General features: G+C 45.5%; 2 non-coding genes and 2 pseudogenes across 2 annotated transcripts; 2 read left to right on the top strand and 2 right to left on the bottom strand.

The window, feature by feature from the left end:
* Nucleotides 1–35,645: 35,645 nt before the first annotated feature.
* LOC148666539 (U1 spliceosomal RNA) lies at nucleotides 35,646–35,783 on the bottom strand (annotated as a pseudogene).
* Nucleotides 35,784–41,058: 5,275 nt separating this feature from the next.
* On the top strand, nucleotides 41,059–41,177 carry LOC148666538 (5S ribosomal RNA). Its single transcript, XR_015938873.1, has one exon. It is a non-coding gene; the product is annotated as a 5S ribosomal RNA (ribosomal RNA).
* A 624-nt stretch (nucleotides 41,178–41,801) lies between these two features.
* LOC148666537 (U1 spliceosomal RNA) lies at nucleotides 41,802–41,965 on the bottom strand. Its single transcript, XR_015938676.1, has one exon. It is a non-coding gene; the product is annotated as a U1 spliceosomal RNA (small nuclear RNA).
* Nucleotides 41,966–66,807: 24,842 nt separating this feature from the next.
* LOC148666536 (5S ribosomal RNA) lies at nucleotides 66,808–66,926 on the top strand (annotated as a pseudogene).
* Nucleotides 66,927–70,368: the final 3,442 nt, after the last annotated feature.

Below are 70,368 nucleotides of genomic sequence, written 5' to 3'. Positions count from 1 at the left end.
GCATTAAAACCACTCAAACATGCAAAACGTGCGAGAAGAGGGGGCGCTTGTTTCCAACCGAAACTTCTCGCGTGTGAGACGAGCTGATCATCGCTGTGGGAGGGTTACTCTGGGAGACAGGGCTGACCTTCGGCAATAGGATTTATACTCTCCAAGATGATATTTGCACTTTCTGGAGAGGTGATTTTCTCCACTTCAGTAGCCCGATTTAGTCAATTGCGTGGAGAGGGCTGTAGAATGTGGCGCCGCCTTTCCTGCTCCGTCCATGACAGGCGTGCTGGTCTCTGGAGAGAGAGCACGGTCCATCAGCGCACTCCAATAAAGGCACTGGAAGCAGCTGAATCGCATTGGCGAAGCTCAGCACTGGGCCGCTGGGCACATCTTACCATCGTTTCCATAGTGTAGTGGTTATCACGTTTGCCTCACATGTGAAAGGTCCCCGGTTCGAAACCGGGCGGAAACAGACCAGACTTCTCTTGTCGCCACGCACAAAAGGGGATTGGGGATTCGCCTAGTGCTGTGATCGAACAGACCCACTCACCTCTTAGTGTGGCAGGATCTGCACAGTGCATGTCGCAGCGCATCCTGCTTTCACTTCAATACGTGTCCTGATGTACCCCGGTCTCCCGCGTAACAGGTGGGGACAGGTGACAGGTCCTATACTAACGAGGAAGACATCGCTCTCTCCGACCCCCGTGAAAAGGTGCACGACTATAGTGCCTTTAGTGTAAATAATGTTCAATCTGAAATTAAAGAATTATTATTCAAATGATTGTTTAGGAATTGTATGCTAGAGCTTAAAAAGTATGTTCCAAGGTGCTAAATTTGTGTAGGTAACAGTTTAAATGCATTTTTCCACTGTTTACAAATCATCAGTATGGTAACCACAGCAACAGGCGCCACGTCACTGTCCACGGCTAGGTGTCTCGCCTTCGTCACAATGAGCGGTGTGACGTCACGGACAGCAACTAATACTAATATTAGTGTCTTCATGTTAATATTAGTGTGAGTGCAATCGGTAGTTTTAATATTAATGATAGTTTTCATGTGAGTATTAATGATGATAGTGCTATTGATTGTTTTAATGCTAGTATTCCTGTTAATGTTAGTGATAATTACAGAGAAAAGGTTAGATTATTTACACTAGTAGTCATGTTAGTTTTAGTAATAGCATTACTGTTATTATTAGTATTATTAGTGTAGCAGTATTTTGTGTCAATGTTAGGATGATAGTGTAAGTCTTAGTGATAGTGTTACTGTTGCAATATTAGTGGTATTTGTATTAGTGTTATTTATAGTGTATTTGTAGTTATGAGTGTATGTGTCTGTTTGTGTGTGGTGTTTGTGAGGAGTGTGTGGTGTCCGTCAGTGTGTGAGTGTGTGTTTGTGAGTTTGTGGATGTGTGTCTATAAGTATTCGTATTGTCTATGTGTGTGTCTGTGAGTGTGTGTAGTGTCTGTGTGTGAATATTTGGATGTGGGTCTTTCAGTGTGTGATAATGTGTGAGTGTGTGTGCATATATCTGTCAGTGTGTGTGAGTATGTGTATAGGTGGGCTTGGGCTCCACTGCTGTGTCTGACAAAGGTGACCCATCAACAGGTGTTGAGGTCCAGAGTCACTTGTGAGCGCTTCCTGCTTTCACTTCAATGCGCGTCCTTATGTCGAGTCGTGTGCCGTGCAGAGGCTCTGAAAGCGAGAGCAATGAAAAGGTGCACGGTGCTGTGAAAGAAGACACAGAGAAGTGAAAGGCAGTCCTTTCTCTAAGGAGGTAGAAGAAGAGTGACTCCCCGTCGGGGAATCAAACCCCGGTTTCCCACGTGACAGGCGTGGATACTCACCACTATACTAACGAGGAAGACATCGCTCTTGTCGACCCCCGGCATCGTGTCCCGACCCACCGTGCTGGAAGCCGACGCGTGCTGTGATTCCTTTACGGAGCAGAAATGACAACCGAGGAGCCGTGAGATAATTCCAGCATTTCGCAGCAATTCAGCATTTCGAAAACACAAACGACCAACTCGGAATGACTTGCTTTTGACGCTTTTCAAAGCGTTCTTTATGCACGACGACTGCGCCGCCTAGCAGATACAAATGGGTTGTACAACTTTGAACTAGCAAATGGAAGAGGGCTAAGCCCCCTCTCTTTTAGCCCAGGTTCGATCTGTCTCCCAGAATCACCAGGGCACACACACACACTGTCTTGTTTCTCGTACACGTATAGTGTAAAAATTAAGAACCCAGGACGAAGATGTGACAATCGAACAAATCTGCCAAAAGGAAGATAATAGTAATTTCTTCTCTTTGTTTTGTATTGTGTTTATTAATCACTTCCACTCCCCAGTTTATAAATACTCCCAGTCTGTCCACAGCTCTGCGCTAATCTTCTCTTGCTCCCCTCCCTCCATCCTATCTTGACCCTTGCAAATGCCTCCCTGGCTCATTCTTCACAAATGATTTCCCCAGCCAGGTGAGGTAACACTACAATAATAAGTACACTATCCCTTTATATTCATCTGATTGTTTCCTGAATTCCTAAAATGCTGCTTTTTAACCAAAGAAAATCCCCAATAATGATTCATATTGGTAGGAACCCACTGCGTGCAATGTGTGACAACCATTATGATTGAGTGTATTTCTGATTTCTGTATAACAAAGCAATGTGTGGCTCATTATGCATAGCATTGACTGGATGATCTTTTTTGTCTACTGCAGCTCCAACAGTATGATTTGCTTAGTTTCTTCTTTACGAGGAGCCTGGAATATCGCAAGCCACCTATGCACACTGACACAATCTAGTAGTCGATTTCCTATACCTGGACCAGAAGCCACTCTTTAACATCTGGGTCATTAGGATTCACTTCCGAGTCCATTAATATCCTTACTCTCAGCACCACTCTCTTCCCTGTGGAGGAAAGGATGAAAACAGCATAGAAGACAAAAAAAGAGGCAAACCCCATTCTGAAGTAGCATTAAGTGATTCACCCTGCCTGGTCTGAGGGACAGTTATATGGTCAAGGACGTCAAAACATCACTTACAATATTACAAAAGACTGGTGCTCTGAAGGTGGCTCCAGAGTCTATCCCAGCAAGCAACAGGTGCAAGGCAGGGTTAACCCTGGCAGTAATGCCAGTCCGTCACAGGGCACACACCACAGCTCATTTTCCCAGGAGCCGATTCAAAACCTACCAGCATGTCTTCGTACTGCAGGAGAAAACCCACGCAAAGACAAGGAGAACATTCAAACTCCATGCAGACAACAGCCCAGATACTGAACCCAGAGCTCAGGCACTACGAGGCAGCAATGCTAACCACTGCACCCAGTGCACCCTGGGACCGACTCTGGGCCACCACAAGTGCGAACTGGACAAGCGGTCGTGGAATAGCAAAGTGAAGGCAACGTTCCCCGCAAGGTTACCCCCATAAGGCTGTCGAAGTGGCACCGCGATAACTTACCACTGTAGCAGAAGAAAGCGTAGGTGGTGTTGCAATTATAGTCATTCCAGGAGCCTCTCGCACTCCCCTGAAGATTCACGGCGCCACAGCTCTCGATGCCGCCATAATTGTTGGGCTCGCCCACGTGCCAGGGGCGGAAAGTGGAGACGTCCCCATCGGACCACTTCCAGGGCTCGGTGAACAGTCCGATCCAGACCTCCCTGCCTCCGGCCGTAACTCTTACTAACTCATTCTCGCTCTGGCTCCTCACCCGGGTCAGGTCGGTGTAATGTTCTCTGCAAAACGTCAGGGCTTCTGTCCAGTTCTTGGCCTCAGCCACCAGGAAGTATTGATCGGCTGCGCCTTCCCCCCCTGAAGAAGTGAACCCCAGTCAGTAGTCGGGTTGAGGGTCGCGGAGCAGCCTCGGCAAGCAACAGGCAGGATACCACCTGGATGGGACGCCAGTCCACTGCACGGAGGCACAAGCACCGCATACAGTCACACCAGGGCCAAACATTCCCAGCAGCCAATTCACTCACCAGAGCGTCTTTGGACTGTGGGAGGACACTGGAGCACCTGGAGCACCCGTAACTCCGAACCAGTTAGCTCCTAAATTCACTATGACCTGTGACCCTGAGCAACCGTTATTCCCCGCTCAGCCCTCCATCAATCAACATGCAGTTTCACTGCTGACGCACACAAATATTACACCTTCTCCGGCTGTTATGAATCGCCTCTCTTCAAAGCCTGGTGTTGTTTTTTTTTGGAGATGTTATATATTTTAGAAAGAGCACTGTGACGTCAGAGACACCAGCCAGAGCGCCGGGATCAGAGAGCGAGACCGCGGGAGGCGCGCGGAGCGCACTGCGGAGAGTTATTGATCACTTATCTATCGACAACCTATTAATTCAACTGAAGAACTGTAGAATTAACGATTAACTTCACCGATTGGTGAGTACTGATTCTTTTCCCATTCTTGACCCTTTCCTATTATTTAGGAATTTAATCCTAGAGCTAGAGAATTATATTCCAAGTTGATAAATGTGTTTGAGTAACAGTTGAAATGCATTTTCCATTTGTTTACAAATCATAAGTATGGCAACCACGGCAACACGCGCCACGTCACTATGCCCGGCTAGGCATCTCGCTTTCGTCACAAAGAGCGGCGTGATGTCACGGACAGCTACTAATACTAATTCTAGTGTATTCCTGTTAATATTAGTGAGAGTACAACTGGTAGTTTTAATATTAATACAAACAATAAAATGATTAACTAGAAACAATCAGTTCTTGTTAATACAGCTGAACAGCTGTGATTTAAGGCCACAATTCCTGGTGGGCTAGCATGAAAAAATGTCATATAATGATATGACAGCATATTTTTAGAGAGGGACATATTATCTTCAGTAAAACTGCACTATCTCTTCACTCCCCTGTCTTTAGGAAATGGGCCTGTTTCGACAGAGCTTTACTGGAACTGCAGGTCAGACTGTGCAGTGAGTTTGTGGTTTGTGCAGTGCAGTGTGATGAGGTATACAGGAAGACATATGGGGGAGCCCAGTGTTCAGATCTCTAGCGCTGTACAGAGACACACAGGGAGTCCAGTCAGAGCTCTATTGCTGTACAGTGAGACACACAGTGGAGCCCAGTGCTCAGAGCTCTAGTGCTGTACAGAGACACACGGGGAGTCCAGTCAGAGCTCTGTTCCTGTACAGTGAGGCACACAGGGGAGCCCAGTGTTCAGAGCTCTACAGGGTGACAGGTCTTCTACCCACACAGCTGTCTCAGGGCTCTAACAGCTCTCTCAGTGTGTCTTTCAGGGCTGAACAGGAGGGGCTATTCCTGTCAGAATGGAGGCTGACTCTCAGAGCTCCAGAGTCAGTATGAGGATAAGCTCCCAGACCTGACTGCTGCCAGAGCCTCTGAGCCTGAGTGGCCATGAGCCCTGAGCTCCTCAGCAGCTGAGAAAAGCCTCCTGTCTCCTGTGGTCACAGTGTGGTTGAACACCTGTCTTCCTGCTCCTTCTCCTCTCTCTCCCACTTCCTGTCTCTCTCGCTGTGTGTGCTCTTATCTGTCCATCTCTCTCTCCTTTTCTCTCTCTCTGACAGTCTGTGCAGAGTATCTGAATGGGATGTAACATTGATCGACAAAGGAAAAGACTTCTCACAGGCAGAATAAAAAAATGTATCTCGTCTCAGTCAGATTCACAGCTCAGACTCACACAAAGAGCATTGGATCCCTCAGTACTTTACCAAAACTCTTACCACCTGAACAGACAGAAGCTCATCTCCATCCTTCTCTTTATCCTGACAATCTGAGTTCTTCAGTTGAATTGTATTCTAGATATTAAAAACAGGGTCAAAATGGGAAAATAATTCGTTCTCACCAATCAGTGAAGTTAATCAATTATTCTACGGTTCTTCAGTTGAATTAATTGGTTGTGAGTATTGCCACTCTTACCAGTGTATTATGATTCTCAGCAGCAGCAGACCAATGGTTGTGTCTACAATAGTGACCAGTTGACCAGTCTTTAGCTCTGAGCAGTGGGACTCAGATCACACAGAAGATCTGTCTGTGTGTGATTCCACACCAGCCCTGGGATTCAGCATCTCCCACACATCTCTCGCAGACAGTCTTATAAATATACAGTTAAACAGAGTGTGATAACAGTTATACAGTTAATTAAATCATCAAACTGGCTGAGGAGCGCTGGGCCACTGGGCACGAGTTCCCATCGTTCCCCTGCAGGTTGCCGTAGTGTAGCGGTTATCACGTTCGCTGTGTGACTCTGTTGGTGAAGCTCTAATGTGCCTAGTCCTGTAGGAGGAGCTTCTCCCAGACAGCACTGTCAGTCTCACATTGCCCATCCTCTCCCTGAGACACTGACACAAGGAGGATCGGGACCTCGGTTTTCCACCTCCCCCGAAGGATGGCGCCTGTTTGTGCAGCAGAGTGTCGCCATCAGGATGCTGGGGCATAAGAAAGCCACACAGACCGCAGGGTGAGCGCTCCCTACTGGTCCCAGTCACACCTCTTGCAGGAGCAGCAGCAACCTGAGCTTTTCCGGGGGGAATCTCCTCTTCCTCCCTGGGCCACTTGCCCGCTTCTCTCACTAAACCAGCATTCCGTCTCTTCACAGCTATCTGTTCCAAGACCAGGCTTTCTAACCACCTTCTATTCCTTTACAGATGTCGTCGACATAATATCATCCCTAAAGGATTTCGCCTTAAATTTAATACCTTTTCTTTTGACTCTGATAACACCCAGAGTAACACTCAGAGACTTCTAAAACAATTTTCTAGGAAACTAATGCTCTCTACCATTTTCTCCCTCAAAAAACAGATTATCCTTTTCGACAACAACATCAAAGAGGCTAAGGAATTTCTACGGCTGACAGCTCCACATCATCTTCTCTTCATAACTAACCTCATTAGATCTCTCAACTCTAAACTCTACCAGTTTCTCACTACAGAGAAGGACAAAAAACTCAGTCATCTTCTACAGAAGAAAACCATCAACACCCCAGAAACCCTCACCAACCCTAACCTTGTTGTCACCATACCTTCTGACCTTTCCCTTTCACAGGATGAGCGATCCCTCCTCAGCAAAGGGCTCAGTTTTGTACCAGTTCCCACGAAGCTGGACATCCCCCAGACCAATGTCGACCTTAACCGCTTTTACCGCAGGATCCGTCTCAGAGCACATTTTGCCGACAATTCCTCTTCACAGGCAGCTGATAACAACCCGGTTATTGATGTCATTAACAAAATTAATCCCAAACAGAGCTGTTGGACTCCCTCCTCTGGCCGTTTTCCACCAGTTGATTATTTCATCAACCAATGCACTAATCAAGCTCCCAAGGCACTCTCTATACCCAGTAAACATAGGTCTAACCTCACCCAAGGAGAAAATCAGGCGCTCCAGTCTCTCCGCAACAGGGATGATATCGTCATCAAACCAGCGGACAAAGGAGGTGCTGTTGTGGTGTGGCGTAAGGATCTATATATCTTTGAAGCCTCTAGACAACTAACTGACACTTCTGCCTACCTCCCTCTCCAACAGGACCCTACCACTGACTACCAAAAGGAAGTGGTATCCACCATTTCCCTTCTTATCAGCAGTAATGAGCTCCCCCAGGAGGCGAACCAGCTCATCATGGAACACTCACAGGTATCTCAATTTTACCTCCTCCCCAAAATCCACAAACCGGACACCCCTGGACGCCCCATCGTATCAGCATGTAACTGTCCAACTACTTACATCTCAGCCTTTCTCGACAGCCTCATGAGACCGCTGGTTGAAGATCTTCCCTCATACATCAAAGACACCAACCACGCGCTCCAACTTTTCAATGATTTCCAATTTCAGGGTACCGAATGCCACATTTTTACCATGGACATCACATCTCTGTACACCGTCATTCCCCATAATGACGGCCTTACAGCCCTCAAGCACACGCTGGACAAACGCACAGTGCTTGATCCACCCACCCACACCCGGGTACGCCTTGCAGAATTGGTCCTCACACTGAACGCATTCACTTTCAATAATCTTTTTTACCAACAGGTCAGTGGAGTTGCCATGGGCACCAGAATGGGACCCAGCTATGCCAACATTTTTGTCGGCTGGGTAGAAGAACGCTTCTTCGCTTCCTACACTGGCTATGTCCATGACCTCTACAAACGATATATTGATGACTGCGTCCGTGCCGCCACATGCTCCAACGATCAGCTTGAATTCTTCCTGCACCATTTCACCAACTTCCACCCGTCCCTCAAATATACGGTTAACATATCTTCCACCACTCTTCCGTTTCTAGACATCCACTTGTCTATCAACTACCCCTGACTGTCCACTTCAGTTTATTACAAACCCACGGATTCACACAGCTACCTCCTGTACAGCTCATTTCACCCCAACCACACTAAAAACTCTCTTCCTTTTTCACAGTTCCTTAGGTTACGACGATTATGCAGCGACGACATCGACTTCGGAAACCAAGCCCTCGAAATGTACTCATTTTTCATCAACGAGGATACCCCAGCAGTGTGATTGACAGGGCCCTTGCCCGAGCCAAAAACACCCCCCGGACCATCAACCCAATCAGGAACTCCCGCCGTAACAACCGCATTCCTTTGGTGCTTCCTTACCACCCTAACACACTTCCTATCCCCAGGACCATTAACCAGAACTTTTCCATCCTACAGGATGATCCCTCCATTAGGGCCCTCTTTTCTGATCGCCCTATCATCTCATATCGCCGACCACCTAATCTGCGTAACCTCCTTGTTCACAGCTCCCTTGACCGCCCTCAGCAACCATCCACACCAGGCACTTTCCCTTGCAACAGAGCTCGCTGTATCACCTGCAAGTACACAGCCACCACCACACTCATTCAAGGCCCCTCAGGACAATTCCGCATCACCCAGACAGCATCTTGTACCTCCAGCAACCTTATTTACTGTATCTCTTGCAGTAAATGCCCAGCCATCTACATTGGGGAAACAGGAAGGAGACTCGGAGACCGCTTCAGAGAACACGTCAGGGCTGTGAAGATTAAAGATCTCTCCAAGCCCATTGTTTCTCATTTCACCTCTGACGGCCACGACCACTCTAATCTCTCCGTCTGTGTTCTCAAAGACGGTTTTCCGAACTCATACATCAGAAAGACCACCGAAACTAAAATTATTCTGCAGCTAGGATCACACATTCTCCCTTCCCTTAACGACAGATTACTGTTCTTTTAAATTTTCTCCATTCATTGGAAGTTTCATTTCACACCTCTCTGCACCAATTCTGACTTCACACCTCTTGATTGGCCTCTCTTTCTGTCCCCTGCTCCCGCCTCTCACTCCTCCTCCCTCTCAACCTTTGTTCTCCCGCTACTTACCTTTGCCTACTGCCCTGTCTCTCTCACACCTGAAGAAGGCTCCACGGCCGAAACGTTGTGTTCTCTTTCTTCTTTTTTTCAGCATGGAATAAACCTATTACTTGTTCCTTTGCAGCCTGCGCATGCTGACGCAGCTACCCACCTGAACTACTACCCAGGATTCAGCAGAGCTGCTATTCTCAGACTCTGCAAGTGCTACAGATGCTCTCCTCTCCTCCATCCAGTCCATCATGGAGGATCTGCAGCAGCTGGTGGGTGAGGGGGAAGAGGAGACTGGTGCATCGGCTGCACCCCTTTCCCCTCAGTGCTCCCTGGAGCTGGACTTGAGGAAAAGGAAATGACTCTGTTTTCTCCCCAAGTGAGGAGGAAGGAGAGCATGACAATGGGGAGAGCTGGAACCCCTCCACCCCTCCCTCTACCCCCTTCCTTGAAATGGACACGCTTTTACTGCTGCCGCCCTGATGAAGGCTCATTCAGAGGATGGCTGGCAGGAAATTGGTTAGAAGAAAAAGAAAAAAAGAAGGTAACAGGTGAGACAGAAGAGAAATGTGTTTTGTAAAGACTGGTTCCACTTTCTTATGTAATATGGCTCTAAACATAATTTCTCTTAACACCAGATGTATCAATGACAGAGTTAAATGCCAGTCTGTCTTTGATTACCTCCAGCAGAGAGAGGGAGATGTGTTCATGTTGCAGGAGTGTGCTTTAGCCTATCAAGAGAGGTTTAAAAGCTTTGAAGATAGGTGGGATAAAGGGCATTCTGTTTGGTCATGGGACAATAACAACAGAGCCTCTGGCGTGGCCATTCTTTTCAAAGGATGGGCATTCAAATTGAAAAGTATTCAGAGGGTCATAGATGGCAGGTTGCTGTGTGTGGATGTGGAATGGGGGACCGTTAACCTGCGGCTAATCAATGTGTATTGTCCTACTGACGTGGGAGGAAGGGTGGAGCTACTCAAGGCACTCTCTCCCCTATTGTTATGTAGCACAGACGTGATAGTGGGAGGGGATTTTAATTGTGTCTTAGAGCACACAGATAGGCAGTCTAGCTCTCCGATAAAATTGGATTCCAGCTCACTGGCCCTGCAAAACTTAGTTCTAGACTTTAAGCTCTCAGACACATATAGATCTATATATCCCACAACAGCAGGATATACATGGTCAGGGAGAAATATCAGTTCCAGAATTGACTATTGCTTTGTCTCGGAGAGAGTGAAAGTTGTTGGGGTCACTCTTCAGCCTGTCTTCTTCTCAGATCATCAGGCTTTAGGGTGTAGAGTGGAACTCCAGGGCGGGACTGTCTTTGGCCCAGGCCTCTGGAAACTCAACACAAAGCTGCTAGAGAACGAGGGGGTAGTATCCCGCTACAAGGAGAAACCATCACAGTGGCTGTCCTTGCAGTTTCTGTATGGGTCAGTAGGAGAGTATTGGGAGGAGGTGAAGGTGAGGACAAGGGCCTTTTTCATGGCTGAGGGAAGGAAGGCTGCTGCCAGACGGAGAGGAGTGCTAGCCAGGAAACAGAGGCAGCTGCAGCGTCTCTACACGATGCTGCACAGTGGCTTCGATGTGCTCGAGGATATCACCCTCTTAAAAAAGGACATCTGGAGCATAGCCGAAGAAAGTAGTCGAGGAGTGCTGTTAAGAAGCAGAGTGCAGTTCTTGGAAGAAAATGAGAAGTGTACTCGCTTCTTTTTCAGGAAAGTGGTAGGCTCCAAGTCTGTCATGGAAAGTGTAGTTGATGAGGAGGGACGAGAGAGAACAGAGCCGAGTGCTATCCTCTCCTGCACCGAGGCCTTCTACTCAAGACTGTACAGCTCTACAGAGGTAAAGGATGAAGAAATTCATTTTTTTACCTCAAAGCTAGAAAACGTTTTGAGTGAAGAAGATAGGGAAGTACTTGAGAGGGTTTTGACAGTAGAAGAGCTGAGACAGGCTATGGAGAGCTTACAGAAGGGAAAAACTCCGGGTGCTGACGGGCTCCCTAAAGAATTTTATTGCACCTTTTGGGATCTGCTTCAGGATCCGCTACTGCTCCTATTCGAGGAAAGCTATAAGACAGAATTGCTGCCTGACTCCTTAAGAGAAGGCACTATCTCTCTCTTGTTTAAGAAAGGAGCAAAGAATGACATAAAGAACTGGAGACCCCTCAGTCTGTTAGGCGTGGACACTAAGATCCTGTCCAAAGCCCTTTTCCTGCGCCTACAAAATGTAGTGGCCTCACTGGTAGGGAAAGACAGACTTGTGGGATAGCAGGACGCCTGATGAGCGACAACCTGGCCTTGTTGAGGGATGTCTGTCTGTACTCAGAGGATCGCTCCCTCCCTCTGTGCATTTTAGGTGTAGACCTAGAAAAGGCCCTTGACCGCCTAAACCGGCAGTACTTAACATCGATACTTGAGCACATGAAGTTTGGCCCCATCATGAGAAAGTGGATTAACCTGCTGTACACAGGTAGCAACAGCAGAGTAATGGTTAATGGCAATAGATCACGCCCCTTTGAAGTCTGTTCAGGGGTGAGGCAGGGCTGCCCATTATCCCCCTTGTTATTCGTTTTGGCTATGGAGCCCTTAGCCTGTGCCTTGTGCCAGGATCAGGCCATTAATGGGATACCAGTGCCTGGAAGTGGGAGAGGAGAGGTAAAGACATCTCTATACATGGATGACGTCACCCTGCTCCTCTCTGACAATGCCTCAATTACCAGAGCTCTGCAGTGCTGTGATCGTTTCTCTTTGGCTTCCTCTGCAAAAATTAACAAATCTAAGAGTGAGATTTTTTATCAGAACTGGAGGGAGCCAAAAGAAGGACATGATCTCAGGCTGCAAGAGAACAGAATTAAGGTGTATTTTGGAGAAGAGATGGGAACAGTAAATTGGCAGAACAAATTGCCAATCTTAAACAAAAAACTGATGCAATGGAAGGACCGAGACCTCACCATGACAGGGAAGGTGCTGGTCATCAAAGCCGAGCTCTTGCCTGTCTTGAATTTTCTGGCTTCTATCTTCCCAATCCCACACCGTGTTGCGGCGGTGCTGAGGAGATTGATGTTTCAATTTCTATGGGGTGGGAAGCAAGAAAGACTCAGAAGGGAAATAATGTACAGGCCGCTACCCTCAGGGGGGAAGTCTGTCCCAGATATTGCTATGAAGCTGTTGTGCATTTTCCTGGCCTCTGTGCTGAGAGGCTTTGCAACAGCGCCTGCAGCGCGTACCTGGACTTATTTTGCCAGGCTCTGGGTAGGTAGGGAGGTGTTCAGAGTGTGGGGTGTCAGACCCAAGCTGGATGTCACACTCTCTGACACATGCCCTGCAATTTATGGGACAGTTAAAAGTTTTGTAAGATCTCACCCAATTGGCCATATTCCCCTCCGAGATGTCAGCGTCCAAAAACTGGAAGATTTCATTGCAGCCCAGAAGAATAGGCAGACCCATGTGAGCATTTTAACATCAGCCCAAACAAGGAAGGTGTGGAAACACTTCTCTAAGTTTCTGTGCAACATTCACAGAGACGTAGCCTGAAATGTCATCCACCAGTGCTTACAAGTGCGAACTTTCTTGTACCGTAGGGCCTCACCCCCAGCCCTCGCTGTGTTAGGGTGGGCTGCGGTGAGGAGGAGACTGTGACCCATCTCCTGTGGTCCTGCTTTTTTGCTAAGACCTTCTGGGCCCAGTTTGAACACTGGTTGCAAGTTCTCTCGCCCCAATTTTCCCTGACCGCTGCTTTCGTTATATACGGCATCTCTCCTGACAAACTTCCTCCTGACGTGTTTGCACGAAAGCAGAAAATCTGTGGGAAATAGAGGGCATAGGACAGTATCTCAAGATGCTTGTGGTAGTGGGGGACTGCGTTCGCACTCTCCCCTGATGTGCTTGGTCCAATATCAGATACAGAAGATTTACGACACCACGAATCATGTGCTTGCTATAGGGTCCCAGTTTGAAAGGAATCGATGACGCTACTAGTTCTCTGTTTCTTTTACTTATAGGTCCAGAGAAGCAATTCAAGCTGGTTTCACTACTCCTTCCGGACATTCATTCCCTTTTCAAAGTGAGTCTTTTTGCTGTAGTTTGCATTATTTAGGATGATTATCGAGGTTAGCCTTTATTTGGTCATGGGGGGCCTCAGTACTGTATGCTAATTCTAAAGACAGTTTCACCTGTTTTCTGATTGCTAGGTTCTGTACCAGTACAGACATGTCAAACAGTGAATGGCTGTACCTCTATTGCATCCGTGCTCAATTAATGAAATCAGTAATAAGTGAATATATGTATAGTTATACATAAACAAGTGGTTTATTGACTGATCTTAATAATAATAATGTTTCTTTATTAGTCCTATACAATTTCTTGCATTAGGAATGCGTCTTTTCGCATACCCCAGCTTTTCTCCAGGGAGACATAGACACAGAGACAGGGAGAGAAGCTTGGGGTCAGAGCGCAGGGTCTGCCATTGTACAGCACCCCTGGAGCAGTTGGGGTTAAGGGCCTTGCTCAGGGGCCCAACGGAGTAGGATTCCTCTGCCAGCCATGGGATTTGAACCGGCAACCTTCTGCAGATCCTTAGCCACAGAGCCACCGCTCCACCCATTGCAGATTTAGAGGCAGCTTCTATATTCGTTTTACAAACGGTTTTTTTTATATGTATGAGTCACACACATGCCATAGCAACAAAACATCTCAGAAATGAGGCTATAGATCACTTTACTTGTAAGTGTTAAATGTCCATACTTCAGGGTTTCTTCCAAAAGCCTACGGCACCAATGGCGACCTCTGCTGGCTGAGAGAGCAAGAGCTTACAGCATCTGGTATTCCCAGGTGGTCTCCCATCCAAGTACTAATCAGACCTGACCCTGCTGAGCTTCCAAGATCAGACATGTTCAGGGTGGTGTGGCCATAAGCTAAAGCAATGACACCCGACACGCTACTTGAAGCTGTTTGGCGGGGGTTCCGTGTCCCCTGAGCGGGATCATTCATTTGCAATTCTTTGGAAAGGAGCTTCTTTCAAAATCAATGCGTGGCTGGATGTTCGCGAATGTGCTCCCTTGTGTTGGCTTGTCCTGCACTGGATAAGGACAAACAGGTATCAGCTTGTTCCCTTCTCCCGCCCCTCTCTGTTTACAGTAGAACCTCCTGTCCTGACTGGAGGACCTCATCCAGCTGTGTCTGAAGAGATGCCAAAGTACCAGCTTGATCCACACCCCGGCACTTCTCTGTGTACAGTAGAGCCTCCTGTCCTGAATAGAGGAGCCCACCCAGCTGTGCCTGGAGAGACGCCAGGGTATCAGCTTGTTCCACACCCCCACCCCTCTCTGTGTACAGTAGAGCCTACTGTCCTGACTGGAGGAACTTGAAGGCATCCTCTCATGAGGCACCAATAAATGTAGGTGTCTTGTGCATTTACCAGGACACTTATTAATTGTAGCAGTAAGTCACAAAATGATTCTTTGATGGTTATTAGAAGACCGACCCAGCAGGATAACTCAGCAACGCACATACACATGGATACTAATACATGAGAATACATTTATTATTACATAAAATGTGCATAGATCTTATAGTGAGGGTTAGCAGAATACAAAAGGTATGTATTCAATCACAAAGAGTTACAAACCAAGATGGACATACATTCCATATATCATTCATTTAGACCGTTTTGTAAATGAACTTTGTTACAACTTGAACATTAGATACTCAAAAGCAAGTACATGACTCATAGGAATTAAATTGATATCAACTCAGGTTGAGGTAACAATTGAATTCTCGAGCTGTAATGCAGAATGTTGAATACTCGTCTGCTCTGTGGGGGTTCAGATCTCCCGCGGACGCAAAGAAGCAGTAGCAGGCTGTTGCTGCGTCCAATCGGTGCTCTCTGGCCCTCTCTGGCTCTGCCGGTGCCAGGCAGTGCTGGTTCGACGTGAGAGAAGAAGAAGAAGAGAGATTTCTGCTGCGGTGCACTGCTGATGCTCTCTGAAGACCGGCTAGTTAGTGTTGGCTGAAACAAAGGAGAGCTTGCACACAGAAAAGTGACTACAGATCCGAGCAAGTCACACTCTTTAGACAGGAAGAAGACCAGTTCGTTCCTGATGTAGCGCTAGTCCTGAATACTGATATTCAGCTGTCCACAGCTCCAACCGTAGTTCACTCGTTGATCAGGTGAGCGTTCGCGGTGGGTTCACGAGGCTTGCTGCTGGGCTAACCTCGGGTGGATCCTTTGGTTACGGGCGGGCAACCTCCGTTCTTGACTCTTAGAACAAGGAAAAGTCCTGACACTCGGACACATTGGCGTTTACGTGACTGTCTGAGCTGAGTCTGAGGATGTCCAGGAGGAGCTGGAGTTTTACCTGGAGTTACTATGGCCGCTCATTGGTTGAAAGATCCATGGGCATTCGAGAATCATTTTGTGACTTACTGCAACAATTAACAATTGGCCCAGTAATGCACAAGCCCCTACATTTATTGGTGCCTCGTGAGAGGATGCCTACATTTATTGGTGCCCAGTGTGAGGATGAGTAACCATGCACTCTGACCTTGGGGTTGTAAACCACTTGGGATGAGACTCTCCCTTGGAATCTCCCAGACAGTGAGGCACCAGAGATGACCATTAATTAGGGTGGTTGATGTGTCTCAGCTTTGGGAGTTGTTCCTTATCAGAACACTCTAATAGCTAGAAAAACACCTTAAATGTGAACCAAATGGAATGGCCTCTCTGTGTCCAGCACCACTTGAAATGAGGGAGAGAGAGACTGGCAAAGGAGCAGCAAACTCAAGCTACAACGGTCTCTGTCCTGTGTGAATGCGCTGGTGGGTTTTTAAGTGACTTGACTTACTAAAACTCTTCCCACACTGATTGCAGCTGAACAGTCTCTCTCCTGTGTGAATGCGCTGGTGGGTTTTTAAGTGACTTGACTTACTAAAACTCTTCCCACACTGATTGCAGCTGAACGGTCTCTCTCCTGTGTGAATGCGCTGGTGGGTTTTTAAGTGACTTGACTTACTAAAACTCTTCCCACACTCACTGCAGCTGAATGGTCTCTCTCCTGTGTGAATGTGCTGATGTCGTTTTAAGAGGTGCGAGTGACTAAAACTCTTCCCACACTGACTACAGCTGAATGGTCTCTCTCCTGCGTGAATGCGCTGGTGGGTTTTTAAGTGGCTTGACTTACTAAAACTCTTCCCACACTGACTACAGCTGAGCGGTCTCTCTCCTGTGTGAATGCGCTGGTGGGTTTTTAAGTGACTTGACTTACTAAAACTCTTCCCACACTGATTGCAGCTGAACGGTCTCTCTCCTGTGTGAATGCGCTGGTGGGTTTTTAAGTGACTTGACTTACTAAAACTCTTCCCACACTGACTGCAGCTGAACTGTCTCTCTCCTGTGTGAATGCGCTGGTGGGTAATTAAGTTACTTGACTGACTAAAACTTCCCACACTCACTGCAGCTGAATGGTCTCTCTCCTGTGTGAATGTGCTGATGTCGTTTTAAGAGGTGCGAGTGACTAAAACTCTTCCCACACTGACTACAGCTGAACGGTCTCTCTCCTGTGTGAAGGTGCTGATAGGGTTTTGAAATGCTAGACTGACAGAAACGCTGCTTCTCCCTGTGCCATAATGGCAGTTTGTCCACTCCATCTGAGCAAGGCCTTGAGTGATTCTTCTTCATCCCCTGATCGTGCTGGGGTCTCTTATTCTGCAAATGCTCCATGGAATGGCCTTGCTCTGTGTGATGAAACTGAGATTTGTTTTCATCATTATGTCCCTCAGTGTGCTGCACAGCACTGTGAATCATCTGGGGCTCCTTCTCCAGCTCTCTGAGACTAAAACCGTCCAGTTCATTCAGTTGTTCCTCTCTTTGCCCAAGAACAGACATACTCTCCAGTTCATTAAAACTTTCAACGATTTTCTCAGTAACCAGATTATTAAACCTGTGTGTAAAGTCATCAGATACTAAGGGATCATATGATTGTTTGAGACTCTGCAATGACAGTCTCTCCACTTGAACAGAACAAGGCCTAATTATTATCAAGCCCTGTAGGAGCTGCTGTTGCTCCTCCCTGTACTGACTCTTCTCAGTGTGCTGTAAATCAGTACTGTTCTCTTCACCAGGTACACCAGTCTGCTGCTCTGCAGGGTCAATCAACTTGGGCTCCATGTCCTGCTCTGTAAGATTTAAAACATCCAGTTTTTCACTGTGCTCTTGTATAGAGATGCAGCCCAGTTCATTACAGCCTTGTGTAATGTTGATTGTGTCCAGATTATTAATATTCTCTGTAAAATCATCACATACTAAGAGCCAAGGTGTCTCACTCTCAGGCTCTGTCTTCATCATGGGCACAGAGTCCAGATCCTTGACACTCTGTCTACTTTCTGTGTGCTGCTCACTAAGTGCCTCTTTCCCTTCTGCGGCAGTGAGCTCTGTCTCCTGCGTCAGACTGGAGCCCCACTCCTCCACACTGTGCTGCAGTTCAAGAGGAGCCCTTTCCCCAGCTTCAATTGGAGCACTGGCCTCTGAATCTGTAAACACAAGACAAGACAAAACCTTTATAAGAATAAACTTTATTTTATAGTTTTATACCTTTAGAGGTGGCTTCTCAAAGCATTTTACAGAATGCCAACAAAAAAAATTACACAAAATTAGCACGATGAGAATACACAGTTAGGAGACAGTAGACAGTGGTACTAAGTACAGTAGGAACAGATGGGTACAGAACAGTTAAATAAAGGCTCTTCTGAAGAAAATGTTTTTGAGTCTGGATTTGGAGTTTAGAGAAGGTGACTCTCTGATATCCTTGGGGAGAGAGTTACATCATGAAATGCCTCTCCCTGTTCAATCCACTGGAAAAAAGAAAAGGAGCATAAAGCTTCTGATGGTCATAAACGATATTCATTTAGGAGCAGCATCAGAGGTATGTTTTTAACTGCACTGCATTGGAGAGAATACCATAGTGTGTTTTTTTTTACTACCTGGCGGAAACTGGCTTCCAGAAGAATCAGTATGGCTCAGAGATTAAATAAAACTTCACAGACATTAACGAAGAGCATAACGCGTGTACTGTATACACTGCAAGTACAACCCCCCTCTCTGCAGGAGTGCTGGCTGTGACGAATTGAGCCGGTTTCACGGGTATTTTCAAAGTAGGAGGCGAGATTTCCAGCGAAAGACACCCCCCCCCCTCAAAAACCCAGTAAATACAGTACTTACTAGTTAAAGGCTAGGCTCCCGACTACGGCGAAAGGAACCCTTCTTTCATTAGAAGACAATGAACATATTTTAGCCCTGAATGAATTAATAGCAAACATGGTTTACATAAAAGACAATTTTCCAAGAAAGTTTAGCCTTTGTCACTAATGAAACCACTAAATAAAGACATAAATATAAAAATCTTAAGATTTTTAAAATACATGACTTTGCTAAAATTTATTTGAAAATAAAAACAATTACAACCACCAGGGGAGAGAGAGAACAGGGGAGGGGTGTTGGTTTTGCATAAGGGGCGGGGCTATGGAAATTAGGTCTGTTTGGGAATGTGTAGTTACATGTTCTGGCTGTTTGTGAATTATCGTTGTTGAGTATGGAGTGTTGAGGTATTGATTTTGTGTAATGCTTTATGTTGAAAATTGAGGTGGATTTTGTTTATGATAAACAGGATAAACTGGGATGGGAGGAAGGTTTGGTTTTGCATAAGGGGCGGGATTATGATAACTGGAGGACTTTGCGAGAGTAAAATGGTTTGATTATTTGATTTTGTATTGTGGTCGTTATCTATGTTTTTGGTTGGTATTATGTTTATATGGTTGTTTTTGTTGGTTGGTTGTTATTATGGTTATTAATAATACGATCTATAGTTGAAATCTGAGCCTAAATAAAAAGAAAAAGCAAGTGATTAGGTTTATAAGCAATCTAATTACTTATTCGTTTAAAAAGCTATATAAAATAAAGTTTATTATTAATTTGCTGGACAGAGCGGTGAACATTATTATGCATAAGACAAAGATAACGATCCTGATCAGTTTAGAAATCTGTGTACGCTGTAAGGTTTTTACTTCTTAAACTTTTAAAATACACGTTTTGAATAGAAAGAAATCCTCTTCCTGGTACAGTATGTATAGCAAACCAGCACGTCTTTTTTCTCCAATCAGAGGGGTGTCAGATGGTGTCAGCCAATCACCATTCTGCGTTGGGTAGCAACGGGTGACTGTTCTCAGGCGGAAGATGTAAACAGCTTAATGTTCGTGTAAAATAATTTTTTTAAATTAAAATTCATTCTATACAGCAATCGCATATTTGGGTACCGTTTCATAAAACTTTCATGCTTAAAATGTTCAGGGAGAAATGGAAGACTGGTGTGTATTTTTTCTTTAAACTACCAAGACCAGCCATACACAGTACAGTTTACATACATACAGTAATGTTTATGTTCCTAAATTAATATCGTTTATGACCTTCAGATGCATTATGCTCCTCTTCTTTTTATGCTCAGCTACTAAAATTTCCCTTTAGTGGTAAAATCCATATAAATATTCAAAACTAAGTGGATTAAAATGTGTACAGTAAAGACATTAAATGATTAAATCTTTGCACTACCGACCAATGCACCATGAGTGCCCCTGTCGGTCATTTTGGCCAGCCAATCACTTGCCCTGCGGTGCCCTCCGGTGCCCCGCGGTGGCTTGTGGGTAGGTTACTGTACCGCGGGTTTTTACCGCGCATTTTGAATGGCTGCATCTGTACATGAACACTACACTGTGAGTGAGAAGGGTCAATACAGACAAAGTGACTGACATAATAGTCCAAAGGAGTTAGTACAGACAGACCCTGGTGGAATGGAATGTTTAAACCTATCTATATAAATATAAAATCTAAAGATATAACACAATAATTATAATACAAATACAACATTTGTATTTTCCCGAATGACGTCGGATTGTACACTGATTCGGTGAAATAATTATATTATAATACAAATACAGTATTATATACCGTGGAGATATATATATATATCATAATAACGTCGGATTACACACTGATTTAGAGAAACAAATGCTGAATATGAGTTATTTTTATAACCGGCCAACGGTTCAGTTTCCAGTAAAGAATCCCGTTGCTACATCACACAAGTCTTTCCCACTTCACTCTGTATCTCTCCACTATATTCTCACCAGTGAGGAAGTTAAAGACACTGTTTTTAAACACACAGACAAGTCACCACACTGACCTGAGAACTGCAGTTCCGTGTCCATTTCTTCCTTTATTCCTGCAGTGGCTTCACAGGGAAGCGTGTATCCAACACGATCTTTCTGTCCATGATCTCCTGCTCCCGACTCCTTCTCCCACAGCTGCAATCTCCACTTCAGGCTCTCGTTCTCCTTCTTCAGCTGCGCCATTTCACTCCCGAAACTCTCTTCCACACACTGTGTGAATATAAACACAGACCGTCTCACCAGAGTCTGGGAGACGCTGCGGAGTTTGTTTTCAATCTCATCCTCAGAGTCAGACATCCTGTTTCGGAACACATGTGAAACTTCATACACGATCGATTTGAGCAAAACCTCCATGAAAGAGCGAAGTTCAGTTTCCAGACTGAACAGTAAAATTGCCATATTTCACCAAAGTTGATCACAAATACAGAGAGATTGCTGTGCTGATACTGAAATAACAAACACTAAAACTCCTACGCCCCTACGGGTCTATATTATTGCAAGGGTTTCAATTCACACCTGAAGCAGGAACAGGAACTGAGCGATCACTCCTCATACATCCTGCCACATGACGCACTTAGTGATTGTTGCTATGCACTTCAGGTAAAGGACTTTCAGTATGTTGTATCTTGTTGAATATACAATGAAAAATAATGTAGCATTGTTTACAAATATATGTATGTAAAATATACACATATATGTACACATACAAATATATATGTTGTATTTTCATATATTTCCAGATCCTTCGCCTGTATTGAAATAAATAACAGTACTTAAACGTGTATTGAAATAAAGAGATCAAACTTTGAATGTAATGGATTCATATCTAAACAATGTCTGCTAATAGACGGTAATGTGAACAATTCCTGTTGCCAATTGGTTGGATATCTCCAAGACATCCAAGAGATCAGGTATTGAAAATATTTTTTTAAACAGAAAATGTGAAATGGAAAGTAGGTCAAAAGCCTTCTGATAATCTAAGTACACCATACTACATGTTCTGTGCATCAATTAGTTTTATGGGCTTTATGGGATTAAATTAGTTAGACAAATTATATTTCTGATTACAATAGATAGTTTTATATCTCTATTCATAGTAAAGGTTGGTTTTATTATAATTTATAGTAATCCTTTGTTTCAATTTTCAGAAAAAAGACTGCAATGTTGATGGAATAAGAAAAAAAGGTCCCTAAAAGACTGATTTGAATGAAGCATTTTTTGTCCACATTTAACATTTTGCAGCTCTCTGACAAACCAGCAGCATTCTGACAGAAAACTGTCATTGTCTCAGTTGTCCAGAGGAGCAGAGTGACTGAGAGGTCAGAGCTGTTAGCTGGTATTGTCAGTGTGAGAACAGCTCTCCAGCTCTGTCTCATTGACTTCACACCACCTGAGTGCTGATGCTCTTTCTCTCCTGCTCGTCTCCTCTCCACTACCGTCTTTTGTTCTTTTGTTTGATTTATCAGCTGCCCCTCATAAATGAAGGAGGCACCAAAGCCAAAACATTGTGTCTCTTTTCTTTTCACTATGGAATAAACCTTTACCTGCTCCTATCTCATTCACTCTCTTTCTCACCTTGTCTGCAGTCTCACCTCCTGCTGCTCCATTGTCTGCAGTTTCTGTCCAGAGTTTCACCTCCTGCTGCTCCATTGTCAGAATGAATGATGAGTCACAGGACTGTTCTCACCTGTTAACACCCAGTAACATTTCTGCCCAGGTGGCAATTTAAATACCTGATTCTGTATTTTAATGTGTCTGTTTTGTGTTTAATGTCTTCATCCTGCTCTTTTTTGTAATGAAATTTATGTGCTTGAAGTTGTAAAACTCAAACCTTGGTTTACCATGAGATTTTAACGTGATTTCTTGCTGTAATGTTCATCTGCATTTGATATGTTTATATTTCACTATATTTAATCATAATCATATGTACTCATACATAATCCATGTAGATAATGTAAAATAAATCTCATGTCACAGTAAAGGCCCACACAGTGAGAATTCTTGAAGAATAAAATCACACTGCACAACTTTGGAACATCACGTCCAAGTTTAGTGACAGCAACATTAGAGATTTTAAGCTAAGACATTTCAGATCACCTTTTTATTAAAAGTTCAAGCAAAATTGAATAACTTTGCAAGGAACATTTCAAAATCTCAATCAAATCCAGTACAATCCCAATGGATTAATCTGAATTTACTCTCTGCGATCCCGACAAGTTGGGAAACAATTTTATGGTTCTTATGGTAAGAAAAATAACACGAGACCACACAGATTCTTTAATGCTTACATCATAATGTTATTAGACTAGGACACCGATGTGAATATGTGTTTGGGTTTCGATGAGCTGATTCTTGTTGAAGAATTGGTGATTTATGATTAAAGAATCAGTAGTGTCGGAAAGCAGGAGCTCTAATTTCTCAGCGATCTTGAAGGCATGTCTATGTAGAGCACAGTGTGAAGATCTGTACTAAAGAACACCAAGTGCTTAATATGACATCTTTTACCATTGCAACTTTTCATCTCAGGTATACTTTTAGAAGGCATAGAAAGAATAGTTGTGTTGACACTCTCATCACACAGCAGAGTGGCGCATCTGACGCGTGCTGGGCCCATAACCCAGAAGTTGATGCAGCAAAACCCTTCTCTTCTATAGACGTTTTATGGAAGACTTAAGCACACCATCGGGTCAATGTAGAAGAAGAAAAAAAACATAAACAAAGTCTCTTCGTATAAGTCCTGTTCTAAGTTTCTTGCTTTTGTGAGCAAACTTACCCAGATCTGCAATATTTTAAAATATATGGAATAATTAATTGGAAATAACTAAATTATCGACAATATCCAGTTATATACTTGGACAGACAAAAAAAATGATTATGATATTACATATACCCACATACTTCATATCCTACAGATTAACATACTGACCAGAATAATTGAAAAGCTTTGATTCTGAACCCCTGCAGTTAGTGTTAATTAGAAAAACAACAGTGCTGCAACCTGAGAACAAGTTCAACAGCTCTCCAGCTTTGTTCTGCACGGTTTTTCATTGCGATTGAGCCCAGAGCTGGAGATGATCTCCAGACAGTATGGTTAACACCTGGTTAACTAGTCTGCAGCTGTGTGCTCCATTGAAAAGTTTGTTCCAATTGACCCAATGTGTGGTTCTATAGCTGTCAGGTGCAGTTCCCTTACATAAAGGACATTTATTACTGAGGAGCCTGATTGACAAGCCAGGCAGGAGTCAGATCTACAATTTTCTGATCCGCATGATTCTGAACACTTGATTCAGGCCCCTTTATAGCTTTCTCTGTTCAAGCTAAAAATAAAAAGGTTCAGTGCGTAGCAAAGAATCACCAATAAATTGAATGTGGAAGTTAAGTCCTGTTCTAAGTTTCCTGCTTTTGAGAGCAAACTTACCCAGATCTGCAATATTTTAAAATATATGCCGTTGTTGAATTGGAAATAACTACATTAAAATATCGATTTCCAGTTATATACTTGAACGAGACAGAAAAAATAACAATTATGACCTACATATTAACACATTGATCAGAATAATTGAAAAGTTTTGGTTCAGAACCCCTGCAGTTAATTAGAAAAAACAACAGTGCTGAAACCTGAGCATAAATTCAGCTGCTCTCCAGGTTTGTTCCACATGGTTTTTCGTTGCAATTGAGCTCAGAGCTGGAGATGATCTCTAGATAGAACCGTGTTAACTAGTCCGCAGCTGTGTGCTCCTTTCGAAAGTTTGTTGCAATTGACCCAATGTGTGGTTCTATAGCTCTCAGGTGCAGTTCACTTACACAGAGGACATTTATTACTGAGGAGCCTGATAGGTCTAAAAGCAACACGAGTCAAGCAGGAGATGAACCTACAATCTTCTAATATGTGTTATCCATTGCGTTACTGCCCTTCCTCTCACATTGCTGAACTGCACCAGAGTGAGCTCAGCGCTGTAGTACCATGCATAGTATATGGGGTGGTGTGGTGGCTAGGGATCTGTGCCTGTGGCTGGAAAGTTGCCAGTTCGTGTCTTGTGGCCAGCAGAGAAATCCTCTTAATATTAGATGCAAGACAATCAGATGTCAGGAGAATCTTAAAGCTACTGACGCAGGAGTAGCAGTAACCGCAATGAGGTGGGTAAAGTTTGGCATTTCTCATTTTCTTCTGCACAGCCACCGTGTCAGAATGCACTGCTCGGGATATGAAGGGAATTACGGCTTCAGATTGTTTTTACTGAGCTCTGCATTATTCATGCTGCCTACATGCTTTGAATTGCTGACATTGTCTTTTTAATACAAATCATCACACTGCTCTACATAGACCTGTCTTTGGGATCCTTACAATTGCTGAGAAACAAAGCTTCTGCATTCCGAGGATTCTGATTCTTTCACCGTAAATCCCCAATTCTTCAACAAGAATCAGTGAAAACCAAACACTTATACACACTTGTATCCTAGCATGAAAGCAATATGATGGAAGCATTTGAGAATCTCCTTCACAGCACAGATGAGAATTTCGATTTCTTCCCCATTGCAGAGCATGTATGGGCACTCCCTCAGATCGCTGAGGAACAGAGCTCCTGCTTTCCGACACTACTGATTCTTTAATCGTAAATCACCAATTCTTCAACAAGAATCAGCTCATCGAAACCCAAACACATATTCACATCGGTGTCCTAGTCTAATAACATTATGATGTAAGCATTAAAGAATCTGTGTGGTCTCGTGTTATTTTTCTTACCATAAGAACCATAAAATTGTTTCCCAACTTGTCGGGATCGCAGAGAGTAAATTCAGATTAATCCATTGGGATTGTACTGGATTTGATTGAGATTTTGAAATGTTCCTTGCAAAGTTATTCAATTTTGCTTGAACTTTTAATAAAAAGGTGATCTGAAATGTCTTAGCTTAAAATCTCTAATGTTGCTGTCACTAAACTTGGACGTGATGTCCCAAAGTTGTGCAGTGTGATTTTATTCTTCAAGAATTCTCACTGTGTGGGCCTTTACTGTGACATGAGATTTATTTTACATTATCTACATGGATTATGTATGAGTACATATGATTATGATTAAATATAGTGAAATATAAACATATCAAATGCAGATGAACATTACAACAAGAAATCACGTTAAAATCTCATGGTAAACCAAGGTTTGAGTTTTACAACTTCAAGTACATAAATTTCATTACAAAAAAGAGCAGGATGAAGACATTAAACACAAAACAGACACATTAAAATACAGAATCAGGTATTTAAATTGCCACCTGGGCAGAAATGTTACTGGGTGTTAACAGGTGAGAACAGTCCTGTGACTCATCATTCATTCTGACAATGGAGCAGCAGGAGGTGAAACTCTGGACAGAAACTGCAGACAATGGAGCAGCAGGAGGTGAGACTGCAGACAAGGTGAGAAAGAGAGTGAATGAGATAGGAGCAGGTAAAGGTTTATTCCATAGTGAAAAGAAAAGAGACACAATGTTTTGGCTTTGGTGCCTCCTTCATGTATGAGGGGCAGCTGATAAATCAAACAAAAGAACAAAAGACGGTAGTGGAGAGGAGACGAGCAGGAGAGAAAGAGCATCAGCACTCAGGTGGTGTGAAGTCAATGAGACAGAGCTGGAGAGCTGTTCTCACACTGGCAATACCAGCTAACAGCTCTGACCTCTCAGTCACTCTGCTCCTCTGGACAACTGAGACAATGACAGTTTTCTGTCAGAATGCTGCTGGTTTGTCAGAGAGCTGCAAAATGTTAAATGTGGACAAAAAATGCTTCATTCAAATCAGTCTTTTAGGGACCTTTTTTTCTTATTCCATCAACATTGCAGTCTTTTTTTCTGAAAAAAAAATGAAACAAAGGATTACTATAAATTATAATAAAACCAACCTTTTCTATGAATAGAGATATAAAACTATCTATTGTAATCAGAAATATAATTTGTCTAACTAATTTAATCCCATAAAGCCCATAAAACTAATGGATGCACAGAACATGTAGTATGGTGTACTTAGATTATCAGAAGGCTTTTGACCTACTTTCCATTTCACATTTTCTGTTTAAAAAAATATTTTCAATACCTGATCTCTTGGATGTCTTGGAGATATCCAACCAATTGGCAACAGGAATTGTCCACATTACCGTCTATTAGCAGACATTGTTTAGATACTGTATGAATCCATTACATTCAAAGTTTGATCTCTTTATTTCAATACATGTTTAAGTACTGTTATTTATTTCAATACAGGCGAATGATCTGGAAATATATGAAAATACAACATATATATTTGTATGTGTACATATATGTGTATATTTTACGCACATATATTTGTAAACAATGCTACATTATTTTTCATTGTATATTCAACAAGATCCAACATACTGAAAGTCCTTTACGTGAAGTGCATAGCAACAATCACTAAGAAAGTGCGTCATGTGGCAGGATGTAGGAGGAGTGATCGCTCAGTTCCTGTTCCTGCTTCAGGTGTGAATTAAAACCCTTGCAATATAGACCCGTAGGGGCGTAGGAGTCTTAGTGTTTGTCATTTCAGTATCAGCACAGCAATCTCTCTGTATTTGTGATCAGCTTTGGTTAAATATGGCAATTTTTAATCTGGAAACTGAACTTCGCTCTTTCATGGAGGTTTTGCTCAAATCGATCGTGTATGAAGTTTCACATGTGTTCCGAAACAGAATGTCTGACTCTGAGGATGAGATTGAAAACAAACTCCGCAGCGTCTCCCAGACTCTGGTGAGACGGTCTGTGTTTATATTCACACAGTGTGTGGAAGAGAGTTTCGGGAGTGAAATGGCGCAGCTGAAGAAGGAGAACGAGAGCCTGAAGTGGAGATTGCAGCTGTGGGAGAAGGAGTCGGGAGCAGGAGATCATGGACAGAAAGATCGTGTTGGATACACGCTTCCCTGTGAAGCCACTGCAGGAATAAAGGAAGAAATGGACACGGAACTGCAGTTCTCAGGTCAGTGTGGTGACTTGTCTGTGTGTTTAAAAACAGTGTCTTTAACTTCCTCACTGGTGAGAATATAGTGGAGAGATACAGAGTGAAGTGGGAAAGACTTGTGTGATGTAGCAACGGGATTCTTTACTGGAAACTGAACCGTTGGCCGGTTATAAAAATAACTCATATTCAGCATTTGTTTCTCTAAATCAGTGTGTAATCCGACGTTATTATGATATATATATATATATCTCCACGGTATATAATACTGTATTTGTATTATAATATAATTATTTCACCGAATCAGTGTACAATCCGACGTCATTCGGGAAAATACAAATGTTGTATTTGTATTATAATTATTGTGTTATATCTTTAGATTTTATATTTATATAGATAGGTTTAAACATTCCAGTCCACCAGGGTCTGTCTGTACTAACTCCTTTGGACTATTATGTCAGTCACTTTGTCTGTATTGACCCTTCTCACTCTCAGTGTAGTGTTCATGTACTGGAGTGTCCAGTCAGTGTGTCTGTACGAACCCCTCTCTCTCTCAGTACAGTACTGAACTGTTGTTTTCCAATTATGGTGCTGAAAACATCTTTATTTCAGAAACAGGGCTTAGAACACATAATTTAGACTGACTCCATATCATTCAATGACTCAGATAAAAAAAAATGATGAGCTACTGTATTTACATAATCATTACGGAAAAATGTTGGTATCTTCCTTGTTTAGTTTTTTTTTAATTTTTGGAACATCTTCCTTATTTTTAACATATTCTTGGCCAAACGTGTTTCCAGTGATTTAGGATTTACAAACGCAAATAAAATCTGGAAATAACCGTGAAATTGTAAACAGGATAAAAATGGTCAATCAGTCGACGGCTGTATGCATTCTTATGTTTTCCAGCGGTCAGGGGTTTGAGGTGCAGGAGCAAGTGAATATTGGATTGTCTCTGGTAAGGTGCAGTGTATTGGGGTGTTTGAAGTTTGGGGATTCTTCTGTGTTGATTGATCTTGGAGGAGAAGGAGTGTTGTGGATTTGGAAGGAATTAAAAGTCCAAACTCTGTTTCCTGGGTTTTTCTCTTGGTGTTTTTGTGCTGACTGTCTGGCAGTGTTGTCTTACTGTTGAGTTGAGTACCAGCACTGCAAGGTCCACATTTCTCTTCCTGACCTCTTTGGAATAAGCACAAAGCAGAAGGTGTATGAGTCTTCTAGAGATAGTCATTTCCTCTCAGTTGAATTCACTGCTCTACCCAGTACAGGGGTACGGTAGAGCCGGAGCCTATCCCAGCATGCAAGTGGCACAGTGTGGGATACACCATGGACGGGATACCAGTTCATCACAGAAAATTGGTGACACCAGCTGTTACGAATAGGGGGTTTTGAAATTAGAGGGACAGCCTGAAATGGCCCAGAGGGTAAATCAACAATTAAACGAAATGATTATAACCCCCATATAACTGAGCAATAATAAGATTAAGAAGCACTTGTGTTCTTTGTGCTGACACAGAAAGAGGCAGAAGAAAGACACACTGGGCTAACAAATATTTATTAACAATGACAATACACACACTAATCTACACACACAATAAACATACAGCATGCAAGTTACCCAATTTATAAAGAAGGTGTTGCTAAGTATTCAACTCTTAAATAGCTCCTACAAAGACCTAAAGAAGAGATCAACTGCCTTGCTGCCTGTAAATGTTACCTGCAGTTAAATCTCTCTTCAAAGCTTAACCCTGATGCTACCAGATTAATGGCAATTTATCTGCTTATTCTCAGAATCCACCCACTAATCAGGAGAAGGTGTTTCTAAACAATTCACCTCAATATTATTTTACTAAATTTGATATTTGTGGGTTTTTTTAGAATCTATGCTCTCTGCTTTCTAAAGAATCAGGTTCGGATCATTTGTGTTTGGGTCTTTGCTTTTGTTGGGGGTCCTGCCTTTTTATTGTCGTGTCCAGACTGGGTCCGACCTGTATCCTGCAGTTGCAAGGAGCAACATAAGCAATCTCACCATCTCACCCTGCCACTCAAACAGATCTGACTATCAGACGGCCAGTTTTTCAATGAGCATCTCAATCTAGATCTCAATCAGTTTAATCAAACTCCTTATTGCCCTCCTTATCTGAAACCTCACTGTACCCATACACTGCACCTAATTCTGCTGCCTCCTCCCGCTGTGTAGCTTTTTTTCCCTCTGTAAAGGTGCTATATAGAATGAAGTTTTTTATTTATTATTATGATTCAATCCGCTGTTGTTAATAAGTGTCCCTCACTCGTGTTAGCGTTATCTTCAGTAAGGTATATTCAGAACAACCCTTCTCCACTTAACATATCAAGTAATGAATTAGTGGAAAATCATCCCTGATCTCATTTTCTCCCACTGGTTATCTCTGTGCCTTTTTGCCTTTTTTCCCCTCTTTGGTTTTTTTTTCTGAATCACCAGCTCACCTCTTTCTGATCCAGCTGGGGGCCTCTCTGTAATTAAACAGTTCTGTATCAGACTGTCTCCCTCTGAATTCACTTTCTAAACCATTCACTGCTTCTAGAGTTCAACCATAAACAGCACACTGTGGACTGTGCTTGGGCTTTGACCAATCAACATGCTGTTTTCACATTTAAACCTTGACGTGGTTATTAAGAATTTGCTGGTCGATGCTGATTGTTGCTGTCAATAGAGGTGTATGATACCAACAAATGTAATGTGTGCTTAGAAAAGTTGTTAATTCTGAGTGTTACTTTTCTGTGTACTTATTTGCAGTGTTCATTTAGTTTCCAGTTTTTGATTTAGTCATAGTCTTAGTCAAGTCAAGTGTCTGTCATAGTCACCTTCTAGTCATCCATTTTTAATTTAGGAACAAGTAATAGGTTTATTCCATGCTGAAAAAAAAGAAGAAAGAAAACACAACGTTTCGGCTGTGGAGCCTTCTTCAGGTGTGGGACTTAGAGCTTAGAGTGTAGACTTAGAGTGTCTGTATTAATCCTTCTCTCTGGTTGCAGTGTTAATGTGCTGTTTTGTCCAGTCGCAGTGCCTGTGTTAAGCCCTCTCTCAGTGCAGTGTTAATGTACTGTATTGTGCAGTCAATGTGTCTGTATTAACCCCTCTCTCTCAGTGCTGTGTTAATGCACTGTAGTGTCCAGTCAGTGTGTCTATATTAACCTCTCTCTCAGTGCAGTGTTAATGTACTGGAGTGTCTAGACAGTGTGTCTATATTAACCCCTCTCTATCTCTCTCAGTGCAGTGTTAATGTAAATGTAATGTAATTGTGATATTATTACAGTAGTCTTACTTTTTGCATGGTAGTTATGTTTCTGACAAAGCTAAATCAGAACACGCCCTTATACCCACTTATTCCACTATGTTAAAACAACCCAAATTGATTGTGAGTGTACTAGTATGCGTGTGTGTAGTTTAAGGCTTTTAAGATCACATGGCCTCAGCTATCACTACTATGCTGATGATACTCAAATATCCATCCATACCAAACCTGACGATGATGTGGCTGTCTCTATTCTATTAATTTGCATCCCCGATATAAAAACTTGGGTGACTCAATTTCCTTCCTTTAACTGTGACAAGACTGAAGTCGTCCTTATTGGGACCACCCATCAACTTTGTACAACCAATGTGTAACCCTATCTGTAGATGGCCTTGTACTTAAGCTTCAGTCTAAATTGAAAAACTTGGGGATGATATTTGACATTCGACCCACATGTGCAGCATGTTGTCAGAACATCTTTCATTCACCTCATAAATATTGCTCGACTACGCCCTGTGTTATCACTAACTGTGGCTGAAAATTTTTGTCTTCTCCCAAATCAACTACTGTAACGCTCTACTCTCTGGGGTTTCTAAATCCACATTGAACAAACTGCAGTATGTCCAAAATTCAGCAGCCAGAATCCTGACCAGGTCTAGTACAAATGATCACATTACTCCTATCCTGGAGTCCTTGCACTGGCTTCCTGTCAAGTTATTTATCGACTTAAAAATCCTCCTGCTCACCTATAAGACGCTCAATGTCTTGGCTTGGCTTGACACCTCCATACTGGTCTGATATTATCACCCTACTCCCTACCTTGCAATCTTCGCTCTTCTAATTCTGTTCTCCGATCTGTCCCCCAAGCCCGTCTACATTGTATGGGTGACAGGACCTTCTAATTTTATGCCCCAAGCTCTGGAACTCTCTCCCCAAGGATATCAGAGAGTCACCTTCTCTAAACTCCAAATCCAGACTCAAAAACATTTTCTTCAGAAGAGCCTTTATTTAACTGTTCTGTACCCTTCTGTTCCTACTTTACTTAGTACCACTGTCTACTGTCTCCTCTAACTGTGTATTCTCCTCATGCTAAGTTTGTGTATTTTTTGTTGTTGGCATTCTGTAAAATGCTTTGAGAAGCCACCTCTAAAGGTATAAAACTATAAAATAAAGTTTATTCTTATAAAGGTCTTGTCTTGTGTTTACAGATTCAGAGGCCAGTGCTCTTATTGAAGCTGGGGAAAGGGCTCCTCTTGAACTGCAGCACAGTGTGGAGATGCACAGGCTGATGCAGGAGACAGAGCTCACTGCCGCAGAAGGGAAAGAGGCACTTAGTGAGCAGCACACAGAAAGTAGACAGAGTGTCAAGGATCTGGACTCTGTGCCCATGATGAAGACAGAGCCTGAGAGTGAGACGCCTGGGCTCTTAGTATGTGATGATTTTACAGAGACTATTAATAATCTGGACACAATCAATATTACACAAGGTTGTAATGAACTGGGCTGCATCTCTGTACAAGAGCACAGTGAAAAACTGGATGTTTTAAATCTTACAGAGCAGGACATGGAGCCCAAGTTGATTGACCCTGCAGAGCAGCAGACTGGTGTACCTGGTGAAGAGAACAGTACTGATTTACAGCACACTGAGAAGAGTCAGTACAGGGAGGAGCAACAGCAGCTCCTACAGGGCTTGATAATAATTAGGCCTTGTTCTGTTCAAGCGGAGAGACTGTCATTGCAGAGTCTCAAACAATCATATGATCCCTTAGTATCTGATGACTTTACACACAGGTTTAATAATCTGGTTACTGAGAAAATCGTTGAAAGTTTTAATGAACTGGAGAGTATGTCTGTTCTTGTGCAAAGAGAGGAACAACTGAATGAACTGGACGGTTTTAGTCTCAGAGAGCTGGAGAAGGAGCCCCAGATGATTCACACTGCTGAGCAGCACACTGAGGGACATAATGATGAAAACAAATCTCAGTTCCATCACACAGAGGAAGGCCATTCCATGGAGCATTTGCAGAATAAGAGACCCCAGCACGATCAGGAGATGAGGAAGAATCACTCAAGGCCTTGCTCAGATGGTGTGGGAAAACTGCCATTATGGCACAGGGAGAAGCAGCGTTTCTGTCAGTCTAGCATTTCAAAACCCTATCAGCACCTTCACACAGGAGAGAGACCGTTCAGCTGTAGTCAGTGTGGGAAGAGTTTTAGTCAGTCAAACCACTTAAAAAGCCACCAGCGCATTCACACAGGAGAGAGACCATTCAGCTGCAGTGAATGTGGAAAGAGTTTTAGTAAGTCAAGTCACTTAAAAACCCACCAGCGCATTCACACAGGAGAGAGACCGTTCAGCTGCAATCAGTGTGGGAAGAGTTTTAGTCAGTCAAGTCACTTAAAAACCCACCAGCGCATTCACACAGGAGAGAGACAATTCAGCTGCAATCAGTGTGGGAAGAGTTTTAGTCTGAAAAGCCGCTTACAATCACACCAGTGCATTCACACAGGAGAGAGACCTTTCAGCTGTAGTCAGTATGGGAAGAGTTTTAGTCAGTCAAGTAGCTTAATAGTCCACCAGCGCATTCACACAGGACAGAGACCGTTGTACCTTGAGTTTGCTGCTCCTTTGCCAGTCTCTCTCTCCCTCATCTCAAGTGGTGCTGGACACAGAGAGGCCATTCCATTTGGTTCACATTTAAGGTGTTTTTCTAGCTGATAGTGTAATCTGATAAGGAACAACTCCCAAAGCTGAGACACATCAGCCACCCTAATTAATGGTCATCTCTGGTGCCTCACTGTCTGGGAGATTCCAAGGGAGAGTCTCATCCCAAGTGGTTTACACCCAAGGATTAGTGCATGGTTACTCATCCTCACACTGGGCACCAATAAATGTAGGCATCGTCTCACGAGGCACCAATAAATGTAGGGGTTTGTGCATTTACTGGGCCAATTGTTAATTGTTGCAGTAAGTCACAAAATGATTCTCGAATGCCCATGGAACTTTCAACCAATGAGCGACCGTAGTTCCTCCAGGTAAAACTCCAGCTCCTCCTGGACATCCTCAGGCTCAGCTCAGACAGTCACGTAACGGCCAATGTGTCCCAGTGCCAGGACTTTTCCTTGTTCTAAGAGTCGAGAACGGAGGTTGCCCGCCCGTAACCAAAGGATCCACCCGAGGTTAGCCCAGCAGCAAGCCTCGTGAACCCACCGCGAACGCTCACCTGATCAACGAGTGAACTACTTTTGGAACTGTGGACAGCTGAATATCAGTATTCAGGACTAGCGCTATTTCGGGAACTAACCGGTCTTCTTCCTGTCTAAAGAGTGTGACTTGCTCGGATCTGTAGTCACTTTTCTGTGTGCAATCTCTCGCTAGTTTCAGCCAACACTAACTAGCCGGTCTTCAGAGAGCATCAGCAGCGCACCGCAGCAGAAATCTCTCTTCTCCTTCTCTCATGTCGAACAGCCTGCCACTGCTTCTTTGCGTCCACAGGAGATCTGAACCCCCACAGAGTGGACGAGTATTCAACATTCGGCATTACAGCTCGAGCATTCAATTGTTACCTTAACCTGAGTTGATATCAATTTAATTCCTATGAGTCATGTACTTGCTTTTGAGTATCTAATGTACAAATTGTAACAAAGTTCATTTACAAAACTGTCTAAATGAATGATATACGGAATTTATGTCCCTCTTGGTTTGTAACTCTGTGATTGAATATATACCTTTTGTATTCTGCTAACCGTCACTATAAGATCTGTTATGTTGATATGCACATTTTATGTAATAATAAATGTATTCTTGTGTATTAGTATCCGTGTGTGTGCGTTGCTGAGTTATCCCGCTGGGTCGGTCTTCTAATAACCATCAAAGAATCATTTTGTGACTTACTGCTACAATTAATAATTGTCCCGGTAAATGCACAAGACACCTACATTTATTGGTGCCTCGTGAGAGGATGCCTACAAGCTCCTCCAGTAAGGACAGTAGGCTCTACTGTACACAGAGAGGGGTGGGGGTGTGGATTAAGCCGATACCCCGGCTTCTCTCCAGACACAGCTGGGTGAGCTCCTCCAGTAAGGACAGGAACCTCTTCTGTACACAGAGAGGGGTGGGAGGGGGGAACAAGTTGATACCCTGGCTTCTCTCCAAACACAGCTGGATGAGCTCCTCCAGTCAGGACAGAAGGCTCTACTGTACACAGAGAGAGGTGGGGTGTGGAACAAGCCGATACCCTGGCTTCTCTACAGACAGAGCTGGATGAGCTGGATTGGTGCCGTAGGCTTTGGGAGGAAAGCCTGAAGTATGGACATTTAACACTTCCAAGAAAAGTGATCTATAGCTTCATTTGCATAGATGTTTTGTTGCTATGGCATGTGTGTGACTCATACATATAAAAAACCCATTTGTTAAACGAATATCGAAGCTGCCTCTAAATCTGCAAATGAAGATGAGTCAATAAACCACTTGTTTTTCGTATAACTATACATATATTCATTTATTACTGATTTCATTCATTGAGCACGGATGCATGGATGAAATAGAGGTACAGCCATTCACTTTTTGACATGTCTGCACTGGTATAGAACCTAGCAATCAGAAAACGGGTGAAACTGTCTTGAGAATTAGCATACAGTACCGAGGCCCCCATGACCAAATAAAGGCTAACCTCGATATGAGCCTAAATAATGCAGACTACAGCAAAAAGACTCACTTTGAAAAGGGAATGAATGTCCGGAAAGAGTAGTGTAACCAGCTTGAAATGCTTCTCCGGACCTCTAACTAAAAGAAACCGGGAACCAGCAGTGGCATCGACTCCTTTCGAACTGGGATCCTATCGCAGCTCGTGGTGTCGTAACTCTTCCGTATCTGATATTGGACCAAGCACATCAGGGGAGAGCGCGAACGCAGTCCCCCACTACCAGAAATTATGCAGTCGAGATTCCCACATTTGGGGAATTCGCAGGGGTCAGCACAGCCGGAGTTTAATGGCCGAGCCTCGCCCTGGGTGAACCGATTTTTTATTTTTAAGAACTTTATTTTCTTTTCACAAAAAAAACACAGGACATCACAAATTAGAAAGCTTTACATTAATATACGTACTTAAAACAGTATATATGATCACATCTCATTACATTTTGACACGGTACCAGTTACATAGCAACAATTTATTTTTTTCTGGTGCAAATCACATTCTTTACTTAAACATGATAATGTTTTTTACAGTTTCTTGAGATATTGACCTATGTTCTCTATTTCCCACAGATTTTCTGCTTCCTCCCTCCCTTTTCTCCACAGATCTCTGAGGTAATAGTTCTCTCGGATGATGAACAGGGCCAGGCTACCTGCTGCCTTGACTAGGACCTCGATGCCTTTGAACAGCCCCATGTTCCTCACTCTCCACAGGGCGTCTTTCCCAACGTTCACCACGGCCCAGATCCTGTCAAACACATCAGGAGGAAGTTTGACAGGAGAGATGCCGTATATGACGAAAGCAGCGGTCAGGGTAAATTGGGGCGAGAGAGCTTGCAACCAATCTTCAAACTGTGCCCAGAAGGCCTTAGCAAAAAAGCAGGACCACAGGAGATGGGTCACAGTCTCCTCCTCGCCGCAGCCCACCCTATCGCAGCGAGGGCTGGGGGTGAGGCCCCTACGGTACAAGAAAGTTCGTACCGGTAAGCACTGGTGGACGACACTCCAGGCTAAATCTCTGTGAATGTTGCACAGAAACTTAGAGGATGTGTGTTTCTACACCTTCCTTGTTTGGGCTGATGTTAAAATGCCCACAGCGGTCTGCCTATTGTTCTGGGGTGCAACGAAATCTTCCAGTTTTTGGACGCTGACATCTCGGAGGGGAATATGGCCAATTGGGTGAGATCTTAGAAAACTTTTAACTGTCCCATAAATTGCAGGGCATGTGTCAGAGAGTGGGACGTCCAGCTTGGGTCTGACACCCCACATTCTGAACACCTCCCTACCTACCCAGAGCCTGGAAAAATAAGTCCAGGTACGCGCTGCAGGTGCTGTTGCAAAGCCTCTCAGCACAGAGGCCAGGAAAATGCACAGCAGCTTCGTAGCAATATCTGGGACAGACTTCCACCCTGAGGGTAGCGGCCTGTACATTATTTCCCTTCTGAGTCTTTCCTGTTTCCCACCCCGTAGAAATTGAAACATCAATCTCCTCAGCACCGTCACAACACGGTGTGGGATTGGGAAGGTAGAAGCCAGAAAATTCAAGACAGGCAAGAGCTCGGCTTTGATGACCAGCACCTTCCCTGTCATGGTGAGGTCTCGGTCCTTCCATTGCATCAGTTTTTTGTTTAAGATTGGCAATTTGTTCTGCCAATTTACTGTTCCCATCTCTTCTCCAAAATACACCCCCAGGACCTTAATTCTCTTCTCTTGCAGCCTGAGATCATGTCCTTCTTTTGGCTCCCTCCAGTTCTGATAAAAAATCTCACTCTTAGATTTCTTAATTTTTGCAGAGGAAGCCAAAGAGAAACGATCACAGCACTGCAGAGCTCTGGTAATTGAGGCATTGTCAGAGAGGAGCAGGGTGACGTCATCCATGTATAGAGATGTCTTTACCTCTCCTCTCCCACTTCCAGGCACTGGTATCCCATTAATGGCCTGATCCTGGCGCAAGGCACAGGCTAAGGGCTCCATAGCCAAAACGAATAACAAGGGGGATAATGGGCAGCCCTGCCTCACCCCTGAACAGACTTCAAAGGGGCGTGATCTATTGCCATTAACCATTATTCTGCTGTTGCTACCTGTGTACAGCAGGTTAATCCACTTTCTCATGATGGGGCCAAACTTCATGTGCTCAAGTATCGATGTTAAGTACTGCCGGTTTAGGCAGTCAAGGGCCTTTTCTAGGTCTACACCTAAAATGCACAGAGGGAGGGAGCGATCCTCTGAGTACAGACAGACATCCCTCAACAAGGCCAGGTTGTCGCTCATCAGGCGTCCTGCTATCCCACAAGTCTGTTCTTTCCCTACCAGTGAGGCCACTACATTTTGTAAGCGCAGGAAAAGGGCTTTGGACAGGATCTCAGTGTCCACGCCTAACAGGCTGAGGGGTCTCCAGTTCTTTATGTAATTCTTTGCTCCTTTCTTAAACAAGAGAGAGATAGTGCCTTCTCTTAAGGAGTCAGGCAGCAATTCTGTCTTATAACTTTCCTCGAATAGGAGCAGTAGCGGATCCTGAAGCAGATCCCAAAAGGTGCAATAAAATTCTTTAGGGAGCCCGTCAGCACCCGGAGTTTTCCCCTTCTGTAAGCTCTCGATAGCCTGTCTCAGCTCTTCTACTGTCAAATCCCTCTCAAGTACTTCCCTATCTTCTTCACTCAAAACGTTTTCTAGCTTTGAGGTAAAAAAATGAATTTCTTCATCCTTTACCTCTGTAGAGCTGTACAGTCTTGAGTAGAAGGCCTCGGTGCAGGAGAGGATAGCACTCGGCTCTGTTCTCTCTCGTCCCTCCTCATCAACTACACTTTCCATGACAGACTTGGAGCCTACCACTTTCCTGAAAAAGAAGCGAGTACACTTCTCATTTTCTTCCAAGAACTGCACTCTGCTTCTTAACAGCACTCCTCGACTACTTTCTTCGGCTATGCTCCGGATGTCCTTTTTTAAAAGGGTGATATCCTTGAGCACATCGAAGCCACTGTGCAGCATCGTGTAGAGACTCTGCAGCTGCCTCTGTTTCCTGGCAAGCACTCCTTTCCGTCTGGCAGCAGCCTTCCTCCCCTCAGCCACGAAAAAGGCCCTTGTCCTCACCTTCACCTCCTCCTGCCACTCTCCTACTGACCCGTAAAGACACTACAAGGACAGCCACTGTGATAGTTTCTCCTTGTAGCGGGATACTACCCCCTCGTTCTCTAGCAGCTTTGTGTTGAGTTTCCAGAGGCCTGGACCAAAGACAGTCCCGCCCTGGAGTTCCACTCTACACCCTAAAGCCTGATGATCTGAGAAGAAGACAGGCTGAAGAGTGACCCCAACAACTTTCACTCTCTCCGAGACAAAGCAATAGTCAATTCTGGAACTGATATTTCTCCCTGACCATGTATATCCTGCTGTTGTGGGATATATAGATCTATATGTGTCTGAGAGCTTAAAGTCTAGAACTAAGTTTTGCAGGGCCAGTGAGCTGGAATCCAATTTTATCGGAGAGCTAGACTGCCTGTCTATGTACTCTAAGATACAATTAAAATCCCCTCCCACTATCATGTCTGTGCTACATAACAATAGGGGAGAGAGTGCCTTGAGTAGCTCCACCCTTCCTCCCACGTCACTAGGACAATACACATTGATTAGCCGCAGGTTAACGGTCCCCCATTCCACATCCACACACAGCAACCTGCCATCTATGACCCTCTGAATACTTTTCAGTTTGAATGCCCGTCCTTTGAAAAGAATGGCCACGCCAGAGGCTCTGTTGTTATTGTCCCCTGACGAAACAGAAGGCCCTTTATCCCACCTATCTTCAAAGCTTTTATACCTCTCTTGATAGGCTAAAGCACACTCCTGCAATATCAACACATCTCCTTCTCTCTGCTGGAGGTAATCAAAGACAGACTGGCATTTAACTCTGTCATTGATACCTCTGGTGTTAAGAGAAATTATGTTTAGAGCCGTATTACATAAGAAAGTGGAACCAGTCTTTACAAAACACATTTCTCTTCTGTCTCACCTGTTACCTTCTTCTTTTCTTTTTCTTCTTACCAATTTCCTGCCAGCCATCCTCTGAATGAGCCTTCATCAGGGTGGCAGCAGTAAAAGCGTTCACGGAGTCCATTTCAAGGAAGGGGGTAGAGGGAGGGGTGGAGGGGTTCCAGCTGTCCCCATCACCATGCTCTCCTTCCTCCTCGCTCGGGGAGAAAACAGAGTCATTTTTCCTTTTCCTCAAGTCCAGCTCCTGGGAGCACTGAGGGGAAAGGGGTGCAGCCGATGCACCAGTCTCCTCTTCCCCCTCACCCACAGGCTGCTGCAGATCCTCCGTGATGGACTGGATGGAGGAGAGGAGGACATCTGTAGCACTTGCAGAGTCTGAGAAAAGCAGCTCCGCTGAATCCTGGGTATCCTCGCTGGACCCGCTCCACCGGGGGGCCCCACACTGGCCCTCGTTCTGAGGAGCAGGAGTGGGGGAGGGGTCCTCGCTGTTCTCGGGGGTTTTCAAACCCTCGTGCTTGTCTGGTGCAGTCTGCGGTTGTGGGGGTGTAGTGGATTTCTCTTCCACCGGCCCCGGAGCCACAGCAGGACTGATCCTGGCTGGAGGCTGAGAGTCTTTGTCCAACAAGGGTTCTTTGTTTGACTTGTTATTTGCTTTGGATTTTCGGGCCGGTTTGGCTGAAACAAGCACTGCCTCATCCTTTCTCATTTTGAGTTTATTGGCGTAGGCGTGAGGGCAGTTCTTAAAAACATGTCCTTCCGAGCCACATAAATTGCACTTTGGCAGCATTGAACACTCAGAGGCTAAATGTCCCTGTTTGCCACAGGTCTTGCAGCATTTCACAGTGCAGGACGATGCCAGGTGTCCCACTGATGGCGACACTCTGCTGCACAAACAGGCGCCGTCCTTCGGGGGAGGCGTAAAACCGAGGTCCCGACCCTCCTTGGCCATTAAGAAATCCCAGGGCGTCTCTCAAAAAGAGACGCCGGGGGTGTCACTCTGGTGTTAGTGTTCCCCTTTACCAATCAGTCGGGGTCTCCTCCTAATCCCCGTCTCATATGTAACAATCAATGACGAGGCCCCCCTGTCCCGCGATATTGTACTTGTCTCCTGGCTGCTGGCTGGCGTTGTGAGATTTAGTACTCGCACAAGAGACCGGGGGCAGAGCGCGAACGCGATCCCCCGCCCCCCACAAAGTGTGCGCTCCAGGTTCCCTCTCGGGGCTCTGCAACACAGCGGAAAGGCAGCGAGAAGGAGCCTCTTGCTCTGACGCCGCAAGGCCACAAGAGGGCGGAGGCGCCGTGCGCCCGGCCGACGTGTTGGACTGGTGCTCTTTATGTGCTGAAATAAACACGCGACAGCCCAGAAATGTTTTGAGTGCTGTGCACTGGAGGTTTTTGTCTCGTGAAGACTTGCATTGTGCTCCTCCGAGCAGTTTGTTTGTTCTCCTCCAGTGCGGGACAAGCCAACACAAGGGAGCACATTCGTCAACATCCAGGTACGCAATGCAATTTGGAAAGCAGCTCCTTTCCAAAGAGTTGCACACGAACGATCCTTCAGTCCCGCTCGGGGGGCACGGAGCCCCAGCCACACACAGCTTCAAGTAGCAAGTCAGGCGCCATGGCTTTCGCTTGCGGCCACACCACCCTGAATGTTCCCGATCTTGTCTGATCTCGGAAGCTAAGCAGGGTTGGGCCTGAATAGTACTTGGATGGGAGACTTCCTGGGAATACCAGGTGCTGCAAGCTTTTGCTCTCTTGGCCAGCAGGGGTCTCCATTGGTACCGTAGGCTTTGGGAGGAAAACCTGGAGGATGGAAAGGTGATCTATAGCCTCATCTCTAGAGATGTTTGTGTTGCTATGGCATGTGTGTGACCCATATAAAAAAAAACCTGTTTGTAAAACGAATATCGAAGCTGCCTCTAAATCTGCAAATGAAGATGAGTCGATAAACCACTTGTTTTTCATATAATTATACATATATTCATTTATTACTGATTTCATTCATTGAGCACGGATACAATAGAGGTACAGCCATTCACTGTTTGACATGTCTGCACTGGTACAGAACCTAGCAATCAGAAAACGGGTGAAACTGTCTTGAGAATTAGCATACAGTACCGAGGCCCCCATGACCAAATAAAGGCTAACCTCGATAATCAGCCTAAATAATGCAGACTACAGCAAAACGACTGACTTTGAAAAGGGAATGAATGTCCGGAAGGAATAGTGTAACCAGCTTGAAATGCTTCTCCGGACCTCTAACTAAAAGAAACCGGGAACCAGCAGTGGCATCGACTCCTTTCGAACTGGGATCCTATTGCAGCTCGTGGTGTCGTAACTCTTCCGTATCTGATATTGGACCAAGCACATCAGGGGAGAGCGCCAACGCAGTCCCCCACTACCAGAAATTATGCAGTCGAGATTCCCACATTTGGGGAATTCGCAGGGGTCAGCACAGCCGGAGTGCAATGGCCGAGCCTCGCTCTGGGTGAACCTCCATCTTGATCAGGGTATCTCTCCTGCCAGGTAAGTATGAGCTGTACAAGCCCCTGCAAGCGGCTCCCACCCAGAAGCACAAATCGCGCAGCCTTGGCCAGCTCCTCGCCCCGCACGCCACCTATTCCTGCTGGGCCCACTCTTTCGCACACTCACACGCCACACTAACACTCAAAAGGGTGGGCAAAACGAGAAAACGAGCGCGCCGTTTCCTACACATCTGCAGTCGCCATAGCGCATTCGCAGCATGTCCCGGGATGCAATTCGGCCTCATTTGCATAACACCAGACCGGCAGATCGCTACGCAAGCTCGCGTCGTGCGCCTGCCACACACCGAACAAACACCAGAGCCTTTTCAGCAATTTCCAAAAAACGGGCCTGCTCGCCTGCCCACAAGGCTCCATCTCTTACCCGCTCTCTTCTGTGCTGTTCTCTCGGCACCGCTGCAGCGCACACAACTCCTGCAGCGCGGGGAGAAAGTTTCTACGCTCCGCCGCAGGGAAGGCTCGCTCCGTGCGCACACGTCCTTTCAATGCCAGTTCAACAAGTGCTCCGCATTAGCAGCGTCGGGGCTCCGGCGTGTCGCACCTCACCTCACCTCGCACAGCCCCCTCCTTGTCTGGCGCTGGGCATGCCCCTTCTCTCCTCCACCTTATCTTATCGCGTGTGACCACCGACAATGGCCACAATGCTGGGGAATGGCACCTGTAAAGTGTTAATTGGGGCACAGGAACAGCCCGTCTCATCTCGGGGGCTGGCTTCAAAGACAATACAGCAAACACAGCAGGGCGGGGGAAGAAGACGACACGACACATGCAGGTACATTCAGCTCCGGCGGGAACGAGTCATTTGTCAGTCTTTTCAAGTGCTGGGAGCCGAGTAATCCTTCACTTGTATTGTTTCTCCCCGGTAACTAGATCTCACCCTGCCACTCATGACTGGGCTCACCCATGGCAGCTCAGCAGGTGTGAGCCTAGCCGGCACCCGGATGGGAGATTCAGCCCAGAAAAGCTCAGGTTGCTGCTGCTCCTGCAAGAGGTGTGACTGGGACCAGTAGGGAGCGCTCACCCTGCGGTCTGTGTGGCTTTCTTATGCCCCAGCATCCTGATGGCGACACTCTGCTGCACAAACAGGCGCCGTCCTTCGGGGGAGGCGTAAAACCGAGGTCCCATCTCTTCTCCAAAATACACCCCCAGGACCTTAATTCTCTTCTCTTGCACCCTGAGATCATGTCCTTCTTTTGGCTCCCTCCAGTTCTGATAAAAAATCTCACTCTTAGATTTGTTAATTTTTGCAGAGGAAGCCAAAGAGAACCAATCACAGCACTGCAGAGCTCTGCTAATTGAGGCATTGTCAGAGAGGAGCAGGGTGACGTCATCCATGTATAGAGACGTCTTTACCTCCATTTCTTTCACAGCGCCGTGCACCTTTTCATTGCTCTCACTTTCAGAGCCTCCGCAAGGCACACGACTTAACATCAGGACGTGCATTGAAGTGAAAGCAGGAAACATGCACTGTGCAGATCCCTCCACATTAAGAGGAGAGTGGGTCTGTTCGATGCACAAAGAATGCTTTGAAAAGCGTCAAAAGCAAGTCATTCCGAGTTGGTCATTTGTGTTTTCCATTCACATGCGAAATGCTGAAATGATCTCTCGGCTCCTCGGTTTTCATTTCTGCTCCATAAAGGAATCACAGCACGCGTCGGCTTCCAGCATGGTGGGTCGGGACACGATGCCGGGGGTCGGAGAGAGCGATGTCTTCCTCGTTAGTATAGTGGTTAGTATCCCCACCTGTGACGCGGGAGACTGGGGTACATCAGGAAGCACATTGAAGTGAAAGCAGGATGCGCTGCGACATGCACTGTGCAGATCCCGCCACACTAAGAGGTGAGTGGGTCTGTTCAATCACAGCGCTAGGCGAATCCCCAAACAGTGTGCGTGGCGACAAAAGAAGCCGGTCTGTTTCCGCCTGGTTTTGAACCAGGGACCTTTCGCGTGTGAGGCTAACGTGATAACCACAACACTACGGAAATGGTGGGAAGTTGTTCCCAGTGGTCCAGTGCCGAGCTTCGCCAATGCTATTCAGCAGCTTCCTGTGCCTTTATTGGAGTGCGCTGATGGACCTTGCTCATTCTCCAGAGACCAGCACGCCTGTCATGGACAGAGCAGGAAAGGCGGTGCCACATTCTAAAGCCCTCTCCACGCAATCGATGAAATCGGGCGACTGAAATGGAGAAAATCTCCTCTCCAGAAAGTGCAAATATCATCTTGGAGAGTATAAATCCTCTTGCCGAAGGTCAGCACTGTCTACGAGAGTACCCCTCCCACCTCCTGCAGGTTTCCGAGCTGCAGCAATGATCAGTTCGTCTCACATGCGAGAAGTCTTCAGGTGGAAACAAGAGCCCCCTCTTCTCGCACGTATTGCACATGTTTGAGGGGTTTTAATGCGTCTCTTTCGTACATGGTGCTGATCTTTTGGAAAGCAGGAGCAGGTGACTCCTGTCACACGAGAGAGCACAGCCTTTTCCACCCCCAGTGTGTGTTGGTAACTTGCCATGATTGTATAGTGGTCAGTACTTTGCATTGTGGTTGCAACAACCTCGGTTCGAATCTTGGTCACGGCACAATAGGGGCGTCTGCCTGTACTACTTGCATGAATGAAGGCAAAAAAAAGACAATCGATGTGAACAAACAGCACTTTACAGAGGAGTGCTGCCTGAGTGGATTGTTGATGAGGCCACTCTGACATCTTCTGTTTTCTTCAATGACTTACTCAAAGTGAAAATATTCAAGGCGATCTTGTCACTGTACTCCATGTAGATGATCTAAATGAAATCACAGTAGAGTATAGGACACATAGTGAGGAGCTCACACAGTCAGTTCTCTTGAATACGACAAGAGGAAAGGCACATTGTACATCTGTGGAACAGATTTAGCTTAATTGGCTTAGCTGGCTAGTAAACAGGAGATTCCCAGCAGTGCCTTTCTTCATGTCTTACTGTACAGAGTTTATCGTTATAGGCAAATCCCATGCCTTTTAATTTACATGAATGCAAGTGTTCGTTTCCTTTCTGCAACAACTTGTTTTTAAAGAAATCTATACAGCTTGCGAAAGATGAAAGACAAATGTTGAACCCATGCCCCCAAAGAACCTGGAGCCTTAAGCCAGCACCTTAGACTGCTCAGCCACACTACCCGCTGTGCCTTGTCTCTTTGTCTCATTACTTGCCTGGAGGAAGCCAGGTGGCTCTTGCTCTTGTCATCCAACTTAGTGGCGTTATGACTGTGGAACCGACTGCACCTGCTTTTTCTGAGATGCTTCCCCTCTCATGGCGAGATCCATAAAGTTTCTGGATAAAGTTTTTCTGTGGAGCAGGCTTCAGACGTCTGCGTACAGCACCCTTGATCTCATTTTTTTTTACAGCAACTGCATTCGGAAAATTGTGCTTTTTACTTTTTATTTGAACAACAAAAATACATACAATACAAACAAGAGCACATATAACGTATCAAGAAAATCGCCAGGGGTTCATGCTATAATACAATTACACTTTTTGGAAAACGATTACACAAGGTAAATAAGAAAAGGTCCGCACACCCAGTGGGCAGTGATTCGTTGAATATACGTATATGTCAAGGCGAAAATACGGCTATACGTATACAGATGCAGCCACTCAAAGTACGCGGCACAGACACATACTGCAGGTAATTGGCTACGGCCTCGCGCATCATAACGCAAAATACCACGGTACGTGATTGGTTGACCGACAGGGGCACTCATGGTGCGTTGGTCGGTCGTAGAAAGATTTAAATGTCTTTACTGTGCCCATTTTAGTATTGAATATTTAGATGGAATTTTACTACTGAAGGTAAATCTTAGTAGCTGAGCATAAAAAGAATAGGAGCATACTGTAACGTGTGTGAAAGCCATAAACGATATTAATTTTGGAACAAAAACATACAGTATATGGTTGGTCTCGGTACTTTAAAGAAAACATACACACCAGTATTCCATTTCTCCCTAAACATTTTAAGCATCGAAGTCTTTAGCTAACGTGATACCGGAGTCAACAAGCATACTTTTAGAATTTGATTAAAAGGGAATATAATATGGAATCGCGTATCTAAAGAAATTAATAACGATATAATTATATTCATGTACCGCAACACATGAATAGTACACGCTGTACGATGTCTGTTGATAATGTTTGTAGGGCTTTTTCAACACTCCTCATGCAACCTTGCTGGTGGTGCTGTGGGTTAGGTTCTTGACTCCTATATCACATGGCATGTTCGAAGCCGTGACTTTTTTTTTTAACAAACTTTTCTTTGAAAAAATGAAACGTTTCCCTGGGTCAGAGATTAAATAAAACTTCACTCGCACCAAACAAATTTATATTTCTAAATATCACAACATGATCGAATTTAAGTCATTTTAATAACAATGAATAGTCACCTCTGGGTTGCAATATAAACATTTATATTGATTTAAATCGCGTTTAAATCGCCTTTATTTAAAACCCATAAATAAAGCTGATACTGTTTAGACTTTTAATTATTTAAAACTGTATTATAGCAGCACAATGCACAATGCAACGTAAATCACTATCTTTGTCTTCTGCGTAATAATGTTCACCTCTCTGTCCAGCAAATTAACAATAGTAATAATAATGAACTTTATTGTATATGGCGCCTTTAAAGGTGGCTCCTCAAAGCGCTTTACAGGATAAAAACAATAACAACAATACTGAGATATAATGATGTGTTCCAGCTTAGACATTAACGAAGAGCATAAGGAAGGTCATAAAGGTCATAAACTATATTCATTTTGGAACATCAACATATTATGTAAACTGTTATTGTTGCTGTTATTGGTATTTTAAAGAAAAAATACTGTAAAATCCTGGGTTCGGTACAATGATTCAGGCATTCATGTGAAGGACAACAGAGCTTTCACTGGCTCAAAAAGACAAAAAGAATAACTGACACAGCGCGAGCCTGCATTCTTTCCTCAGCCATCCACACCTCCCTTTTTCCTGGGTCAGATTTTAAATAAAACTTAACTCGCACCCAACAAATTACCACACACTGAACACTGAACATGTTAACCCAAATATGTCTCACAATACTTTTATGGTACATTACTTTGCTAAAATGTATTTAAAAATAAAAAACAATTACAAACGCCAGCAGAGAGAGAGACACACACACAGTTCTTCATTGTCAAACAGTAATTGTTTTTTACTTTGTCAGCACCCAGACAAACGCAAACGCGTTATTAATGAAATACTTTTATTCATTCTTAATCAAACTCACAAGTTGTCATCTGCTGTTGAAGCTCTGTGAGACTAGACTCACACATGGCTAGACTAGACTCGGCTCTGGCTTTCCCATGTATACCGATGCACTGCAAGTACAACCCCCCTCTCTGCGGGAGTGCTGGCTGTGATGAATTAAACCGGTTTCACAGGTATTTTCAAAGTAGAAGGGGGCGAGATTTCCAGCGAAAGACACCTCCCCCCCTTCAAAACCCAGTAAGTACAGTACTTACTAGTTAAGAAAGCTAGGCTCCTCAATGAAATCGCTTTAACATGCTAATGCATTGGTGTATTGGAGTAAGTGAAAAGACCAGGGGCATTCTTCCTCCCCCTACATTCTCAGAGTAGAATAGAATTTTCCTTTGACAAAACAAGGCTCGTAGCTAATGTGAATCGAAACCTGTTTTTCTAGCTTTTAAAGTCGTGCAATGTGTAAGCAGGAAAACATCATTATATCTTACATATGAAAAATACATAATATAGCTCCCAAACAAACACAAACGTGTTTTTAATAAAATGCTTTTATTCACTCATAATCTGACAATTTCAGGAAGACTAAGGAAGGACTAAGGAAATTGTCATCTGTTGTTGAAGCTCTGTGAGCTCGGTGATTTTGGGACCACTTGTTATCCCAGGTTGTTTGAATCGCCACAATTCAAATAGAGAAAAAAGAGCTGACTGACAAGATTTAAGATGTGCCTGTCAATGTTGGATTAAAAAAAACACGTTGCCCGACATTAGTTGCATTGCTTGAAAAATATTTTTATTTCGAGAGACTGGATAAGTAATTCAAGTGTTTTTTTAACTTCCTGAAAAACAAGTAATAATTTAACAATATGTACAAATGTTTTATGATATGTCGCTGTTGTGAATGTCTGTGGAGTGTATCTTATTTGCCTGTCTGTCCTGACTGTGCTCTCTCGCTCGCCCTCCCCTCCCTCTCTCTCTCAATTCAATTCAATTCAAGGTGCTTTATTAGCATGACAGATGGGTACAATCAGTGTTGGGTATTTACTTTGGAATCTGTATTGCTTTGAGATGCCACTTTTAAAGGTGATATATAAAATCAAGGCTTTAACTTGCTTTAACTCCGCAAGTCTGAGTTCTTGTGTTCGTCCTATCTGAGCCCGGAAGTATTACAATATGTATCTTTATAGCAGGTGGTGTACAGCTTTTTAGCATAGATTACACTTTTATAAAATGTATTTAAAAAATAAAAACGATTACAATCTAATCTTTCCACGTTTGATCCCAAGATCCCAAGACAAATACATCTAAACGGGGAGAAAGCTATGCTGAGTTTATTAAGATACTTAGAAGACAAAGATATCAATTTATGTTGCATTTGTCTGATTGTGAATCAAAAAACACATATATTTAAACCTGCGTTTGCGATTTAAATTAAAACGAGATTTAAATCAATATAAATGTTTATGTAACGCATAGGTGACTATTCATTGTTATTAAAATAACTTAATTCGATCATGTTGTGATATTTAGAAATATAAATTTGTTTGGTGCGAGTGAAGTTTTTTTTAATATCTGACCCAGGGAAATGTTTTATTTTTTCAAAGAAATGTTTGTTAAAAAATAAAGTCATGGCTCCGGCTGGATTCCGGCTTGTGTTGCGATACATGAATATAATTATATCGTTATTAATTTCTTTAGATACGCGATTCTATATTATATTCCCTTTTAATCAAATTCTAAAAGTATGCTTGTTGATTCCGGTATCACGTTAGTTAAAGACTTCGATGCTTAAAATGTTTAGGGAGAAATGGAATACTGATGTGTATTTTTTCATTAAAGTAACGAGACCAGCCATATAAATATTCAACACTAAAACGGGCACAGTAAAGACATTTAAATCTTTCTACAACCTACCAACGCACCACGAGTGCCCCTGTCGGTCAACCAATCACGTACCGCGGTATTTTGCATCAACGCGCTTCACGATGCGCGAGGCCGTAGCCAATAATCCGGTACGTGTCTGTGCCGCGCACTTTGAATGGCCGCATCTGTATGTATTGTACTTTTTTTATTGTATCATTCGTTACACTGTGGCTGTGTTGTCTGTGTTAAGCTGCTGTTGCACTACAATTTCCCTTATGGGATCCATAAAGTATCTATCTAAAAAAATGTATATGCATTAGTTCATCAGATTGTGATGTTGTTTGATCCTGATTGTAGGCTTTAAATTCTTTTACAAGACATAATGACACAGGCTTCCTGGTTGACATGTGTAGCGGCAATGCTTGTTAATAAGACAGAATTAAGCGTTGGTGTGCTTTCCTAAAGGAGGCCCCATCTCACCCTCCATCTCTGTGGTGCAGCCACAGAGAAAGTATTTATGCAGGCTGATTTAAGATGTTTTCTTCTGATAAGAAACAAGCTCCCAAACGGGGATGCATTTAGCTAAGCCTGGCTATCATGATCAATGGTCATCCATTGGCGCCTATCTGTCTAGGGAGTGCCAGATGGACATCTGGACTGCATTCCTAAGTGTCAGGAGTAAGTGACTCGTATCTCACCTTGATCAACCAATCAGAGACTGGCAGGGCATGGTAATACCACGTGGGTCTCCAATGCCCGCCAAACTCTCAACCAATCAGAACACATCTGTGTCTTGGTCAAAAAGGGAGCGCAAGCTCAGGTCGGGGCTCTCCTTGGCCATTTTTGCGCATCCTCAGAGACAATCACGTGACAAAGGCTGTTGTCTGCAAAGGGACTTGGACTTTGTTCAAAGAGCGAGGCCAAGGATCCCGTACGTACTCAGAATTCTACCAACGTGAACGCTCCGCTTAATCAACGGCAGCCCACAGTTGGACCCTCGTCGACAACCTGAATAGCTTATTCAGAAGCAGCGCTGGACCGGGAACAAACCAGCTTCTTCCTGGGCAAAAGAGTGACTTGTGAGGACTCGCGGTCACACTCTGTGCATAGAGACTTTCTACTTGCCAGCCGGACTGCTGGTAGATCCCCTCGGACCAACGACTGCCCTGTGCGCCACAGTTAGATTCCTCTGCCTGTCCGACTCCAAGCTGCACCTCGACTGGTTAGCCGGTAGCCAGAGGACGCCGGGACAACGCCCATTGGACAACCGCTGGAGCAGAGGCTGCAACAGAGCCTGTCAGCTGGTTTGGTGTTCGTGCCGGGAAATTCCAAATCCATACACAGTGGATAAGTAAACCCCATGTTCTACATTGCGTCTCGAGAATTCAATTGTACCTCAACACAAGTTGTTAGCAATTTAATTCATGAGTAATGCATTTACTTCCGAGTTTAGAGTAATAGTGGGTAATAACACTGATTAGCGATTTGGTAACCAAACGATATATATTGACATATATTCTCTGTTGTGTATCTCTTTGTGTTTGCATCTCTTCAAGATTATATACCTTGTATATTGATAACCCTCACAGTAAGGTCTGCCGCTTGTATCCAGGCAGACTAGTATATGTTTGGTGCACAATTTATGTTAATAAATGTATCTCGTGTATTGAACCCGTGTGTGAGCGTTGTTAGTTGTTCTGATGATTGATTTTCTAAAAGCCACAATGAACCACCTCGTGATTACTGCTACAATTAATAATTGTCTCAGTAAAACCATCAAACCACTATATTTCTTGGCTTCCCTGGGTGGGCTCATTTAGAATGATATGAGAATCAATCACACAGAATAACTGATGCTACTGTGAGTTTAAGTTCAGCACAGCACCGCGGCTTCTAAACGCGAATACCGGGTGTGCTGATAACTGCGTAAAGAAATCCCCCTGTTTTCTAGCGTTTAGTGTAACGTGTGCTGATTGGAAATCCATCTGCTCGGGTGTGTAGATTCCATACTGTATTTTGGTAACAGGAAAAAAAAGGTAATACTCTTAAAGTTTTTCTGACGTAATGACAATGGCTGCTAAAATGTCTGAAGTGGAGTCGCTTATAAGTACTATTTCTAGCGACGACAATCCTGATTACTGGAGCGGTATCGAAAAGTTGAACTTTGATGATATTGAGAAGCTGCAGTTAGATTTAGTAGCTAAGGTAGCAAACCAGCTTAACACAGGAGGGTCTGTGAACGCAGTTCAGGTTCTATCTAGTTTCGCCTTAAATCTAGCTAAACAGCTGTCCGACCTGACAAAGTTTCAAAAGCTTCAGGGTAAGCTAGAAAGATATAAGGTGGAGCGAGTTGAGTTGTTGGATATAATCAGAGAAAAGAGAGTGAAAAACAAGGAAAGTGAAGACCGACTCAGGGAAGTTTAAGGTAAATTAGATGACCTGTCTGTCAGAGAAACTGCGTCTGAGGTAGCTAGAAGAGACCTGGAAGCGACCTTGAACTGTACTGGAAGCGAAACAGGCTAGATCCCACTTGCATGCCAGCCCACCTAGCAGCCCGGAGTGCTCACCCAGCGCGCCAGGAGGAGGTTTCTCCCGGCCAGGGTCGGTCGGTGGGTGGATCGGCATGGGGGAGATCGCAGAGTCCTCCGCGAGACGCAAGGGCGATTCAATTCAGGCATAGACCCCCTGGTCCTGATCACAGCTGTCTCCCTGCCCACGGAGAAACCGTGAAAATTAACCTCCACTCCCTGAGGCAGCTAGCCAAAGATGTAGAAAGGTTTGACCCGTCAGTGTCAGGGAATAATGTGGAGACCTACATCGATGAGCGGAGATATACTTTGCAGTTTATGCCCGAAGCGACCGAACAGGAAAAGGCTGTTAGTAAGGAAAACTACCAGCCGAGCGGTCCACGAGTGGATGTCTAGACAAGGACCAGAGGTCTGTAATAGCTTTGAGGAGCTGTGTCAGGCAATGATCGGAGAATTTTCGGCTTTTATCGATCCCATATCTGCCTTGGCTGCTGCGCACCATATTAAGCACGAAAGAAGCACTTATTTTGCAGGGCGGAATGAAGAGGGTTGCGAAGAGAACGTGAATTTCAAAAGTTTATTCATTGCTAATCTGCATCCCTCAGTCAGGAAAACTGACTCGAGGGAGCTGAGGTTCCTGAGCCCGCTTAGCCCCGGCGCAAAAAAGGCAGGCAGGACCGCACTAAGCGTCAGAGCCGCCGTGAGCGCTACGGGGAAGGCAAGAGCTCAGGCAGAGCCTATCATAAGGCTGGACGAAGGGAGTCGACTGCAGCCCGCCTGGCCCGGCTTGAACAAGCCCTGCTTGAGAGATCAGGACAGGGTAAACCTTCCGCACCGACTGCCGGGAGCGTGAATGAGCTGAGGGGGACCACGCCCCTCCTCACTGGAGGAGGCGGGGATCTGCCCCAAGCCCCTCCCTCACTCTGAATGGGTGGGACGTTTCCTGCCTGGAGGAAGGCTGTGACTCTGAGTTGGGCGCTGACCCCACCCCTGAAGTCAAAGAAAAGGCAGGGCTCAAACAATTCTTAGGGAATCTCAGCCAGCAAGGCAAAGCAAGGCGTATTTATATCAAGGTTTCTCTGTAAAAATGTCTTAGATAGAGAAGCACTGATTGACACTGGGGCTGAAATTAGTTTGATGTCAGCCGATCTACTCAGCGAGCTCAAACGAGTAGCGAAAGGAAAAGGCATCAGACTTAAGGTAGAACCGTGTAAGATAGAGATTTCCAGCTATACCCAGGATGATGCCAGGATCACACACCGAGTGTGGGTGGCACTTGTGTTCGGGTCTATGAACGTGGTGCATCCTGTTTACATCTCTAGGTTTAAAACAGAACCACTACTCATTGGCCAAGACCTGCTTGACAGGCTGGAGCCTCTGGTGGACTGCCAGCGTGGAAAATTGTGGGCTCAGATCAAAGACCCTAAGCCTGTCGTACAGCGAAAAGGGGGGTTCAGTGGTTATGCTGTGCTCACACAGTACCCACTGAACACTATAACTGAGTTGGAGGTTCCTCTGGACGAGAAATAAATGTCTCTTCTTGCTTTCCAAAACTACAGCGAAGTCCTGCCCAGGCCAGCACTCCCACGGTCTCCCAACTACAGGAGCAGTGCTCCAAGCAGCTGCTTGACCCGCCAGGTAAAGCACACCCCTTTTTCATCCCTGAAGAAGAGTGGATCTCCCTGTCCGGTAATGAATGGGAGTCCTTTCTGTGCATCCTGGCACCTCAGGGGGACCAGGACTACCACCCCATGGTGGTGGGAGGGGTCCAGGTGGCAGAAGTGCAGGTTGATGATGTAATTCTTAGCCTCAGCTCTGAGAAGTCCATAATCAGTGAAGGTCTGTTCGAGGACCTGTCGCGAAGCCGTCAGGTGACCCTGGTGACGCAGTCACAGGTTCTGTGGTGGGCACCCCCACCTCATAGGTCCATTTGGAGCAAAGGAAGCTGTGTAGCTTCCATCTCCATCGGAAAAAGGAAGTTTGCTCACTACTTCCAGGTAGCACCTCAGCTGACCCATTCGGTCTGTATTGGTGCAGACCTGTTGGTTCGACTGGGCGCCCAGCTGGACACAGTAAACAGTGTGCTGTGGAACGGGCGAACCCAGATGACCACTCTCTAAGCGGCGACCCCGAGAACATTCGGTCAGGTCAGACGATTCCTCAGGCCTGCCAGGTAGTAAACGAATCGGACCTGATCGTTCCTGCGTCGACAGCAGGGTTTCCGGTACGCCTAGTCCTAAGGAAGGGACAGAGAATGGACGCTGAGATGCTTTTCTTCCAACCATCAGCTCAGTTTATCAGACTGTACCTAGCAGTCTGTGGTACCCCCAGACTGGAACGGAATGGCCGAGCCACCTGCCTGTTGGTGCAGAACATAGCAAAACAAGATGTCAAAATCCCTGCTCGCACTGACATGGGACTGGTAATTGACAATGGTTTCTATGATTTCGAACTGGCCATCCCAGTACTGGGGCAGCTCCCTGGTCCCTTGGCCAGGGAGGGGGGAACCGAGCAGGTGTACTACACCTACCCCCGGCGGATGATTGCAATTATGCCAATAGAGGGATTCTGCGACCAGGAGGTGTGCAGGGTGGACCTTAGCGATAGGGATGAGATGGTTGTGTACACAGTACACACAGGTGTTCCGATGGACCACTCAGCCGAGAGTGCGACCCGGGATACCGCCATGCCGTCAAAAGCGGGGTTCCTAGAGCAGGTACAGGAACAGGTTGGTAAGGCAGATGCCCTGGAAACGGAAAGCCAGTGTCAGCAGCTGCGTCAGATCTTCCAGGATTTCCAGGAAGTGTTTGCACGGGACACCTATGACTGCGGGGTGACGGATTTGCACACAGTGCGCATTCCCACAGCCCCTGGCGCCCGCCCAACCTATGTCAGGCAGTATCGCATTCCCCTCACGGCATACGAGTCCATAAAGCAGACGTTGGATGCTCGACTAGAGCGTCAGATCATAAGGGAGTGTAACTCCACTTATAACTCCCCACTGTGGCCGGTGCTGAAACCCAATGGTAAGTGGCGTCTGACCATTGACTACCGGCAGCTGAATAAACAGGTTCCTTTGTCACGATGGCCAATGATCTACCTAGGTGACAACAGCGAAATATTTCACCACAGTGGATGTGGCCAACGGGTTCTGGACCCTTAAGGTAGAACCTAAAGACCAGTACAAACTGGTCTTTTCCTTTGGAAACAGGCAGTTCACCTGGAATCGATGCCCCTTTGGGTATTCCAACTCCCCAGCGGAGTTCAACATATTTCTGCACAAAGCCATGAGTGATGCAGCCGCCAGGGGCAACCTGGTCTATGTGGACAATATTCTGGGAAGAACACATGGCCGAGATCAGGCATGTGTTGACCCAGCTCTCCCGTGCAGGGGCCAAACTGTCCCTGGCTAAGGGACAGTGGTGTAGGACCCAAGTGGAGTACGTGGGACTGTTGGTTGGAGCCCAAGGCATACAGCCACAGTCCAGCAGAGTCCAAGCTATACAGAATATGAAGTCGCCCACTAACCTGTCTGAACTGCGCAGCTTTCTGGGAGTATGTAATTATTCCCGGCAGTTCATTGAGGATTACGCTGAAATAGCAAGGCCCCTCCACAAGCTGTTGCAGAAAGACGTGCCCTTTGAGTGGGGGCCTTCCCCAGAACAGGCTGTGATGGAGCTGAAGCGCAAACTCGGTAGTGCGCCGTGCTTGGCCTACCCTGACAAAAATAAGGTCTTCTACCTTGAAGCAGGGTTCTCAGAGCACTGCCTTGGGGCTGCTCTGAGTCAGGAATATGACCAAGAGCGAAGGGTGGTGGCGTATGCCAGTCGAGCCCTGAGCCCAGTGGAGCAAAAGTTCTTGGACTGCGAGAAGGCCCTGTTGTCTACGGTCTGGTCGGTAGAACACTTCCGTAGTTATGTTGGGGGACAAAAGATCATCATCGAAACCTGCCACCAACCTGTGACATTCCTGCATAGCCAGAGACTGAAAGCGGGCAGGGTGTCAAATAGCAGGATTGTGGCATGGATGATGGCCCTACAAGGCTATGAGATAGAGGTACGTTATGAACAGAGCAAGAAAATGTACCTGGGACAGGGCCTGGCTTTGGGCCAAGTGTGTCATGGCTGTGACACTGACATGGAAGCTCCAGAAACAATTCCCGCTGCTGAGCTACCGAACAATCATCGGTACTACGATGAGAACGTGGGCCAGGGCTTACCCATGGCCTATGTTGACGATTGCTCTTTTCGCCACGAACAGCAGGTGCTAGCAGGGGTAGGAGTAGTCTGGCAAGACAATACTCCCTGTGGGCCGACCCGCTATAAGCTAGGACCAAAGACTAGTCAGTATGCTGAAGTAGCTGGGGTGCTGATCACCCTCCAGCAGGCCCTTACACATGGCCTTAAACAATTTGTCATCTGTAGTGACTCGAACTACGCCCGACATAGCTTCGTGTTCCATCTTCTGTATTGGAAGGGTAACGGCATGAAAAATGCCCGGGGCAAGGAAGTAAAGAACAAAGAGTTGTTCCTGGCCAGTGACAAGCTCACGACCGAGGCTGGAATGATGGTTTACTGGAGGAAGGTGAAGGGACACTCCCAGGTGAAGGGACCAGACAAAGACAGGAATGATGAGGCCGACCGGCTGGCCAAATCTGGCGCCTTAGAGGGTGAACCCTGGCAGTTCCAGCAGGAATGGCTACCCCCAGAAACCGTGGCTGAGGTCAAGGCGGTCACCCGAAGCAGGGCTAGACAGGATGTCGGAGCTGACCCTCAATCTGTAGTGCTTGCGTCACAGGGTTTTAACACCGATCTTGCGGAAATGCAGAAACAGGACCCAGCAATTGGGCAAATGTATTGGCATATTGCTGACCCAGTGCGTCAACCTCTTTCGGAGCAGGTGCTGAGCCAGTCTCCGGAGCTGAAGGAGCTGGCAGAGGTGAAAGACAACCTAAAGATCATAAAGGGGTTGTTGGTTTGTGTACCAGTTGCACAAGGTGTCCCAAAGTGGGTAGTTCCCCGCTGCCATCGGGGGGTCATGATCCAACACGCTCATGACGAACCCTGTGGGGGTCACCGGGGAATCAAGGCCACGTACGACACTATCCAGCAGGTGGCATTCTGGCCTCACATGGGCCAAGACATCGCCGCGTATGTAAAGGGGTGTCTGACCTGTAGCCAGTTCCAACCATCACGGCCCTTGCACCGTGCACCACTCCAGAAAAAGGGCATGACATTCCCCTGGTCCAATCTACAAATGGATTGGGTGGGGCCGCTGGTGAGGTCATCCAGAGGGAACAAATATTTCCTCACTGTTACGTGTGCATTCACAAAATGGATTGAGTGCCTCCCAGCACCCAACGACACGGCAGAGACAACTGCAGTACTGTTGGTGAACCATGTGTTCAGTCGATGGGGACTCCCCCTTACCGTGGACTCGGATCGGGGAACCCATTTCACAGCTACAGTAATGGCAACCCTGTGGAATATGCTTGGGGTCAAGGCCCAGTTGCATATCTCCTACCACCCTCAATCCTCGGGCCAGGCAGAAAGGGCAAACCGAACGGTGGTTAGTATGCTCAAAAAGTTTGTCTCCACCAGCAGTACGGACTGGGACATTAAGCTGCCCCTGGTTCTGATGGCCATCCGAGCCACGCCCCATTGCTTTACGGGGGTCCCACCTTTTGAGATGATGACAGGTCGGAAGATGACTCTTCCCCTACACTATCTTTATGGGGTGGAGGACCTGAGCACGACGGGGGCTGCTACAGCCCATCAGTATGTGTCAGACCTGCGAGCACATCTGCAGGCAACCTTTGCTTTTGCCCAGAACAATCTGGGAAGGAGTGCAGAGGGTAGGAAAGCATACTATGACCGAAAGGCAGTTAACCAGGAACTCCAAGTAGGAGACAAGGTCCTGTACTTCCAATTTGCCAAACCCACAGGGGTGGCCCGGAAGTTCTTACCCAGTTGGACAGGACCCCACGAGATTGTCGATAAGGTATCACCGGTAGCTTATCGAATTCGGATTAATAATAATAATAATAATTGCTTACACTTATATAGCGCTTTTCTGGACACTCCACTCAAAGCGCTTTACAGGTAATGGGGACTTCCCTCCACCACCACCAATGTGCAGCACCCACCTGGATGATGCGACGGCAGCCATAGTGCGCCAGAACGCTCACCACACATCAGCTATCAGTGGGGAGGAGAGCAGAGTAATGTAGCCAATTCATAGAAGTTTTGAAAAAGGAAGGCAATCTCTGGTCTACAAGTGGGTGCATCGCAACCACCTCCGGTTGTATCGCCCTTCTCAAATGGCGCCGGAGGACACAGAATAGGGTTAAAAGTCTAAACCCGATCAAAGAGGGGGGTGCCCCTTTGTAGTTGCAGGTAGTTAGGTACTGTAGTGTAGGTCCTGCTAGGAAAATATATTCAAAAATATAGTGGAACTGTACCATGTGCCTCATCTGTGTTCCAGAATGGGAATCCTAAAACTGCCACGGCTGGTCCTGACAGTACTGGTGATCGCCTCGACACAGCCCCTTGAAGTTGTGGAACCCGGTCCTCCTACCGGCATAATCCTGCAGGACGCTCCCAGATTGTTGTTAACAAATTGCAGAACATATACTCAGCGAGTGTATGTACGGCTGGACCCACATGATGTGTTTCGGAAGCACATCAACATGAACATTAGGGTGTCCTATCATGGTAGGCAGTGGGCTGGGGATACTGTATGGCATGCCCAGCTAGACACTATACACATGCTCCGCCAGCTGAGGAAGGCAACAGTCACCCAGGAGGAGATGACAGGCCTCAGCCGCCCCAAAAGGTTCTTGGGGGGTCTGATTGCCGCGGCCTCCGCCGTGGGTTCGCTATTTTCAGCGGGTCTGTTTGCTGCTAACACTGTCACCCTGACCACCCTGAGAAGGCAGGTGTCTGGGTTACGTAAGGAAATGCCAGAAATTGTGATAAGAAACAAGCTCCCAGACGGGGATGCAATTAGCTGAGCCTGGCTATCATGATCAATGGTCATCCATTGACGCCTATCTGTCTAGGGAGTGCCGAATGGACATTTGGACTGCATTCCTAAGTGTCAAGAGTAAGTGACTCAAAATCTCACCTTGATCAACCAATCAGGGACGGGCAGGGCGTGGTAATACCACGTGGGTCTCCAATGCCTGCCAAACTCTCAACCAATCAGCACACACCTGTGTCTTGGTCAAAAAGGGAGCGCAAGCTCAGGTCGGGGCTCTCCTTGGCCATTTTCGCGCATCCTCAGAGACAATCACGTGACAACTGCTGTTGTCTGCAAAGGGACTTGGAATTTGTACTAAGCGCGAGGCCGAGGATCCCGTACGTACTCAGAATTCTACCAACGTGAAAGCTCCGCTTGATCAACGGCAGCCTACAGTTGGACCCTCGTCAACAACCTGAATAGCTTATTCAGAAGCAGCGCTGGACCGGGAACGAACCAGCTTCTTCCCAGGCAAAAGAGTGACTTGTGAGGACTCGCGGTCACACTCTGTGCATAGAGACTTTCTACTAGCCAGCCGGACTCTCTCGGAGTCTTGCGCGCCACAGTCAGATTCCTCCGCCCGTCCTACTCCGAGCTGCACCTCGACTGGTTGGCCGGTAGCCAGAGGACGCCAGGACAATGCCCATTGGACAACCGCTGGAACAGAGGCTGCAACAGAGCCTGTCAGCTGGTTTGGTGTTCGTGCCGGGAAATTCCAAATCCATACACAGTGGATAAGTAAACCCCATGTTCTACATTGCGTCTCGAGAATTCAATTGTACCTCAACACAAGTTGTTATCAATTTAATTCATGAGTAATGTATTTACTTCCGAGTTTAGAGTAACAGTGGGTAATTACACTGATTAGCGATTTGGTAACCGAACGATATATATTGACATATATTCTCTGTTGTGTATCTCTTTGTGTTGGCATCTCTTCGAGATTATATACCTTGTATATTGATAACCCTCACAGTAAGGTCTGCCGCTCGTATCCAGGCAGACTAGTATATGTTTGGTGCACAATTTATATGAATAAATGTATCTCGTGTATTGAACCCGTGTGTGTGCGTTATTAGTTGTTCTGACGATTGATTTTCTAAAAGCTACAACGAACAACCTCGTGATTACTGCTACAGTTAATAATTGTCTCAGTAAACCCATCAAACCTCTACAACCACGATACACCACCATAAACAATATTAATTTAGGAACATAAACATATAGTGTAAACTGTATATGGCTGGTATTGGTAGTTTAAAGAAAAAATACACACCAGTATTCCACTTTCTTCCTAAACATTTTAAGCATCAAAGTCTTACATGTGGTAAGATTTTACCACGTTTTGGAAATGTTTTTACATGCTCCTTCTGACCATCTTAAGTTTATATACTTTGTGAAAAGTCATAAGATATTAACATTTTCTGTGAATGCGCTCGTTATCGGAGTAAACAAAAGCATACTTTTAGAATTTGATTAATAGGGAATATAATATGGAATCACGTACCTAAAGAAATTAATAACGATATAATTATTTTTATGTACTGTAGCTCAAATAGTAGTATAATACACTTTCTATGGATACATGTGCTTCTACGCAACGCAGAAACACATCCACAAGTAACATTACCTAGCTAAGAGAGGACATTGGCTAGCCAATATGATAAATACAGTGGAAAAAAGCAATTGGGAAAATAAGACCTGCTGATCTGTTATACATACCAGGAAGAGAACAGAATATGATTTTTTTCTGTTCGAAACGTGTGTTGTCTTTATGAAATTCATGTATTTTAAACGTTTAATTAAGAAGAAAAAAACTTACAGAAAGATACTAAGCTGATCACGAGATAGAAACATCACCCGTTTTTCGCGCATAAAAAGTGGCTATTAACTGGGTGAACTGTTATTAACTGGAGTGAACTGGGTGAAAACACATAATATAAAATAAGATACAATCTACAGACATTAAAACCGGTGTCATGGAAATATAACTATCAAGGAAGCCACAAGAGAGAGTTCTCACCTGAGTAAGGTCTTTTTTTCAATATTGCAATATTGGGAGCCCTGCTTCCACTTCGAAAAGTGCAACCAGAGACTCAATTTGTTACAAGCAGTACAGGGTTTTTATAAGACATTGCGCTGTAAAAAAGCTCAGCGCTTTGTCCCTTCTAAAACTTCCCCTTTCCCTAAGACAAAACAGATTACATCATAGAGCGAGAGAAGAAGCACTAGATTTGTTATTCAAAGCTTATCAGTTACTTTCAGCTAATTCTAACGACACAGACAGCATATATTGTTTTGGTACATTGTCTTCTAAAGTAACCTAAACAGTGTACTTTGTTGACGAACTGTTTTCTAAAATTCTGCACGTACTGTAGCACAGCAATTACATCCTTGAAATATATTATCTAAAAGCACCAATATATTTTTTTGCAAAGCTCTCTTCATTTAAAGAATCAATTTACTTATTAGATTTCCACTTCAATTCCCTCCTTTTTATTCTTGAAAATGATTAAAAGTTAGATTCTTCATATGGACTCCCAGGAGGCTCCCATACTTCGGATTCTTGCGTTCTTATCAGAACATACTGATGCGCAAACATATTCATTACCATATTTCAAAGCATTGGAATAATATATGTAGTACAGCAACACAAAAACAGGAAGACAAGTATCACAGCTACTATAATCAGTGTTAGTAACTTAAAGAAAAACATTCCCCCTGGCCCAAACAGTGATTCTAACCAGGAGAGAAATGGGTGAGGCTGTAGAATGAGGCATTAAAACATATACATAACAAGATGCATTAAATTTCTTTAACTTTACAGAATGATTTATAAGTTTATACCACAAATTACTCATATCCCCCTCATTATCAGTTTCATTCAGCCAGTTTGTATACAAAAAGGCTTCGAATTTAGATTCTTCCTCTTTCTGTGTGGTGACAGGCTTCCACATAAAAAGGAAAAAGGCTGGGCACATCAGTACCAAGCATGTGATCCCCATCTATCCCTGTGGAGACATCACTCCTGCACTTTGCTCAGTTTGTTTGTGACCTTTTTACAGTGGGAAGCATGAATCCAGGGCACCCTTTCTGTGACTTTCACAGCAGTTGCAGTGGTCAGCAGCCTTGGTACGGCCCCTCCACCATTTGACTCACACCCAGGTGTCCGACAGAGTGCATTAGTCGAGCTACAAAGGGCATTAGGCTGTGAGGGCATGCAGAGCGTCCAGTGTGCTGGCAGCACCACACTCTTTTCTAACCATGTCCTTTTCTCTGCTTTAGAGGCCTCAGCCTGAATATCCTGTAGCTGTCCCCTTTTCACCAACAGAGGTCTCACAGGGGTCTCAGACTCCTGTTCTACCAGGACTGTGCACCTGACAGCTACATCTGCAAAGTTGTTCCCTCGAGTTACTGGAAACATTTCTTTATTATGTGATTTACACTTTACCACAGCTACTTCAGTCAGTAGCTGCAAAGCTTCTAACAGTTCAGAGACAAACCCAGCATTCTTGACTAGAGTCCCTGCCATGTTGGGGAAATCCCTATTCCTTCACTGCCATCCAAAATTGTGGCATACACCAAATGTATATATACAGTCTATATAAATTGCTACAATTTTCCATTTAGCATATTTACAAGTTTCAATTAAATCTTTTCATTCGGTCTGCTAGTTCTACACCAGATTATCCACAGTTTATACAGCCAGGCAGGTAGCCTGCACAACACATAAACACGGCCCCTTGGCCACCGCATCAAGGGGTCCTGAATAATAATAACCCACCAGACGATGCCTATCTCCATGCTCCTGCACCAGCACAACGGCTCACAACCCATTTCTTTCACTTACAGACAGATTACATACAGATGATCCGTCTGAGGGAATACAGTCCAGGGCCAGTGTCTGCAAGAAAGCTTGTTTCAAAACATCAAAAACGGTTTCTGCTGCAGGGGTCAAGGCAATTTTGTCTTTAGACTGCACTACCCCCCTTAAACCAATACGTCACTAGACAAGCTCGTTCCGAGAAGGCATTCACCCTGGCTTTATCATGTAGTTGGTTTTATACTCCTTTTTTTCCTCTTTAGATCCAATACTTGGAGTAGCCCGGCCTTATGGATTCCCTCATTAGGTAAAACAATCACAATATCACATAACTCTATTGAGATAGTTCACATAAATTCTATTTCATACAGTAATTCCTTGTAAATGCTGCAGGGCATCCCAGCTCAATAGGTCTGGGGTGTCCCCCACCCACATCAGTAGTTGAAACTGTACATCTTTTCCCAAGCATACTGTGACAGCTTGTATCTGCTTTAAACGCAACCCTTGCACCCCTTCTCCTGTAGCCTCCTGTTACCCGTTAGAAAACTTTATATCACATCTTTATGCAGTTATAGTCTAAAAACAGGACAGCTGTGCTCCAGTTACTGCACACTGTAAGATTATTTCACTTTTATTTAAATCCTGAGATAAATTTATGAAGGCTACAAAGGGGCTTACTAGATTAAATCTATTAGTTCACACACGGCTCTCGTTTCAGCTTCTGACATGTTCTTTAATTGTGAAATCAAGCCTCTTTCTTACAATTTCTCCAAAAAACACCCTTTGTTTTAGTAACTGCACACCAGCTTATTAGTAGTTTTGTCTGTGGGGTCTTGCCCCCCTTTCCCCCAGGGCTAGTTAACTCACCCCCCATCTGGATATGCCCAATCAGGAGATTTATCCCAGTCCTCATTATTTTCTTGAAGGGGTCTTATATCTTGGTATAATAAAGTCGCACAATAATTGTGACAAACTGGCAGCTCCTTTCTCTCCTCCTTGGGAGTCTTTTTACCTCCCATTTGCAGCGCTCGCACTTCTGCATGCATGCTTAGCGAGTTATTAAATCAAATCTGTCTCCGCTCTCCGTAATATCAGGAAAACACAGTTGTACATTCTTGTCAACATCAGGTTTTAACCCACTCAAGTAAACTTGTTTTATTACTGTGGAAGTATCTTCATTCACTTCCTTTTCATCAGCTAACCCCAAGAATACTATCCATAAAGTTATAAACCTTTCTGTAAAATCTAAAACATCCTCACTTTCCTTTGCTAACATGCTGTTACTTTTTTCCAATCAGTTTTCGGTGGGTAATGCTCTTTCAAAAATCTCCACACTAATTCCCACCCTTCTCCCAGATTCTCTCTTAAGGCGTTCTATTTCTTCTTTTGCTTTTTCTTTTTCTACATATATAACTTCGTTTCATTCAGCCATTGCTTTTAGCTTTTCCGTCAGGGATTTTGCGTATCATCTATGATATTCTGTTGAATTCTCAAATATTCCTCTAAAATAAAACCCTTATCTGTTTATTTTTATCCCAATGTTCATACACTTTTCTACATTCCTGTTCAGCCCAAATTCCGTCTGACAGTCCATATTTCTTTGCATTAATCTAATTTGTTTTCCTTCACACCAAACCATTTTCACGTTTCCCACGTGCCCTGCGGAATACCCCAGTCGAGACAAACTGACGAACTATCACAATACAGGAACACGGACCAGGTTCCAGATCCTGGCTTTAAACACACAGTTACCATTTTCGGCTCTTCTGCGAGTACAGTTCTAGTTACTTCAGCTTCAGAAAAACCCTGCACCCACCACAGCAACATGGAGAGGACAAGCGACTTTGTAGAAAAGAGGAGTCCTTACCTCTTTTTAGAAGCGGCCGCCTAACTTTTCCTCTCCATGTCCGCGTGGTTTAATTTAGATGGATACTTCTTCATCATTTGGGTCATGTATCCGCCAATCTGCCTCCTCCTTTTTAGAGGACGTTGTAAACCTTTAGGAACAATATGATCTAGCAACAAGGTTATGTCACTGTAATTAGGCTTAAGACAATCAAGAACAAGGCTTACCTTTCTTTTAAATTCTTTACGATCATCAGGCAATTTAGGAAAAGACTTGACTAATGCAAATAATTCACTAGGAGACCAAGGTCAATGTACATATGCTGGAGTTCCTTCTGGACCTGTAAAAGTGCACATTGGCATTTCACGAACAAGTAAAAAGGCTTTGGCTCCGGACCACTTTCTAATTTTGGTGGAGACTTTTTCTTTTTAGTACGCATGGCCATGACTTTAGCTGCAGCTTGCTGTTCTTTAGTTTCAAGACTAGTCTTTTTTGAAGCTTCCCATCATTTCTGTGATTCCTCTTTCCCAGTTTTCCAATTCACTTTCTTTCCTTTCTTCTCATTCTCTTCTAAGTTTTCCCTTAACATTTCTATTTTATCCCTGTCATCTCATCTTCAGGAAACTTCTTTTCCTAATTCCACTTTCCCCTGTCCATTCTGACCACTTACAAAGATCCTTCATAGTTATGGGCCCCTAATTATCATATATAAATTATGTGCAAGTTCCCTTACACCTATTACCAGTTCATGACCATAAACATTTTTTTATTCTGCCGGGACTCTAACCCAGACTATAATCGTTTACACCTATTCTCGCTTCTCTGAATTTGTCGTACATGTACTTTTGCTGGACTGCTCGGTCCCATTTTCGTCTTTGAATTTTCATTCCCCATTTTTACCAATCGGTGCCTTACTTAGAACCTTATCACATGAACTACTCCGCAGAGCAAACACCACACGTCTGTGTTAAGATAAGTTCTTTATATGTGTCCCAGACTGATCAAACCCGCGTGAGAACACCCTCACCAGCCTCCCATTTCTCTGCAACAAAAAGATCACTTACTGATGTCAGACTGCTGTGAATTTTCCAGATGGGTCTCTCGAAGGATAAAAAGTTTATCCCCCGAGGTTCGTCCAATTTGCTAAAATTGTCCGGGTCCGGATGAAGTTTCAGCAGCCGTCCGCGCTCAGGTTTGTGATCCTGTACAAGCCCCCAAATTGTCATGGAAATATAACTATCAAGGAAGCCACAAGAGAGAGTTCTCACCTGAGTAAGGTCTTTATTTCAATTTTGCAATATTGGGAGCCCTGTTGCCACTCTGCAAAGTACATCAGAGACTCAACTCATTACAAGCAGCACAGGATTTTTATAAGATGTTGCAGTGTAAGGGAAAGTTCAGCATTTTGTCATTTCTAATACTTCCCCTTTCCTTAGACAAAAACAGATTACATCACAAAAAAAAAAGAAGCACCAATATATTTTTTGCAAAGCTTATCAGTTACCTTCGGCTGATCTAATGACCCGGACAATACATAGTGTTTTGATACACTGTCTTCTAAAAGTAACCTAGACAGTGCGTACTTTGTTGACGTACTGTCTTCTAAAAATCTGCACGTAGCACAGCAGTTACATTCTTGTTAGTTCTGAATAGTGATTCAGCTGTCCACAGTTCCGACCTGTTCACGAGGCCTGCTGCTGGTGCTCACCTCGGGTGGATCCTCTGGTTACTCTCTGGCAACCTCCGCTCTAGACTCTTAGAACAAAGGAAAGTTCTGGCACTCAGACATACTGGCCGTTCCGTGGTTGTCCGGGCTGAGTCTCAGGATGGTCAGGAGGCGCTCTGCGAGAATGTCCTGCCCTTGGGAGCCTTCTGCTCCTGGGCCGTCCTGCCCTGGAATTCTCCTTTGAGATTCTCCCTTTAGAATTGTCCACAGAATCTCTCAGGCTCTCTGTGTTGCCTGTTTTTACCTGGAGGAACTTCAGCTCATTGATTGGCTGAAAGTTCCATGGGCATGAGAGTCCCACGTGGGTTACTCGGCCCTACCAGTCCCTGATTGGTTAATCAAGGTAAGATATGAGTCACTTACTCCTGACACTTAGGAATGCAGTCCAGATGTCCATCTGGCACACCCTAGACAGATAGGCGTCAATGGATGACCATTGATCATGATAGCCAGGCTTAGCTAAGTGCATCCCCATTTGGGAGCTGTCCCTTAACAAAAGAAAACATATTTAAATCAGCCTGCATGAATAGTTTCTCTGTGGCTGCACCACAGAGATGAACAGAGAGATGGGGCCTCAGTTGGAAAAGCACAGCAACACTTAATTATGTCTTATTTACAAGCATTGCCGCTACAAGTGAAAGACTGAAGTGAAATAGAGCGGGGACGAAGGCAGTGAAGAGAGAGAACGTGGGAAGAAGAGAAAAATGCACGGGAAAAAAAGCAGCGTCGTAAAAGAGGTGACGGAGCTGTCCTCTCTATAAGAAGGGTGCCATTGAGCCTTGCTCTCGCTTACGGCCACACCCCCTTGAGCACGCCTGATCTTTTCTGATCTCGGAAGCTAAGCAGGGACGGGCCTGGTTAGTACTTGGATGGGAGACCGCCTGGGAATACCAGGTGCTGTAAGCTTTTAAGCGCAGGAGGCGCCCTATCCCCGCTCGCTCGCTCATTCCCCTGTTCACACGTGCAGTGCGGCTTTTCTGTCTGTTTATTTGTCAGCTTTGGCGAAACACGGGTGCTTGTGTATTAGTGTGAGCGTTTTTTATTCTGATCATGAACAGTTTTACAAGTCCGCAAAGGATCGAGGAAAGGTTTATCGCCAGCTGAAAAGAGACACAGCGCTTCGGCTGTGGAGACTTGTTCGGCTGGCGTTCTGGGAGTCGCATTTTTCAGAATTGTATTGAGATCGTTTTCCACAGAGCTCAGATGTCAAAGCACAGTAGCAGCTCTCCACAGAGATCCTCTATAGCGCCCTTTCTCCTGCAGCTCCGTCCTCATTCGAAGGAAACAAGAGTGAAAGGCTGAAGTGAAATAGAGCGGGGACTAAGGCAGTGAAGAGAGAGAACGTGGGAAGAAGAGAAAAATGCATGGGAAAAAAAGCAGCGTTGTAAAAGAGGTGACGGAGCTGTCCTCTCTATAAGAAGGGTGCCATTGAGCCTTGCTCTCGCTTACGGCCACACCCCCTTGAGCAGGCCCTCTGATGTCACAGGGGGCGTGGTCAGCATGAGAGCAGGAAGAAGGATTTGTTTGTCTCAAGTAAGACTTTGTTTTTTGTGAATTTTTGTGGTTTCTTGGTGTTTTTGGTTGATTTTGAAGCCCTCCCCTTCAGCCTAGCGCTGTTTGGGGAGGGGAGAGGCTTTTGGTTTTTTGTTGTTGCTTTTTTGTTGCTTTCTGAGTCCTGTTTGTGTTTTAATGGTTGGAAAAATCATGGAGGCAGAGAATGTTATTGTAGTGGAGGAGGAGAGTGGTGTAAGAAAGAGAAGGATGAGGAATTCAGACCGACCCCCCTGGCAGGTTTTTGCAAGGGCGCATACTGTTGTGGTGGATGTGAGCGGCATGGAGAAACCATCTGCGGGTGCTATTATCGCAGCGGTGCACGGCATCTGTGGGGAGGGCTCTCTTTTTGCCTGCCGCCCCCAGACGCCAAAAGAGTTTGAACTGACTCTGGACTCAAAAGATCATGGGGACGCGGTGGCTGTGGGGCTGGATGTGCAGGGCACACCCTGCTACTGCCGCTGGCTGGAGCGGAAGGAGGTAGTGGTGTCCTTCCTCCACCTCCCGGCATATATCTCAGACAAGACTATCAAGGAGAAGCTGAGTAGCTGGGAGGTGAGAGTGATTTCGATCATCAGGATGCGCCACTACCCTGGGACCACCATTGCTGATGGCACGAGGTTTGTTTGGATTCGCTTTCCCGAGCATGTAGCCTCGTTGCCATACAGCACCCGCTTCGCCACGGCAGAGGGGGAGCAGTACTTCAGGGTCCTCCACGACCAGCAACAAAGGGTGTGTCATGTCTGCCTGGACTCGGGGCACATCGCCTAGGACTGCCCTGAGTTCCTCTGCTATGAGTGCAGACAGCCCGGCCACCGCGCCAGGAACTGCACCGCTGCCAAGTGCCCGGACTGCCTCCACGCGCTCATGAGCTGCACTGCGAGCCGGAGCCGGAAGATCCAGCCGCCGCAGGAGCAGCTGCCCACAACGCCGAGGGGGTTGAAGATGGACTACGAGTGGCCGCTGCAGCTGAGCATGGAGAGTTGCCAGCAGCGGCGCCCTAGGACCCTTGTGAGCCAGCAACGCCCCAGCCGGTGATGGGGGAGAAGCAGAGGAGGCCCCTCCAATCCTGGGTACAGCGCAGCAGAAAGGAGCCGGGACCAGCCAGCATCTCCACCAGCGGGGGCGCCCCGTTGCTCTAACAAACCTAACAAACCTGAAGAAGGAATGGAGGATGGGTGTCTTGAGATGGATGGGGCAGGGACGGAGGAGGGGGAATTACAGAGCATGGAGATGGAGATGGAGGGGGAAGGGGAGGTGGTGGAGATGGATGGGGTGGAGAGGGAGGACAGGGAGGAGGGGGAGGGGAGTGGGCAAGCCGGGGTACAACCGCCTGGGCCCTCGAAGGCCGGGATCCAGTGGCATCACGTCAGGCCTCAGCCCAACCTCAAGCCCAGTTCAAGAGTTGTCCGCAGACCCATCCCTGATGTCTCTGCGGTGGCGGAGACAGGAGGTGGGGAGGAAGCAGCAAGTGCTGGCAATGAGAATGTGGCAGAAAGGGCGGGGAAACTGTTGTGCGGGCCGGAGAATTAACTTCACTCTTTCCCGGCCATATACGTGATGGCATCTTTCGCCTCTTTAAATGCCAACGGGCTGAGGGACAGAGCGAAGCTGGGGGCAGTGTTAGCTCTGCTGGGGCGGACGGATGTTGTCTGCCTCCAGGAGACCTTCTGGGACGAGGAGTGTGTCCGGAAGGTGCGAGCACAGTGGGACTGGGAGCTGTTTTAAAGCAAAGCCTCCGGCCTGTGCAGGAGGGGGGTGGCCGTGCTGGTGAGGAGGGGAGTGTACGAGAGCGTAAGGCTCCTGCACCACGACACGGGCGGCCGGCTCCTGCAGATCTGTCTCGGGTTTCTGGGACAGTCCGTGCTGCTGAGCAACATCTACGCCCCCAATGGGGAAGCTGAGCGGCTCGCCTTCTTCAAGCAGCCAGGGCTGGTCGTCGGAGATTTTAACTGTGCACTGAGTGCGCTCAATGTTGCGGTTGGGATGATCTTTAAGAGCAGCGCTGCTCGCAGCTTCCTGGAGCGCAGTGCGGAGGCTCACGGGTTCGTGGATGCGTGGTGTCAGGCTTATGGTGCGCAGAGGGACTTTTTTCGGCGGCAGGTTGTTGAAGGTGTCTTGAGACAGAGCCGGATCGACCTGTTGCTGGGGCACATGAGTCTCTTCCCGTGCCTGAGCCGGGTGCGCTATGTGTTCACGACCCTGAGCGACCATGCTGTGCTTCACTTCTCTGTAGCAGGGGCACAGGAGGACCGGGGCCCCGGCCCCTGGTGCTTTAATAATGCGCTCCTGGGGGAGGCTTCATTCTGTCAGGGCATAGAAGACCTAATCCGGCAGCAGGTGCAGTGTCCCCTGTATAGGTCAGAAAAGCTGGTCAGGTGGGATAATCTCAAGTACGGCATCAAAGAGTTCAGTATCTCGTATGGCCTGTCCCAGGGGCTGGAGAAGGCCAGGCGGGAGAGAAAGCTTCGGGCTCGGATCGCCTCAGAGCTCGGGCTCCTGGCAGATCACGGCGGGGGCTGCGAGCTCTTGCTGGAGCTGAGGGGTGAGCTGCAAGCCCTGGAGGAGGAGAAGTGGAGAGGAGCCAGGGTGTGCAGCAGAGCCCAGTATCTTGCCAAGGGAGAGAAGAGCACGAGGTTCTTCTTCGGCCTGGAGCAGGAGAGGCAGCGCAGCTCCTTCATCGAGGAGCTGGTGGGAGAGGACGGTGTGCGGCTCTCTGCCCCCGAGGCCGTTAGGAATGAGGTGTTTTCTTTTTATAGCGCCTTGTTCTGGTCCGAAGGGGTGGGTGAGTACCCGC

The sequence above is a fragment of the Lepisosteus platostomus genome, chromosome 5, assembly GCF_059453375.1.
Source record: "Lepisosteus platostomus isolate fLepPlt1 chromosome 5, fLepPlt1.hap1, whole genome shotgun sequence".
Lineage (NCBI taxonomy): Eukaryota > Metazoa > Chordata > Actinopteri > Semionotiformes > Lepisosteidae > Lepisosteus > Lepisosteus platostomus.
The sequence above is the reverse complement of the archived record's forward strand: the minus strand, read 5'-3'. Positions and strand labels throughout refer to the sequence as shown.